The sequence below is a fragment of the Lygodium microphyllum genome, chromosome 11 (genome assembly GCF_053477565.2).
Source record: "Lygodium microphyllum isolate KBCC chromosome 11, Lygodium_microphyllum_v1.1.10, whole genome shotgun sequence".
Lineage (NCBI taxonomy): Eukaryota > Viridiplantae > Streptophyta > Polypodiopsida > Schizaeales > Lygodiaceae > Lygodium > Lygodium microphyllum.
The window spans coordinates 67,917,019-67,989,107 of NC_141145.1; the positions used below are offsets into that span (position 1 = coordinate 67,917,019).

At 39.0% G+C, this 72,089-nt stretch overlaps 1 protein-coding gene across 1 annotated transcript; it reads left to right on the plus strand.

Annotated features, from left to right (window-relative positions):
* The first annotated feature begins 27,342 nt into the window (after nucleotides 1-27,342).
* LOC148028912 (uncharacterized) lies at nucleotides 27,343-29,188 on the plus strand. The gene is made up of 3 exons (XM_087687677.1): nucleotides 27,343-27,610; nucleotides 27,705-27,889; nucleotides 28,096-29,188. The coding sequence occupies exons 2-3, from the start codon at nucleotides 27,733-27,735 to the stop codon at nucleotides 28,680-28,682; spliced, it is 744 nt and encodes a 247-aa protein (XP_087543803.1). The 5' UTR covers nucleotides 27,343-27,610; nucleotides 27,705-27,732; the 3' UTR covers nucleotides 28,683-29,188.
* Nucleotides 29,189-72,089: the final 42,901 nt, after the last annotated feature.

A 72,089-nucleotide genomic window follows, 5' to 3' on the forward strand; every position in this document is an offset into this window, starting at 1 on the left:
ACATCAAAATATTTGTCATTCATATGTTTACATAAGATCTTGATTTTAAATACACAAAAATCATCATAAATACATTAAAACTTATGATAAGAATACACTATCAAAACTTATCTTAAAAACAAAAAATTATGATAAAGCCTAAATGCGCGTCTATATCTGTGTTTACCTATGCGTCTATATTGGCGTCTATTTCCGCGTCTATATTCGTGTCTATACTCGCGTCTACCTGAATAATAGATGCGCATATACATGCAAAAATAGACGCACATGTCAAAATTCAAACCATACTTAAATCATTTCTTTTCAAACTGCGCCTTTCATTTCCTGCGTTTTTTGCGGTTCTGAAGCTTGAGTTTAGCCGACATGCAGTCTATTCATGCCTCACCTAGTCTCTTCATGCCTCACCTCCTCATGACTCACCTCTTCTTTCATTTCAAACACACAAGAAGGGAAAAAGGAAAGCCAAGGAGAGGAAGAAAGAGAGAACAAGAGAGAGGAGAACAAAAAGAAGCAGCAAGCAAACAAGCAAGCATCAAGGGAGGGTAACTTACCAAGGAGAGGAAGAAGGAGAAAGAAGAAGTGCCACCACCCGCCACACCAAACACCCAAGGTGAGTCTCTCTCTCTATCTCTCTCTCTCTCTCTTTGTTTCTCTCTTCCTCTCTCTTATCTGTCTGTGTATTTAGGATTTGTGATTTCATTATGTATTTCATTTTGTAAATCATCAATGGCGGTCGTCGGCCTAAAATCGGCCAACCGAGTGCGTCTGATAGCACGTCTACATTTCAATGTAGATGCAGATATAGACGCGAAAAATGTTTCCTCTCATAGTGTCTAAGGGCACGTCTTACAGCGCATGTGCTGGCACGTGTGCTGGCGCGTATGCTCTGCAGTATACACGCAATGATACACGCACTGGACAGAAGGTTGGCATGCAGTCTACACGCGATTATACACGCGCATTGACCTGGAATGTGCGTCTGACAGTGCATCTGTGCTGCATCTTAGATGGAAGATAGACGCACTGGACAGAAGGTTCACTCTGGAGCGCGTCTAAGGGCGCGTTTAACCTGTAATTTAGACGCAGGGATACACGCGCCAATGTCTCCCAGTTCTGATAGGAAACAATATATTTATGCAATGATGAATGTGACCAATCCCATGTTTGTGTTTATCAGTTTTCTTGTTTATGAGAATCATTAGCACTTAAGTCTTATGCTCAATGTCTAAAGAAAGCTCTTTGAAAATGTAGGTAATATACGATTTTTTGTATGCAAATAAATTTGTCTTTTTCCCTTGTTTTTTTTGCAGATATCGTATCTTGGTTCATCTAGCAATGACCCGGATTTGGATCACATGAATGATACATTGGCCTCCTTTGGTAGGGGGGTCAATGCATTTTTTAGAGGTTTTCCTAGTAGGGAAGACTTCATGGGAGAGATGACCAGACACCTTGGCCGCTCTCCCACGGCAAACGAGGTGTTCAGTGTCATGTTTGGGACGCCTCTGATGTCTTTGCCTGGCACTACTTCCCAGACTCCACATGCAAGGACTCCACATGCAGGTACTCCATATGCAGGTACTCCACGTGCTCCACGTGCATCGGCTGAAGCACAAGCATCTGCAGAAGCACGTGCATTTGCAGAAGCTCGTGCATCCAGCGAGGCAGAGGGTAGTTGACAGAGAGGGAGGAGGCAGAGTCGAGGGGGAGGACGAGGCTTGTGTGGGGGTTTCCTAGGAGGTGGCGAGCGATCACCCTCACCAGTAGATCACGTAGAGGAGGTTGTACGCCAGTACTATAGAGTTACAGATGCTGGTGGCATCTTTCATGATGATGAGGGAAGGGATGTAATGGCGTACATGAGGAACGTCGTGCATGCCACGTATAAATATTGTTTCATTGCCTTCAAAAATCAGAAAAGCGGCTTATGGAAGGAGGTGTTGAGGACAGTCCATAGGAGGTACCCAAATCCTGAGGGTCAGCGATTCTCGGATGATTAGGAATGCACAAAAGTGAGGGATATGCTTCACAACAAAAGATCCCACCTCATGACACGGGCCAAGGACTCACTGTGGAGGCTGGAGGAGGGGCATGGAGCCTATAGCCAACCACCTATGTGCCACCGCATAGAGTGGAAGAAAGCCAAGAAGAAAACAGCAGAGAAAGTGAAGAGTCGCCAACACGCAGAGGCGCGATGGATCCAAATGGAAACCATGGGATCGTCGCATTACGGATCGGGCGGCAGAGAGTCGTGGGAGGTAGAGTTTGTAAATATATTTTGATTTTTAGTTTTTTTAAATTTATATTTCTTTCAATTCTTTATATATTTTATTCTAATATATTGTGACTCATTATTATTTGTATATATCTAAATGTTTTGTAGACTACCATCGTTGGTAGGATACCTACTCCTAGAGAGGTAGGTTACCATCGAGGTCATAAGCGCGCAGTGACATGGCTTCACTTCTATGAGGAGGGTCTCATCACTGAGGACCAATACAACCAGGCCATGAGGATTCAACAGCCAGAGGAGGTATATTTTTCTTACTTTCCTATTAAAAGTATAGCTAATTATAACTTTTTCTCCACCTTGTCTATGTAAGCAACCCTGATCTTTTGTGTGTGGAGGCAAACTCGGATGTGGAGCATAGCAAGAAGGGGGATAGGACGCTAGTAGCCATGGTGGTACTAGCAAAGATGTTTCCTCTTCAGATTCGTAGAGGAGCACCATACCTCCTCATGAGGCCTTCTTTTCTTGTATATGTATGATATCTATTTGAGCCTACTGCTTGCGGCCACGCTTTAGGTCGCAAGCACTTAAACTTCCCTTGTAAATGCTTTTGATATATAATGAATACATGGACTTTTATTTTCAATTCTCGTGCCCGTAAGATACATTGTCTTTTTCCCAAATGCACAATCTGATGTATGGGAGGGGGAAAAAAAAACCAAAGAGTCTAGTTTTTTTTTTTCTAGTTCTGTTTTGCGCGTCTATCCGTGCATCTAAATTGCAGATAATTCGTGTTTATACGCGTTGTCGAAGGGTTTGTGAAAGCAAAGTCGCGTCTTCAGAAGACCTTGATATATGTCAAGATGGAAGATCAATCAAATGAATAATCCAATGTCATAATAACCATACAACAATTCCAGAACTCAATCAATAAATTCTGTTTAGGCTTCAGCATGTCATACAGGTAAATAAGTGATATTTGTGTAAGGAACGGCTTTCCAAGGGAGTTTGCAACACTTGTATTTGTCTGAAGTAAATTCAACACCATAGGAAAAGGCAAGCTAAAGTACCCTGTTATGCAATTTTTCCTTTCAGACAGATTTCAGTTTATGTTCCAGGATAATAAGAAGGGAAAAGAGATTGGATACAAAGCATAGTTGTTATTAAGAAACTTCCCACGAGGTTATTATTTCACAAGTCCAGTTTGAGGAGGTTTGGGAGATTCTTCTCAAAAGATGAGGGGATGATTCCCTGCAAGTTATTGGCATGTAGATCCCATGATCTAAAATTCACTCTGCAGACAACGAATACATGCTCCTCTGCATTCCACTCCAGGCTTTGGGCACACCACATCAATTTCCTTAATGACAAGAGAGAGCTTGTTCAAGACCAGGAGCAGCAGCTCCCTTTCCAAGGGAGTTCAGTTGAATTTCAGGGCCTAAAGGTTCTCAAAAGTTCTGCTGGACCGAAAGGGAGACCACTCTCACCATCACTAATCTCAACAAGGTCCAATCCATAGCTTCCATTTTCAATGAAATCATGGACCATTGTGGCCAGATTGTGTTCACTATTAGTACTGCCATGTGCACCATGCGAAGCTAAATAGGCCTGCCCGTGCTTGTTCAAAACATCTCGATTGTTGTTGCCCCTGTCTTCAATTTGTGCCATCGACTAGTAACACTTGATTATTTAGACTCTACTTCAAGTTTAATGCATCCTCTTCTCTGGCTATGGCTTTCACAAGTTTGTCAAACTTCGTTATCCTTCACCACAGCTTTAATCGAGTTTGCACTATCTTCCTTCCGACATCTCGTCTTCTGATTTCAGTCGTCATCTCTCGTGCCAATTGCTTGCCGTCCGCCTGACTATTAAGTTCGTTGTAGATAGTCACACCTTCGACTTTGTTTTCTTCAGCTATCAGTCTTCTTTTCATCAGCAACGTCATAGGAACATCTTCCTTACTACAAAGGTGTAGGTGTTCTTCATTCGTTGATCGTCACCGCAGTTGTTGCAGCATCATCCAATTGTCGCAAAATCTTCATCTTTGTCCCCAGCTTCTTTGCAACGTACTCTGATTCTTCCTTTACGTCCCTTCGGCTCTTATTGTTGGTGCAGTGATTCTTCTGCTGTCGACTTTTACTCTGTCTTCAGCACACAAGCCAATTGATGCAAAACAAAGGTGCGACCTGTCCTACTCCTTCCCGACGATTCCTTAATTAATACCCCCCTCATTCCTTTCAGTCCAAGCCTACTCCTCCTCGCAGTCACTCTGAATGCAGAGCTCGCCCTGTAAATCCAGACGACGATCCTCTCCTTCCCACCTGAATCAAACGTCCCCTGTTTTCTTCTCGTTAGAGCCTTTTCATCCCTTGTGAATCTCCGAAAATTGTCTATCTCCCTCCATCTCCCGTTGATCTCCTCCGAGTACAGGATTCCCTCTGATTTCCCATTTCCAGCGTAAAACTTCCCTGTCCAGCCCCGCAGAGTACCATCTATCTTCCTCCTTGATTGAAAAAGCTCCCTTCCCTGTTTTTCCTGCGTGTTTTTCCTCTTCCTCCTTCCTCTATTTTTCTCCTCATCCGTCTATTTTCTTCCTCTGTTCCCGTAATCATCTCCTTTTGGGCTCTCCTCTAATTAGCCACAGAGTATCATCTTTTTTTTCCCCCCTTTCCGATTCAAAACAAAGCTCTTTCCTTGCAAAGCCTACACGTGTTTTTCCCATAATCGAAAACCGTGTGATAAACGCCCATAAAAACATCTCCAAGAATCCATAGAAGCCTTGAAGAAACATCCAGACCCATAAACCCACTAACACATTACATTTCATTACCCTCTCCAACTTTCAAGATATACTACTCAAGCGTAAGATCAAAATGTTTCCCTCCTATCGTAAAGGTCACTGTGAGCATGGAAGAAACTTGATCACACTGAAGGCATTCGCACATCTTGCTAAGATACGCTTTGATAAGCTCTCCAGACTCATCATGGTTAATTGGTTCTGTGCCCATACTACTGCCATTTCACACATAGTACATCCAGTTGTAGATGTTGGAAACATCCTCACGAAGCCCATAATCGACATATCTTGAAATAAGTGTAGCCCATGAGATGGCATCTCGAGTTACCAGTCTACCAAAACTCCTTGTTCTTCTCCATCTTCAGCATAGAATAAAAGAGCAAACATAACAACTAAGTATGTACAAAGTATCAAATCACACACACGACTTTTGGGTGGTTCTCACACCTCGAATGCGTAGCAATACGACATCCACCCCCTCTAATCCTGCGCATCCTCCGGATGGTCCAACTACCCATGATCATTATCATCAAGATCCACAAACAGATCAATCTCTTCATTATGCATTTCCGGTAGATCAACAAGATTATCTGTCATATCATCTGTCTCTTCCATTGGAATTTCTTCTCGTTGCTCTTTTCTTGAAAATTCTTCCAATGCATAATCCTCATCATCTCTTTTCTTGAAAATCTTGATTCTTTTTCCAGCAATAGGCACTCTAAGCACTATCCCATCCAATTCACTCAGCTCATATGTTGCATTATCAAAGACATGTCTGACTATGTACGGCCCAAACCATCTTTTCACCATCTTCCGAAGTGCAGTATGCTGATTTTCAAGGCTGCTATCAAAGACCAATACCCAATCTCCCTCTTCTATTGCTCTAGGCTGCAAGCGATGCCTGCTGTCAAACCTTTCCTTATTCCTTAGTCTAGCAACCTTCAACCTGTCAATAGCTAGTTGAATATCCTCAGGTCTCCTCTCCAACTGTCGAATCCGAAGAGCTAAGAGCTCTTCTCTCATCAAATCCTCCTGCCAAGGTAAAACTGACCAAATCAAAGCACAAGTCTCAATCGGCATAACAGGTTTCTGACCATACATCAACTCTGCAAGCATATATCCTGTGGTAACACTATGAGTTGTACGATCAGCCCACAAAGCAAATGGTAGAAGTCTCGGCCATTCTCCAATCCGTCCTCTGCATGCTTTGGCTAATGCTTTCACTATCGGCGGATGCCCTCTTTCACTCTTTCCATTTCCCTCTGGATTGTATGCTGTTGTTAAAGCCAACTTGATTCCTAGCTGAGAGAAAAACTCCCTAGCTTCATCTGCATCCAATTCACCACGATCCGTAGTGATCTTACCCACACAACCATACCTGTAGAAAATTTCCTCCAATAAGAACTTACACACTGCACTAGTGGTCTTCGTTCTCAAAGATCTGCCCTCAACATGATTGGTAAGATCCTCTCTAGCCAAAACAATGTATCTCATCTGCCATAGACCCATAGGCATGGTAACCAAATCAACTACCCACTTATAATGAATGCATAGTGGATAGGTCGGATGAAGCTCATCTCGATGACGCACTACTGAATACATCTGGCAGTCTCTGCAAGTTTCAACAAAGTGAGAAACATCTCTATACATGCCTTTCCACCAATATTTCTCCTTGATTTTCTCATAAGTAGCCCATACTCCTCTATGACTAGCCCAAGGACTCTCATGAAACTCCCTCATCACCTGTAACTGTGTCTCTCTATCGCAGACAACCCGCAAAGGTAATCCGCCTCTTTTCTTCAGGTGCTTCCAAAGAAATCCGTCCTTGAGAAAATAACCATAGGCTTTCCTTATGATCTTCTTGAACTCTTCATCTGTCCATTCATCTCTTTTGCTTAGTGTACTAAGATACCTGCCAATCTGCAACCAATCTCCAACATAGAGTTCTTCTATGAAAGCCACAATATCATAGACATGACAAACATGATCAACCTTAGTGGCTGAAATTTTTGCATCATCCTCTTTTGCAAGTAGAGTCTCCTCATCATCATATCTGGTTCTAGACAACATATCTGCCACTGGATTATCTTTCCCTGCTATGTGTTTAAATTCCGGATTTAATGACTTGATGTATGCAATCCATCTCAACATAGCTATATCCGGAGTAGAGCAACTCGTGATCATACCAATCAATGGCAAGCAATCTGTCTCTACCACAACTGAAGCTCCAATAAAGTACTCCTTGTCACATTTGAGAGCCGTGACAATCCCCAATAACTCCCTCTTAATTTGCGGATATCTCCTCTGTCTCTCGTTTAGGACTTTCGCCCCAAACCGAATAGCATACCTATTTCCATCTGCATCATCTTGACCCACAGCCCAACCTATGCCAATTGGACTAGTGTCAACTGTCAATACAATAGGTCTTTCACAATTATAATCCGCTTTCCTGAGAGTAGGAGCATTCTGCAATAACTTCTTCAATTTCTGCATGGCTCTAGTGTGGCTCTCATTCCAATAGAATTTCTACCCCTTTCGAAGCAGCTGATACAATCAATCTGCTATGTGTGCAAAATGAGGTATCCAAATCATATAAAACACACAAGCACCAATGAGTCTCCGTACCTCTGAAGTAGTAGAACAATACTCTGCAATCTTGCCTATAGCATTCACCTTATCAGGTGAGGGTTTCCTGCCATAATATCCATACATATGTCCAACAATGACAACCTCATTTACTCTAAAAACAGATTTTTGCCCTGAAAGTGTCAAGTTCACTTCTTCTAACCTGGCCAAAATCTTCTCGCATGCTGAAATATGATCAGCCACAAAGTATCTGCATCCCTGCTCATTTAGGCTCTCATTCTTCTCTTCTTCTGCACACCCCTTAATGGGCACATCATCCAAGAAAGGCATAGTAAGCTGAGATATGTAATCACGAAGGACCTTATGCATGGCATTCATCATATGCGCAACAGAATTAGTGGCACCTTGAGGCAAGGTACACGTCCTGACAAGCCCAATAGGAGTTCTCATAGTGGTTATGTCCCTGCTTTCCAAAGCCAGCTGAAACTTATCATATCCTGAATACAAATCACCCAAAGAATAGATGGCACGTCCAGCAAATGCCTCTGCAAACTCATCCACAACTGGACCTATACCAACATTCCTGATAGTAACTCTGTTCACTGGCTGCATGTCCTGAATAAATCGGAGAGTACCATTCTTCTTTGGAACTGTAAACCACCTGTTTGAGTATGGTGCAGATGAAGGCTCAAGGATTCCCATCCTGATTTTCTCATTCAATAAATCAATCAGCTTTGGCAAGTGTGCCTTAGGCACTGGAATAGGTCGGAGATTCCATGGAATATGAGGAATAGTAAAAATGACCATAGGAGCAACAATATCAGGATTCACACATCCAATCTCATGTGGAAAAAAAGCAAATCCCCTTCCATGACGCTCAAGCATCTCCTGAAAGCATTGCTTCTCTATGGGTAACAAGAAATCACCATTTCCAATTTTCAATTCAGCAAGAGTCTCTGCTGAAAATTTATGACCAATATGCTCCAGATTCCTCAAAATTTGCTGTTTAGCAGCCCTCTCTATTTGCTGATCACTGTCAGGTGGAAGCGGTACAGCAACCGGCTTCACCTTCTTATCCACAGTTTTGTATTTCGTGTCAACCCTGGCTTCATTATGCTCTTCTGCATTACATAAACCTTGCTGTAAATCAGCAATTCTGCACTCCAATGGCTGAATATTCTCAGCCCTCTGCTCTATGGACTGCATAGAAACAGCCCCAAACTCTGAATGCTGAAATATTTCAGCAGTAAACTCTGTTGGCTGAAAATTTTCAGCCCTCTGTCTCTCTGAAAGCTGATCAAAACCAACTGGAAACTCTGTTTGCTGAATTTCTTCAGCACTCAACACTCTTTGCTGAGTTACCTCAGCCTCTGACTCAATCTGTGACATAAAATCTGCAATTTCATGAAACATGTCCACGGACTGCACTAATACATTACTGTGACAATTCAGCATATCAGTTTTCAGCATATCTCCCATCTCTGTCATCGTATCTGCACAAATCACACTGTCATACATCCCATCTATGTGCTCATCATCCTCCAAAATTCTTGCATTTTTCAAAATTTTCTCCTTCCTGCATATATAGTGCCTGGCAGCTCTAGGCAACCTAGAAGTCTTCTGATAACTCATCGAACTGTTTGCTGAAATCCCAACAAAACCGGAGGAGAAAACGCTGCTGCCAGGAGGCGAGAACTCCAATCTCTTCTCCTCTGTACCACTGTCGTCTCGCGAAACGGCGGTACCTAATGAAAACCCGAATCCCTCACAGTGGGCAAGGGTGCATCTCTGAGAGTATCCCTATTTCTAACATGGTTCACACATACAGTCATAAACTGAACTGCTCTCATACCATCTTTACTGCAAATCCGTGCATAAGCAGATCCATCATCCATGACCTTTGTTTCCATGCGCATCTCTGTAATGAATGGCTATCCAAGAATTATGGGATACGAGCATGAATCCTGCACATAGAAATGAAAATCCTCCTCTACATCACCAATAGAAACCCTGACACTAGGACAGGCAGCATACAAATCACCTGCAGTGTTATTGGCGGCTCTCATACGCCACCCATGCTCTACATCCATAGGCCATCTGTTACTCTCATAAACTCCACGAACTATGAGATTAATCTCTGAACCATGATCAACCAATGCAACATAAGGCACCTGTTTCTCTCCAATCTTTACCATCATCTCTTAGTTGCCCTAGCCCAATGGCTCCGCGAAAAGTGACTACGCGGTATCATGACAGGCTCATCAATTTTAGCATAATGCATAGGCTGAACCCTCTTCTCTACCTGCGGAAAAACAGAAGCATTATCAACCATAACTTCATCCTCATCCTCATCCAACTCCCCAATCAAAACTCCCTGTGTATCAGTGGTAGCCAATGCATGTCTTTTCCTCTTCAGGACCTCCTGAAATTGATCCTGAAACTCTCTTTTTGAGATGCCCAAAATCTCAGAAATAGTGAAAGTCACCTCACTGCCAAGTATCTTATCATTAAAGATTTTCCTCATGTCTATAGATGTCTCAATATCGGACATCAATCTGAATCTTGGCTGCTTTCTCTCTCTAGGCTCTTGCCTCTTTTCTCTCTTTTGAGCATCCTCCATCTGTCGATCTGGCCCTGGTCTTGAAGACGGTCCTACAGTAGGTGGAGTAACAAACTCACCCCCTCTAGTCTTCTTAGCTGCACTTGGATTTTCTTCATTCCTCTTACGTTTCTCCTCAACAAATACATCTGCACCATGAGACTTAGCCAAATAAGCATAAATAGAATACCTATCAACAGGCGAGTCCCAACCTGTCTCTGATCTGATGCTAGAGCCTGCACTAGTCAAAACAATTTGCTGAATTTTCCCCTTGTTTGCAGTCTCCATAGCATAAGTCCATAGTGCGGACTGAGTCTCTGATCCCTTCTCAATCTGTACTCCATATGCAGAAGCATCACCTCTAGCTTTCACATAAGAAGTACGCGCAGCCATGTCATCCACTAACTTCTTCATTCCACCTTTACCAAAGTTGATAGCAAGTGGAGCTCCTGTCTCAGTCAACCAAATCTTACCATCTTGTCCCCAATATACCAAATTCTGCCTCCTTGCATCCTGAAAAGATTCACAATCCCTGCAATGCTGATGGTCCGTACTATCGCACCAAATACATCTCCGATCTCTCCTAGGTGCACTAGGAGCACTCCTAGGTGCAGTAGGAGCGCTAGAAGAAGTAGTAGGCGCAGTCAAAGCAAACTGCTCCTTCAACTTACCCACCAACTCCGCTTTGACTGACTCCAGTGTCAAATCTGTGATGCCTTTGATTATGTCATCAAGAGAGGTAGGCACCGATGGAGCGGATGGTTTTGGAGCAGAAGGTGTAGGCATCGGTCGTGGAACAGGAGGAATAGGTGGAGTGGAAATAGTAGGCACTGGCATAGGCCAAGAAACTGGCTGAGGAGGAGAAGAAATTACAGGGATAGAAGTAGGCATAGGAGCTGATGATGGTGTAGGTGTCATGGAACCATTCTGTAGGCGAGTCTTCCATATCCTCCTCTTGGTCAAAGTCGAGACTGCATCCTGAGCATCCTGCCAATCAGTTTTAAGACCCATAGGCTTCGTGCGATCTTCAAGAAGCTCACCCAATTCTTCTTGAAGAGCAGGATCTGCAGCTTGCAAGAAAAGCTCAACTTTTTCAACGTCCAATGCTCTTTGTTCAATGGCATCAAGCTGACTATACCTCTCTTCGAATTCTCGAATCAACTCCGAAGCAGTGAGACCTTTGTTTGGCATGTAGACCCACTCTCGGAATGACCGCCGAGTAGCCATACCAAAGTCCTCAAGGAAGTATTCTTCTTTCAAGGCCTTCTTAAAATCTTGCCAATGTGTATTTTGAATAAAAAGATTAGTCACTTTTGTCCTCAAAGTAGGTGTGACAAGACGAAGGAAGTACTTACTCATAAGTCCAGCAGGAACTCCAAAAAACCCCATCTTGATCTCATATGTCTTCAAATATGCTGAAACATTACGCCCGTCAAATAGCTTCTTCTCATTTTCAACTGCTTCAATAGCCTTAGTCGACGCTGTTTGCATTCTCCTGCTCCGAATAGAGTTGCCTTTGCTGAGACAACTGCTGTTGATGCAATTGTTGCTGCTGCTGCATATACAATTGTGTTTACTGATTTTGGAGCTGCATATACATGGACATATTCTGCAAAATCTGCTTTAGATCCTCCGTTGAAGTACTTGACGCAGCAGTCATTGATGGAACTGAAGTAGAGGCAGCTGGAATTGTAGAAGAAGCTGAAATAGAGGCTGAAGTATCTCCCATCCTGAAATTGCTGCGACGCTTTCACGTCGGGTTCACCAAAGATGTCGAAGGGTTTGTGAAAGCAAAGTCGCGTCTTCAGAAGACCTTGATATATGTCAAGATGGAAGATCAATCAAATGAATAATCCAATGTCATAATAACCATACAACAATTCCAGAACTCAATCAATAAATTCTGTTTAGGCTTCAGCATGTCATACAGGTAAATAAGTGATATTTGTGTAAGGAACGGCTTTCCAAGGGAGTTTGCAACACTTGTATTTGTCTGAAGTAAATTCAACACCATAGGAAAAGGCAAGCTAAAGTACCCTGTTCTGCAATTTTTCCTTTCAGACAGATTTCAGTTTATGTTCCAGGATAATAAGAAGGGAAAAGAGATTGGATACAAAGCATAGTTGTTATTAAGAAACTTCCCACGAGGTTATTATTTCACAAGTCCAGTTTGAGGAGGTTTGGGAGATTCTTCTCAAAAGATGAGGGGATGATTCCCTGCAAGTTATTGGCATGTAGATCCCATGATCTAAAATTCACTCTGCAGACAACGAATACATGCTCCTCTGCATTCCACTCCAGGCTTTGGGCACACCACATCAATTTCCTTAATGACAAGAGAGAGCTTGTTCAAGACCAGGAGCAGCAGCTCCCTTTCCAAGGGAGTTCAGTTGAATTTCAGGGCCTGAAGGTTCTCAAAAGTTCTGCTGGATCGAAAGGGAGACCACTCTCACCATCACTGATCTCAACAAGGTCCGATCCATAGCTTCCATTTTCAATGAAATCATGGACCATTGCGGCCAGATTGTGTTCACTATCAGTACTGCCATGTGCACCATGCGAAGCTAAATAGGCCTGCCCGTGCTTGTTCAAAACATCTCGATTGCTATTGCCCCTGTCTTCAATTTGTGCCATCGACTAGTAACACTTGATGATTTAGACTCTACTTCAAGTTTAATGCATCCTCTTCTCTGGCTATGGCTTTCACAAGTTTGTCAAACTTCGTTATCCTTCACCACAGCTTTAATCGAGTTTGCACTATCTTCCTTCCGACATCTCGTCTTCTGATTTCAGTCGTCATCTCTCGTGCCAATTGCTTGCCGTCCGCCTGACTATTAAGTTCGTTGTAGATAGTCACACCTTCGACTTTGTTTTCTTCAGCCTGTCAGTCTTCTTTTCATCAGCAACGTCATAGGAACATCTTCCTTACTACAAAGGTGTAGGTGGTCTTCATTCGTTGATCGTCACCGCAGTTGTTGCAGCATCATCCAATTGTCGCAAAATCTTCATCTTCGTCCCCAGCTTCTTTGCAACGTACTCTGATTCTTCCTTTACGTCCCTTCGGCTCTTATTGTTGGTGCAGTGATTCTTCTGCTGTCGACTTTTACTCTGTCTTCAGCACACAAGCCGATTGATGCAAAACAAAGGTGCGACCTGTCCTACTCCTTCCCGACGATTCCTTAATTAATCCCCCCCTCATTCCTTTCAGCAAGCCTACTCCTCCTCGCAGTCACTCTGAACGCAAAGCTCGCCCTGTAAATCCAGACGACGATCCTCTCCTTCCCACCTGAATCAAACGTCCCATGTTTTCTTCTCGTTAGAGCCTTTTCATCCCTTGTGAATCTCCGAAAATTGTCTATCTCCCTCCATCTCCCGTTGATCTCCTCCGAGTACAGGATTCCCTCTGATTTCCCATTTCCAGCGTAAAACTTCCCTGTCCAGCCGCAGACTACCATCTATCTTCCTCCTTGATTGAAAAAGCTCCCTTCCCTGTTTTTCCTGCGTGTTTTTCCTCTTCCTCCTTCCTCTATTTTTCTCCTCATCCGTCTATTTTCTTCCTCTGTTCCCGTAATCATCTCCTTTTGGGCTCTCCTCTAATTAGCCACAGAGTATCATCTTTTTTTTCCCCCCTTTTCGATTCAAAACAAAGCTCTTTCCTTGCAAAGCCTACACGTGTTTTTCCCATAATCGAAAACCGTGTGATAAACGCCTATAAAAACATCTCCAAGAATCCATAGAAGCCTTGAAGAAACATCCAGACCCATAAACCCACTAACATATTACATTTCATTACCCTCTCCAACTTTCAAGATATACTACTCAAGCGTAAGATCAAAATGTTTCCCTCCTATCGTAAAGGTCACTGTGAGCATGGAAGAAACTTGATCACACTGAAGGCATTCGCACATCTTGCTAAGATACGCTTTGATAAGCTCTCCAGACTCATCATGGTTAATTGGTTCTGTGCCCATACTACTGCCATTTCACACATAGTACATCTAGTTGTAGATGTTGGAAACATCCTCACGAAGCCCATAATCGACATATCTTGAAATAAATGTAGCCCATGAGATGGCATCTCGAGTTACCAGTCTACCAAAACTCCTTATTCTTCTCCGTCTTCAGCATAGAATAAAAGAGCAAACATAACAACTAAGTATGTACAAAGTATCAAATCACACACACGACTTTTGGGTGGTTTTCACACCTCGAATGCGCAGCAATACGACAGCGTGTCTATAGTACAGACTACACGTGCTTATACAGGCGCTTCATAATTCAAATTTAAAAAATAAATTAAATATCTTTTAAAAAAAATTGACATTTTTTGTTTTCCGTTCGCGTCTATCAGTGCTTGTAAAAGCGTGTCTACCAGGGTGTCTATATGCGCGTGTATATGTGCGTCTATTGCGCGTCTATTTGTGCGTGTAAATTCGTTGATACACACCAATATAGACGCAAAATGGTAGACGCGCAAATAGATGGGCGGATAGACGCGCCCATAAGAATTTCTCTATATTCAAAAATCGCGTCTAAATGTGCTTCTATGAGGCCTTTTTGTTGTAGTGTGTATGCATCATTTGGGATGATGAGTGAGATCAAGGATCCCAATATGCTTATAGAATATGGAAAAAAGCACTTGCTTAGAAGTAGATCAATTCCAAAAATTGATCAATAGTATTTAAATGAGCTAGAGCATTAATTACCAGAAGAAGCTGGGCCATCTTCAAAGAGGCCATGAGTAGAGGAGTGACAAAGTGAGTTGTATATTTGTTATGTAAAATGTTTCTTCCAAAAATAGATAATTGATTAGTATTCATTTGTATCATAATTTCTACAAACACATCAAGTATTTATAAGGAATTGTTGGTTATGGATATCCAAGTTTTTCCTAGCCTTTGTCTAGTTTGTCACCACATAGTATGTTTGATTGATGCATGAGAATTCTCCCATGATTCTTTTCTTCTTTGTCCCTCCAAATGTTGCATTGCTTTGTTGTTTTTAGATGTTCTTAGTGATTCTTTTCTATTAGATCTATGTACAAGCTTTCTGTATGTACATTGGTGTAAATCTTTTAAACTATTGGCTTTCTCTACACCTCCACCATGTCTTGTATGACTGTAATTGCTGGTACATGCTTAAGAATGGGTTTTCTCCATACCTTGAGTTGACCACACTAATAAATGGGCATATTCCTTGGTGAACCAAGAGGTGTGGTTATATAATATGTGCTATCAAAGAATAAGAAAGAACGCCAAATTAATGCTTCATGCACCTATGATTAAGCAATTATCCTTTATCAAATATTATGAAGATAGCATGCCATGTAGTGGGTAGTGTGTTGATGTGTCCATGTGCTAACCATTGAATTTTTAAATTTGTCCAATGTTGTTTCAAAGTCCTAATAGTCATCTGAGTTTCATGATTTCATGTCGCAAAACTTAAAGATTGTATCTAAAGACTTCCAAACACTGGCCGCCTTGCATGATTGTACTTCACCACCGTCAATGTGGTCCACAATTGCATTGTGGATACACTTCTACTTATTGAATTTAATTCTTTGAGTGGAATGTTTTACTTGACTAGGACTATCTAAGGGTGGTGGAGATAAAAATCTCTGTGTTTTCAAACCCCCAACAGAGAGTTTGTTTGGCATGTCTCGACCATCCTTTGATCTTTTCTCGTCCCTTTTAATCTTCACATTTCCACCATGCAAACCAATGTCTGATAATGTCTTCTCAAGTCCTGTAATTGCCATGATCTACGTAGATCTAAGTCGCATTTTCCAAGCAAAACATATATGCAAGAAAAGTAATTTCTCAATGATCCTGCACAATCCATGCATTGTGTAGATATGAACTCAAGATAAGGGATTATTTAAAATTGCTCTCAAACTTGGATCTTTGAGTTCCTTTTTCCAATTCCTTTTTTAAGTTCCTTTGTAGCATGCATGGAATACATGCATAGGCTCTTCAAATTGGCCCCTTTTGAGACATTGTACATGCACTTTAGAGTCTTCAAATCACATGCTAGATGCCACTCTACTTTGAATCTTCCAAATCCTTCCATGTCCAAGGTTCTCCTGTTTCTTTGCTCACTAATTATTTGGAGTATATTTGTCGTGTGGAATATCCAATGCAAGGTTTCAAAATTCTCAGACATAACCTAGAATACACACATATTACAAGCATGTGACACAACAATAATATTTGCGAGAGTGGTGGTGAGGTTCGGTGAGGTCCAATACAACACCACGAGACGGGAAACACTCCGACATACGTTAATTTGTGGGTGGGTGGAGACTTTACGTACGTTAATTTTGCTACAATTTAAGAAAGAAAAAAAGAATGACAACAAAAACAAATCGTTTGTCATAATGTAGACAAAATGAAAAACAATGAAGGTCGTGATGTTCAAGAGATTGCAAGGCATATCTTAATCAGCGTGTCCCATGTCCTTGCTCTCAATGTAAGCTGGCAATTAGACGAAAACATCGATTGTTTAGAGAACACCTACGACACTTCGGCGAGTTTCAATCTGAGATCATTGATCAGGCGATCTCAGATTATGAGCAAACGGCAAGAAAAGTGTATATCAATCATGCATTGTATTCGCAAGCTAATTGAATACCATATACAAAAACATTGGGTGTGGCTGACAAATTTTCTATCCAGGAAGATGACATCTCGCCCCAAGGAGTGCATCCTTTGTGGCTAGTTAGAAGAGTTTGTGGGCATGCCATGGAAGGAGTACCTGATCCAATCCACCACTTGGAAGGTACTATCCAATCTATACCGTCAATACCAGAGGAGACATGCAGCCTTCTAGACTTACCTACAATCTTGGAGCTTGAGATGGAGGCAATGATCGATGCATTGATGCCCATGGATATCGAGACTTCTGATCCGCTTAGAGAAGAAGCATCAATACCATTATATGATGGGTGCCGAGTATCTCACCTGAAGACACTGCTTGCACTCATAAGTGTGCAAGCAAAATACAGGTGGAGTGATACAAGTGTGACCGATTTGTTCAGGTACCTTGTACGTATGCTTCGTTGATTTCTTTTTGGCACTATCATTAAAAACATTTGTACTTTTCCAAGGTGTTTTATGATTTTTTTCAGGTTACTAAAGTATCATATAATACCACTTGCAAATACCATGCCTGAGTCTCGTGATGATACACGACATGTTTTATGAAAGCTTAGCATGGACTACAACAGCATCCATGCATGTATCAACGATTGCATACTGTTTCGAGGAGAATACGAGACTATGGAGATATGTCCAAAGTGTGGTGCTCACAGGTATCGACAGGACTTGCAAGGGCAAACCATCCCTCAAAAAGTTCTTAGACACTTTTCGCTTATCCCTTACATAAACCACATGTTTCGTACGTTCAGCATGGCGAGCTTGACAACGTGGCATGCACAGAATAGGTCCAAAGATAGAGTTCAACAAATATCAGCAGATTCACGCGCATGGAGCCACATTGACTCTACTTTCCCAGGCTTTGCCAGAGAGGCAAGGAATCTTTGGCTCGGTCTTGCTATGGATGGCGTAAACCCATTCGGTCTACGCTCAACTTCTTACAGTGTGTGGCCTATAGTCCTTGTCAACTACAATATCCCTCTAAAGATTTCTATGAAGAAAGGACATCTCATCCTTAGCTTACTTGTTCCTGACCGCTACAAAGTAAAAAATATGGATGTGTATCTTCATCCATTATTCGATGAGCTTAAGATTTTGTGAGAGGAGGGGGTCACCGTGCAAGATATGAGCAAGTGCAATGGTCGACGGTCCACCAATATTCGAGCCATTCTCGTGTGAACCATGCATGACTTTCCAGGATTTTGAGAGTGCTCAGGTAAGTAGGCTTCTGTTCTCATTGGTAATATCTATCATAGCTCGTTCAAGTTTATATTCACTGGATAGAGGTATTGGGACAAGTCTGGTTACCTCAGGTTATCATGCATGTTCATTGTGCGAGTCACAGTTAGACTCCCGAAGGTCACGAACCATGAAGAAGATGGTATATCAAGGACACATCGCTTTCTTGCCAGAGGGTCATGAACTCAGGGAAGGTTTTCTTGGATGACCTCCAGCACATATGAATGCCCAAAGCTGGTACGAGCTAAAAATGGTCCACACAGAGTCAAATCCAAACGGAATGCGACGGTTCTCAGTTTTCTACGAGTTGCCATATTGGACCCACTTAGAGATCAACCACTTGTTGGATCCCATGCATATTTTCAAGAATGTGGGCAGCTTCCTATGGGGCCACATCATAAGAAAGAGAGACACTGTAGGGGCACGAATGGATATGAAGGAGGTAGGCAAGATGGAGACGCATTAGCCGCAGTCGAGTGCTGATGGTCACTTGCAGCTACCTCGCGCTTCTTGGGTTTTTTTCACTAAAGAAGAGCGCATTGTGAAGCAAATAGTCAATTCTATCCACACTCCAATGGGTATGATGCGTTCTCTCAGGTTTGCGTTTTCTAAAGACGACAAATTATCAGGGCTAAAATCCCATGATTGGCATAAGATATGTCAGGTTTGTACTACGAATGGATTGTAAGTGGCTGCATATTTTGCTATTTAGAGTGTAGTCATTGTTCATAATGCTTTCTTGTTTGTGGTAGTTTGTACTACCGATTGTGATCGCAAGATGCCTTACTCCAGAAATACGCGGGGCAATTTACAAGTTGTCAACTTTAGTGCAATGGATCTCACAAGAGGAGATTAAAACGTCCTCCATTGAATCAATGAGATAGGGGGAGCAGTGGAGATGGTCTGTCTCTTTGAGAAATACTTGCCTACCAGTATGCTCACAATAAAAATCCACCTTCGTGTGCATCTTGTAGATGAAGTGGAGATTGCTGAACGTATCCATATACGCGATGGATGTTCTTCTTGGAGCGCTTCATGAAAACCCTAAAAGGCTTTGTGTGACAACGAGCTCGGCCAGAAGGTAGCATGACTGAAGGTTGGTTGGTGTCTGAGGTGCTAGTGCATATTTCACAATGGCTACTAATGATGGATTCAGGCAACAATATGCTATGGTCACTGAAGGACAATGATATACTGACCGGAGATGTGGTGGTTGGAAATGGGGTAGAAAAAAGAATGGATGCTGCAATGGAGGAGAAACTAAATCGCTTTTATATGTTGCACCATGCCTCTATGGAGACATGGCTCGCTAGATACCAGCAAGCTAGGAAAGATTGAAAGGAAGTGCAATTTGAATTTTGACGTAGTACGGGCTATCGATCGATTCGATATCTCGAGGGCATGGAGGAGATACCACGGTTTATGCCAACACGATGGTTGCATAGAGCTTTGACCGCAGCTTCTCATGAAGGAGCAGATGTCTCAACCGGGGAGTGGGAATTCTCGAGGGAATGTAGTCTAAGGATGTAGTCCAAAGGTGATGACATGTTTAGGGTTTGTCGTATCTATATTTTATATGCGACAACTAATTGTGTTTCAATGTACAGTACAAAATATATAGTGCAGTGTGGTCGCGCGGACGACATTTTCGCGTGGAGCATATTGACAAAATGCACTCCACAACAGATTGTGGTATCATGGCAAGGTTCGAGCAAGAGAGCCGACGACGAGCAATGGATCCAAATACGGTTATAGATTAGATGGAGTATTTTGGGAACTTGCAAAGTATTGTCACGGTGGATTATCGTAGCTTCTCCATGATCCTATTCATTGTGCAGTTGTTCAAAGTGGTACTTGAAGGAGCTAGAGTGAAAGTTTGACGAGGTCCATCTGGATTTCTCGAAATAGATTTCGAAAAAAATGGACGTTTGCACAACACGTTTGTGTTGCCGACCCATTGTGAACAGGTGCATGAACTCATGTGTTTTTTAATTGTATTACAACATGGTATACGTCACAATAGTTAAATCTCTCTTGTACATGATTGTGAACATGTAATTTTCTATCCAAACCCACGATAACCTCGATGGTCATATGTTATACCTTTAGCTCCCCGAAGTGTGAGAATATATGATCAAAGTGATGTTCCCAGCATAGATGAGGACAATATGTAAATAGAGGGATCGATATTGCAAGGGACAGAGGCCACCAAAAGCTTGGAGTATGTAGAGGAGCCAACATCGGGTAACAATGATGGAAATACAGGAGTCCAAGAATTCTTTGAGAATGAGGTGGACTCATCCTTTTGTGGTGACATATCTATCGACCTTCCAGTGTATGCGTAGTTGTGTCAGGAGATTGACATGGGACCATAGGGTACTTCATATGCTTGGAGCATCCACCTACTCAATTCGTTGACGAATCACTTATAAGGGTACATAAGATATGCATTTTAAGTAAGATCATTTTTTTAAGATTTATATTACCGTGCTTTGTATGATTTATATTCATTATGCTAACATCATTTTTTGTCTGTGCAGGTGACCTTTGTAGATATTTAGATCATTAAGATGAGTCGAGGGATGAGTGAGGAGGAGCTACAGTCTTCACACGTATGTCTCTAGATCAGATGATAGCATGATTCAGAGATATGGTGGACTAGGAGCTGTCTCGGATACCGTCACGCCGTTCTATTAGATCTACTTTGGCACACTCTGATGCTTCAGTTTCTAGCAGACGAGCTCGATGCTCCAGACTTGGGCCAGATGGAGGGAGTGGTTCAGGGGAATGCTACAGAGATCTGGATGCAATGAGCTCGCAGTCGGCTCAGGATACAGGTGCTACTCCTCACTCTTGTGGCAGTTTGAGAGAGCGTCGCTCAAGTGGTTGCTGTGGAGGTATGGACGTACTGTGTCTATTTTGTCGTTCTGCTGGAGTTGCGTCACCTTTAGGATTTGTCACACCTGTCGGGACGTCTACTCCAATCACTCCGACCGTCCGCAGGTCGCATCCTTTTGGGTGCTACTCCGATAGATACTACCTCGGTAGGTACACCAAATGTACAGGGGTCTCTTGGATATGCCCAGGAGAGTGGTCGCAGGTGGAAGAGGACCCATCTTAGGCATACCCCAAAGGGTTATGCCTACCTTATAGATGATAGGTCAGGATCCATCATCATGAATGATGAGAGGAGGAGGTTGATGCCTTGCATGAGAGAGTTGTGCCAATAAGTTTTTCAGTACATGCGTGCATACATGTCACACAGACGATCCGACGTAGGCAAGGCACTCAATAGTGGGGCTTCAAGCTTGGGGCTTCAAAGCCCGGGTGGCTAGATACATATGACTAGCACCGACTCAGGGAGAAGGCTACAGATTCTCCAGGACGTTGGAGACAGCAGCACGAGGCGGCAAGGGCATGACTAGAGACCGGAGTGGTCCATCATCTTGGGAGTGGCGACCACAGGACATATCTGGAGGATTTGTAAGTTTTTCTTTTTTTTTTTGCTTGCTTATTTTTTTGCAATATCCTTTGTACTGACAATTGTATTTCTAACAGTTCTGTTTTGTTTTTTTTACAGCACTCCATTACAAATCGTGATCCCACTGGCCTTGAGACTCGATATACAGAGAGGCACGATCTCACTGCATTGATCGACCAATTGTATGGACACGGCGGCCTTGTAAGTCACTTGTCTTTCTTGTTCGTAGTTACTATGTTTTGCATTATTGTATGGTGGATAATGTGTAGTTGTTTCTTTTTTTGCAGAGTCCATTCAATGCTCATTGCAGCGGGACGAGGTTTCGGATAGCAAGGATCTATAGTTCACCCTTGGATCCCTAGAACTCACATACCCTTCTTTTTTGGTCATGTGATCTATGTAGACATTTTCTATGTAGTAGTAGTATCTTGCCATGATTGTATTGGTCACTTTCATTATGCGATCGTGTATTTATTGCATGTATTAGTGTTATGATTTAAGTACACTTTGCCTTTATTTACATGAGCATCGTACACATTACTGAAACTATTTTGTATGGCCCAAATAAAGCACATAGTGCTATATGTGGCTGCCCTGCCACAAATTTTTTTCCCCCCTGTTACTGTCGCTATTAGCATCGTAAATTTATTGCACGTATTACTATTAGCATCGCAAAATGTGTCATAAAGCATTGTTATCAACATTGTTATTTGCGTCTGTATTAGTGTCGCAAATGCGACGGTGAAACCAACACAAATAGTGACATTGATAACGACGTTGATATCGACTGTTCTATGGCATTGCTAATAACGATGCTTTTTGCGACGACGGGGGCAAATTTATTTATAAACATTTTTGTCACTTTTAACATCGGTATAAGGCCTATATCTTGTAGTGTAAACCAGTTTGGATTGTGCTTTGAAATTGTTGGATTGAGTGCCCTATTCATCAGGGTGATGGTGACCCATTCTAGCTTTTTATCCTTCAGAATCTAGCACTCATTGAGCTTGAGTACAAATTTCAAGAGACCATCACATTCATCTAGAGTCATCTCAAATTATTGAACAGAGTATAACTATATGACCTCTAAGTTGTGAAATATATTGTTGTATTTGTTGTAAACCATCACCTTCCCTGTGCTAAATGATACATATCTTTGATATGAAATGGAGCTTCCAAGAGTTATCAAAATTGATCATTTACTTATTTTCACATTCTTTTGAGTGATGTTGGGTTCGGCAATATCGATCCTTGCAGGTTAGACTCCTTCAGCTTCCTGTAAAGAGATTTGTTAATAGTTGTGTATCCCCTGCTAGATATACATGCCTCGTCCAATAAAGCTTGCATATTACTTGAGCTAAGTTTACTCCCTCTCAGGAAAATCTCAATCTCCTATTGATCAATTGATGTGAACCCCCAATATTGTTTCTTTAAGCCTTGATTGATCTCTTTGTTTCTCCTCGAAAATAGTCTCCTTGTCTTGCCGTAACTGGTGCTTACATTGCTCTAATGTTTGCCTCAAAGAGGCATTCTCTTTCTCCAACAAATCTCTTTGTAGCTTGTGTACATTGCTAATGGCATCAAATGTTGAGTGTATCCTAAAAAGGAAATTACAACCATTTCCAATGAAGCTTACTAAGGATGTAACACTACAACAGAAACGAGGCATAGATGCGCATGTTAGACACGCAAAGTCGGGTGCATCTATCACAGCGTCTATAAGCGCGTGTAAACGTGCGTGTAAATAGACGCGACTTTTGCATCTATATTCCGCGCAAATAGACACGCTTATACATGCAAAAATAGACGCACACGTCAAAATTCAAATCATACTTAAATCATTTCTTTTCAAACACTGCCTTTTCTTTTCTACATTTTTTGCGGTTCTGAAGCTTGAGTTTGGCCGACATGCAGTCTCTTCATGCCTTACCTAGTCTCTTCATGCCTCACCTCTTCTTTCATTTCAAACACACAAGAAGGGAAAAAGAAAAGCCAAGGAGAGGAAGAAAGAGAGAACAAGAGAGAGGAGAACAAGAAGAAGCAGCAAGCAAGGAAGCAAGCATCAAGGGAGGGTAACTTACCAAGGGGAGGAAGAAGGAGAATGAAGAAGCGCCACCACCCACCACACCAAACACCCAAGGTGACTCTCTCTCTCTCTCTCTCTCTCTCTCTCTCTCTCTCTCTCTCTCTCTCTCTCTCTCTCTCTCTCTCTCTCTCTTTCTATCTTCCTCTCTCTGCTCTATCTGTGTATTTAGGATTTGTGATTCCATTATGTATTTCATTTTGTAAATCAATAATGGCGGTCGTCTGCTAAAATCAGCCGACCAAGCGCGTCTGATAGCGCGTCTACATCTCAGTGTAGACGCAGATATAGATGCAAAAAAAATTTCTCTGGGGGCGAGTCTTTAAGCGCGTGTGCGGGCGCATGTGCTTTGCAGTGTACACGCGAGGATACACGCGCTGATAGACGTCCACAGAGATGCAGGTATAGACGCGCACAGAGACGCAGGTATAGATGTTGTATGTAATATGTTTTATCTACACAGGGTAATATGATTTTTCTTGTGTACATGTGGAATCCTGGATCCTCCAGCACCCCATTCAACAAGGAGCAATTCATGGGGGAGATGACCAATTATCTTGGTCGCCCTCCCACTGCAGATGAGGTTTTCAGTGTGATGTCTGGGACACCTATCACATCTTTGCCTACACATGGATCAGCTGAGGTACATGGATCGGCCGAAGCACGTACATCTGCAGAGGCACGTGTATCGAGTGAGGTAGAGGGTAGTGCACGTCGAGGGAGGAGGGAGAGTGGTGCTGGAGGACGAGGAGGTCGAGGGCTTTGTGGGGGTTGCCTGGGTGGTGGCTCTCGATCACCCTCACCGGAAAATGAGAGAGGTGAGCCTCCACAAATGTATTACTCTATCACTGATGTTAGTGGTATCTTGCATGACTTCGAGGGGAGGGAAGTAATAGCCTACTTGAGGAGTGTCGTGCATGCCACATACAAAGATTGCATGATTCCCTTCAAGCACCAAAAAAATGGTTTGTGGCAAGAGGTGCTGTGAGCAGTACATAAAAGGTACCCTAATCCCAAGAATTCATGATTCTCAGATGATTGGGGACGGTCAAAGGTGAGAGACGCACTTCACAACAAGAGGTCTCACCTTATGACGCGCGCCAAGGAGTCATTGCGGAGACAAGAGCAGGGGCGCCCTGGATATGGCCAACCACCCAATTGCCACCGCAAGGAGTGGAAAGAGGCCAAGAAGAGAGCAATGGAGAAAATGACAAGTCGCCAGTATGCAGAGGCGCGACGTATCCAAATGGCAACCATGGGATCATCGCATTATGGATCGGGTGGCAGGGAGTCATGGGAGGCTGAGTTTGTAAGTATTATTTGATTTCTTTTTTAAATTAAATTTTGTAATTTTTTTCACTTCATTATGTAGTGTGCTTTAATATGTTGTATGTTCAAATTGTTTTGTAGTTCCATATCGTTGGTAGGATGCCTACTCCTAGAGAGGTAGGCTACCATCGAGGTCATAACCAGGCGTCCACTTGGCAGTATTTCTACGAGGAGGGACTCATCACGGAGGAGCAATATAATCGCGCCATGAGGATTCCACCACCAAAAGAGGTATGTTTTATTTTTTATATGAAAAGTATAGATAACTCTAATTTATTGTTTGTAATGGTATTTATATACTTTAATCCTTTGTGTATGCGAACCCTGATGCAGTTGAGGATAGCGAAGGGGGGACTAGCAGTAGCGGTGGCGGCAACGGCAGCGGCACAGGTAGCGGTGGTGGTAGCGATGATGATGCCTCTTCTAAGGAGATATAGAGGAGCCCCATGCATGCATGCCTCCCCTTGGCTTGTAATTTTCATTTTTGATATGTATTACTTTCAGCTAGTGCTTGCGACCATGATGTCACAAGCACTAGAACTCATAATGTAAAAACGTTTCATCTATATATATGAAATTTCGTGTGCTACATACATTGTTTTGTTTTTAGTATCCAATCTTCGAAATAATATTTCTCTATTTTTCCTAAGTCTACAATTTGATGTTGATGGGGGGAAAAAAACTAGAGAGCATGTGGCTTGCATGTGGCTTGCAAAGCCACATGCTCTCTGGTTTTTTTTCCATACCTCTGTTTTGCGCGTCTGTCAACGCGTCTAAATTGCAGGATAAATGCACGTCTATTCTCGTCAAAAACTTTCAGAGTAAACGCGGTTTTAGACGCGTAGATACACCGTGTATAAACGCACAATATGAATATATCCACTTTTTTATAAATATGATTATATATTTACGTAGCGTGTTTATACAAGCATCTATAGGCACATCTAAGTGTGCGTGTAACTCTGATCATAAACGTGCTTTTAGACGCGATTATGTAGACGCGTTAATAAACGCGCCCGACACTTTTTTTCACAATTCAAATATTGCGTCTACAAGCGCGTCTATGGAGCCTTTTTGTTGTAGTGTAATATCCCTAAAGAGAGGCCTGAAGTTATGCAAAGGATCTTTTGGATATAGTTTCCCATCAGTCCATAGATCTATATTCCTTTTTCCTTGCAACCTACAAAGTTCTGTGGATGTAGAAGACATGAGACGTGGTTTGTTTTTCCTACTTAATGGCTCATACTTGTGATCAAGCTCGACATAGAGGTAATATGGCTCTCTCTTGTATCTCTTTGATGATGATCTAGACATCGTCATCACCTTTTGTGATGTTGATTCCACCCCAACCATCTCCATTCATGGTGTTAATTCTACCCTAGCCATCCCTGTTGATTCCACCCCTACCATCTATGTTTGTGATATTGATTTAGCTTCATCTATCCTTGTTTGCAATGTTTGTGAAGTTTCTTTCAAAAAAATGAGAGAGAATACATGGAAAGCTTCCAAATATAATGTTGTGGGCACAGCTCAAGGCTTCACGTAGTCTTTTGGCTCATCTTTTGATAAAAAGAGACTACGTCATTAATTCCAATCGATTCATATACGAGCCTTCAAGTTTTGAGCATTGGGCATTTAATTCCAAGAACTGACCTCTAAACTCTTAATTTAAGGCTAATTGACAACTTAATGGCTATGGGTGAATTTGTGTATTTTTTTTAAAATTTAAAAAATATTAATTTTTTTGAAAAATTAGCCTTTTTTTAATGTTTTAGTTACCTCTCTCCATGTTGAGGTGGAATTTTTTACAAGGCCCAAACTTGAGTCCAAATGTCCCCTAACGAAACTGTCCCTAAAGAAGTAATTTGATTGGTTAATACTTGCTACCATTTGGTGTATAACCAGCCTAAAAGCAAAGATGGAAAATTCAACCCTTGTGGCATACTTGAGTGAGGAGAGAGTAAACACCGCATTGATCTCACCAGGGTACATTCTGATGGGGTATTCATGAATAGTGCCCTGTAGAGAAGATATTGTTTGATGGGTTGACATATAATTAATGATGAAGTGATAATTTTGCATGATGGCTAGACTTTAGTGTGCAAAATAAGGACATGTGTATCTATACACACACACAAAGTACTCTCATGTACATGACTCACTCACTCAAAAAGACTCATTAGATTTTTTCCATAGGTTTCTCTTGAAGTCCATCTCCTTAGGAGTGGAAAGGAAAATGGAGAAAGTGCTTGTGAGTGAGGTCAGTCAATTCAAGGTAGATGGGGATAGTGATGCCTTTGGTGGATGATGCGTATTATCATGACCGAGAATGAGACGGAATTAAGGAAAAAAGTGAAGAGCTACAAAAGGTGACGGGAAGAACATTTCCTACTTCATTGCCTCTCTCTCTCTCTCTCTCTCTCTCTCCACCTCCATAGAAATTAATCGAATTAGTTTGTAATTTGTGTACTCTCTCCTCTTGTCGCACATGGTGGGTTACGATAGAGCTGGACGGAGAGAGTCGCCTTACCAGTCGTAGGAGGCGAGCTACTTGAGACGACCTTTCAGGACCCTCCTCGCCGACCTTTTGCTGCGGCCAGCAGCGATCATTCAGTGAGTTTATTTTACAAGCTGAAGTTGAAGCTGAATTAGCTGTACGTGGATGAGTTTCTATTTTACAAGCTGATGCTTGCTGATCGCTTTGCAGTTTACCTCGTTCTTCTAGGCCAGCTCCCATGGCCCCAGCTCCAGTGGAGCTCAATATAGAGCGGGCTAGAAAAGAGCTTGGAGTTGATTGCGCCAATCACTACAACTTTGCGGTGACTGGGCAAAGCGGCGTGGGCAAATCTTCCTTCATCAATGGAATCCGATCCGTCCCCGACAACCGTCCAGGTATATATAGTATATAAGACGCTCAGGATCGACCATCCATATTCCATGCATGAGCAGCTCCTGTATTCCTAGCTCTACCATGCATCCTGGCTGTCGATATCTCATATATACTAGCTAGTCCGCCAAATTAATTGCCGCTAAGCAGCCGATCTCCTACCACCTGTAATAAAGCTTGCAAGGCGGTAATTATTATTCTGCTTTGGTAGGTGCGGCACCCGTCGGACAGACAGAATGCACACAAGTAGTGAAGAGCTACCCCCACCCAAAGGCGCCTCACATGGTATTCTGGGATTTTCCTGGCGTTGGCACAAAATCTCATCCCGCAGCCACTTACTTCTCCGACAAGAAGCTTTATGCTTTTGATGCCATCCTCATCCTCACCAGTGATCGCTTCCTGGAAGTGGACCTCGAGATCGTGAAGGCGGCCCTTCAATATGGGAGACCTTGTGCATTTGTGCGCACCAAATGCGATATTGCTGTCAGCAATGTACTCACCAATGCCACGACTGAGATGCACGCCATTGAAGCAAGCATGAGGCTCCGCAAGGATGTGGAGAATAGCTTCCTGAGCAGCCTCAAACAAGTGGGACTTGCTGACCATGCTAACAGAATCCCTCTTTTCTTCATCTCTAACAAGTCCTTCACCAAGAAAAGTGCGTATTGGGTCACAATTGATGACGACCATGCTCCTCCAAAGTGGGACACAAGTCTCCTCTCTATGGATGAAAGCAACCTATTGAAGTTTTTGATGGATTCTGCAAAGACACGAGTAGCCCCTCAGAGGAATGCATAGTAGCCCCATAGAGTGCACAATAGAAGAATCCTACATCAATTGTGCCTAAATGTATGGATTTATATATTGGACATATAAATTAAATGGGCTCCTTTTGTGTACGTATAACAAGGTGACAATTCTGCACCAAAGGGTATTGTAACGTCGTGATTAATCATTCACACGAGGAGTTCCTAGAGTACATCAAAATATAGGAGATAGCTTGTCAATGTGTGAACCCACTCATCATCACTCGCGTTTATTAAAAACCACTCCTTATGAACCAAATTAATGAAATATTTCTGCTTCTCCAAAATTTATGTTATGATCTCAGACTGGCTTTAGCCCTCAAATGATCACTGTAACAACCTTCCTATGCCATCAAGGTAGATTTAGATCCACTGCCTCCACTTTCAGATGGAGATATGCTTGCTTTGCTAGTAATGAGAGACTTTTCGTCGTTTCTCATGCCACTAATTTAGGTTTGCATCATTGAGGACATCTCCAAGTGAACCTTGATGGGAATATTATTTCTTTGTTTGTAAAAGTGTTATAACCCACTCCATTCTTTTAATTCTCAAAGAGGATGATAAATAGTCAAACCTTGACTAACCACAACCATGTGGACAAGTACATTTGTAAAACCAAATGATTACTCATTTGTAAGACTAGATGATTATGCACATAAAAGTTTATTAATTTTGAAGAATAATCTAAACTTTTCATTGGCATATTATATTCTTAGTAGCTCTTTTATCATCATGACAAATCGACAAAATAGCAAGATTATGCACATTGCCTTTTGTTAACTTTGAGAAAAATAATGTGAACTTTCCATGGGTATGTATTCCTAATGGGTCATGGCATATTAGAATTGCTATGTGTTTCTCACATGCGAGAAAATCCTATTTGGTGAGTATAATTCTAGAAAGAGTGGGTATTTGAATGGCATTCTATCACTTTGCACCCTAGGAGTGCAGATTTGAGCCCACCACTTTCACTTCGAAAGGTTTCAGGTTTGCCTCACTCATCAAGGACATCTTCTAGTGTACATCTATGGGAATAATATTTCTTTGTTTTCAAAAGTGTTATGAACCGACGTCCTACTCCTCTTTTTCTACAAAAGAATGATAAATAGTAAAACGAGGTGCACATTGAAGTTTGGTAACTTTGAAGAATAATGTAAACTTTCCGTTGGCATATATTCTTCAGAAGCTCTTTTATAGTCATCACAAATTCACAAAATAGCATGATTCTAGGCATTGCTTTTTGTTAACTTTAAATTAACATGTGAACTTTCCATGGGCACATATTCCTAATAGTCATGGCATATTAGAATTGCCTTGTGTTTATCGCATGCAGGAGAATCCTATTTGGCAAGTATAATTCTAAAAATAAGGCTCTCCCTCGCAGCTCCACCATTTCCTTTTTGTTTACAAGAACGGGTGTTTAAATAGCATTCTATCACTTTCCACCATAAGAGTACATATATTTGAACTCACCACTTTTACTTGGGAAGGTGTATGCAACACTATAAAAAATATAATAGAAATGGAAACCAAAAAGTACCATTTCGTATAACACTCTAAATGGCACTTTTAGGATGCAATTTCTACACCTACCAATCTTTTATAACTGTCATTTATTACTACCTACATGATCTATCATTTTCTTTTCAAATTATTCTTACCAATTTGATGATATTTTCTATTTTTAAAATACTATTAAAGTTGCAATTTCTACACCTACTGTTATTTAAAAGTTACCATTTATGATTGCCTCCATTTTGATCATTTTTTATGTCTTTCTTTAAATCATTTTATGTGACATCATTGATATCATATTTTATATTAAAGGTACCATTTTTTGTGATGTCTATCTTTTTTTACAAGATATGATGAAAATAACATGCTAAAGTAGTGCCATATACTTATAGAATTACACCTTTGTCAATCTATTTTCACATATGCCATTCTTAGGACAATATATACCATAGTCACATGGAATACTCCATTCATTACATAAGAAATAACACAAAATATTGTAACACATAGTAACAATAAACCTATTATGAAATAGCTTTCAAAAATATTATTTTAGATTTAGATATAAAAAATAATGTATAATATTACATTGAATCAACATTAAATAATTGAAAGGTGATATATTAATACAATGCCTTCTTGTAAGATTCAAACTCTTTATTGTCCCAAAGCTAGATCCAAACTCGTATATGAACAATATTACGGGATATTCATGCATTGCATTAGCTATTTGCATTGTGGGAATTATGGCAAGCAAGACCGAGTTTGCACTTGAATGTAGCCAACCCTCTTAGTGAGATTTTTACATTGTGGAAATCGTGGCAGCCAAGACCAAGTTTACACTTGGATATAGCAACCCTCTTGGTTATTTCTTTGCATTGGGCATGTTTTGTGGTTTAAACATGTGAAGAGAGGAAGGTTATTTTTTTCCTTCCATTCCTTGATGTGATAGATACCTAGTGTGTTAGTGGGAACCAATTTATGTATGCAAATGATGTGCTGACATTAGGAATATGTGCATTACTCCATTATGATATCGATCTCTCTCTCTCTCTGTCTCTCTCTAGTGGGGAGTGGATAGATATCTAGATATGGCATCTGAAGATATATGAATGGACACATTTCAATGAGACCTCTTACGAGAGGACCAAGCAAAACATCAAAGAAAGGGAGCAAATGGAAAACTTGCTTATTACAGTATGCATATCTATCCTTCATGTTGGGAATCCTACATGCAGGCAGAGGCACACACACAGCCATACATAGCCAATCCGCTCTCAATGGTATTTAGATGGAGTATTGCACGACTTCGAACTTGATCACATACTTTATTGATTGAGACAGGTGCATGAAGTGGACATGCAAGAGAGACGAGGTTATGCAAGATGTGTGGACTACAGAGTGTAGAGTCAGAGGAGCATATGATTAAGACATGCCTGGCATATACACGCATGCATGCTAACTTTGATATCCCTTTACAAGGGCCACTTCACCAGTTTCTGACTGCTACTCCTATATCGAAGTTAGGGGCTCTCATCACCCGCATGTTACGCTTTCGAGAGAACCACGCTGCATAGATCGTTCTTTCACTGTAGCTACCCTTTCCTACCACAGGGGAGGAGAATCATTTTATATGTGGAAAGGTCCCATGGGTCATAATTTGGCCTTCCATGGACGATAATAAACTACTCTACTCTACTCTTTGTCTCTGTGTCTCTGTGGGTTTTTTCATGGTGTCCGAAGCTACATCAAAATCTCTAAGTACTATTGTCTTGGATATCCATGTGTGTAGTTTTATCTTGATTTCTTATTTTCTATTTAGAACTACATCAAGTTTCTATCCCAATAGTTATGTGTTACCTCGCATGGTCACTCATGGATATATGTATGTATCATGTGGGTTCAAAATAGGGGATTTTTAAAATACCATTTTTATGTATTTTTTACATATAGAAGGGGGTAATATAAAGGGGATATTTACAAATTGAATAAAAAAGGATTGTGTTTTATTCATAGAAAATCTTTAGATAAGGATATTTATAAATAGGCCTTAAACGCATGTGATCTAGATAATCTATATATAGTAAACCCCTTGAGCATGTTACTATTAGTTTTCATAGCCATCACCTTCCAAAAATTACAAAAATGAAGGGGGAAATCAAAACTTTGATAGTAGCACCAATGGAATTGGGTATCTCATTGAGAATCCCATATTAATTATTGCAACATCCCACTTATGGTTCAAATGTTGACATCTACCCTACTTATGGTACAAATATTGTAGGGTGCTAAGGTTAAATCCTACATGTTCGTCCAAAACTTTTGCTATTCTTGGAAAATTGTATACTCAATTGGGGTTTAGTGTGAAATTTTGATGATTTATATCAATCCATTTCTCTAGAAGATACAACATTTTAGGATTAGTCCTTTGAGGGTAGATTCAAATTCACTACCTCCACTTTGAGAGAAAGATATGCTTCTTTTGTAATAATGAGGGACTTTTCATTATTTTCATGCCACTTCAAGTTTGCATTGTTGAAGAGATTTTGTTGTGTACGCCAATGGGAATAATATATTTTTTCTAAAAGTGTTATGATCTTCTTCATTTTTTCTCAAAGGATGATAAATAATCTAACCTAAATTAATGATCACCATGTGGACAAGCATATTCATAAAACTAGATGATTATGTACATTGAATTGTGTTAGCTTTGGAAAATTATGAAACTTCCCATTGCCATATATGGGTGGTTGAATGATCAAGGTGATCAATTTTGGAGACTTTGACCTGGGTCAAGGTACATGTGGCATTCAAAAAGTATTGCATATCACTATTGGTTAGTGCCACTATGCACCTTAATTGAGGTCTAGCACGTTGCTAGGTTTGTCCAACTTAGCACCATGAAGGACTTGAATCCATGTCTAGGTCAACAGCATGAAGAAGGACCTTGTGTTGAAGCCAATCAAAACCAACCATGATGTGCATGGATTTTAAAAATAAATGATTTTTAAAAGTAGAAATGATCATTAATCCTAACTTGTTGATACCTTATTTTAGATATGTCAAAGAAAATCCCAGTCATTTACACATTGATCAAGGTTCTAATTAATCTTATACATTTGTACCTCATTTGAGTTTTATGGATGCTGCAAGCATGATATACGTATACATATACATATACATATACATATACATATACATATACATATACATATACATATACATATACATATACATATACATATACATATACATATACACATACATACATGCATACACACATATGTATGTATGTATGTATGTATGTACGTATGTATGTATGTACGTATGTACGTACGTATGTATGTCCTACTTCATCGTGACCATTCATTGTCTCAATTGATGTATTAAAGGATCTGAATCATTCCTAACTTGGTCAAGGTATAGAAAAATCTCAACCATACATACTTCAATCGAGGTACTCAAATTAGATCCACACAATCCACATGGTTTGTCTTAAATTTATCCTAATCAAAATGATTGGTTCATTTTCAGAATAACCTATCCCTAAAACCTTGATTGATGTAGTATAAGAGGGGGAAGTTCTTTTTTTATTTTTCCATTTTCATCCTTCTCTCGTCCCGGAGCTTCTCCTCCTTCATTAGCGGCTTATGTTGCAACTTGAAGGAGCATTCATGCAAGGCAATGAAAAGAGGCCATAGACTTTTCCAACAATGGCATAGTAATTGCAAGGTAGCATATTAGTCAAAGATTATGTTAGAAGGACTTTATGGTTGCAAGGAGATTGCAAGCTATAGAAGGATGAAGAACAAAGTGCCAGAACCTGAGACTTCCACTCTCTTGAAGTTCTCTCTTCAGTCAGATTTCTCCTTTGCCTTCTTTGGCTATTTTTACTACCCTTGAGTTGTCCTCCCATTGGTATTAACACTATATTAGGGAATTTGGGAATTTCCATGCCCTTTGGGAATCCCCAATAGTTTTATTATTCGACCACATGGTCAAATCTTGTTGTCTTACTGAAAGGTGGAGTTTACCATAAATGCTATATAAGCTACCTTTTCAAATTTCATATGGATCAAGATTTAGCCATGTGGTCAAATATTTATCACTTATTTTAAATTGGGACTTGGAAAATTTCCAAATTCTTTAATATGGTGTTTATTCTTGGTTCATCCCATTTCTCTTGATGTTGTATCCTTATGCCTTCCTCTATTCTTCTTCTTCCACCTGTCTGTTTGGGCCTAAACACCCTTTGAGACCTAATAATTTTCCCAACATCTCCTACTATTGTATATCACTACTGAGAATATCCAAGTTAGTCCAATTCATTGATATGTATTTCTTCTAAGTAGCTGTTTACTAAGATATATTCTATGTTACAATGTATGTAGTTACATTTTTGTACATATGTTATTGGAATATATGAGCATATGTTTTTTGCACGAATTGATTGTATTTTAGAATGGTATTCATTGATGTCCGTACGCTAGGTAGTTCAGTTGAAAGTGTCAACATACCCTTGTGTGAGGTCCTGGTATAGAAAGGCTTATATATTCCACACACATACACCACAAGGTTATCCACCTCCTGCCATAGGACACAAGGACGAGGATAAAATCGAGGAGGTTGAGCAAGATATTGTCACTCCCTAAATAAAAAAATGGTTTTTTTAATGTAGGAAGGCCATTAGAGATCCAACAATATGACACCAAAAGCAATAGAGGTAGGAGCAGACTCAATTGCTAGCTATCAACATGTGAAAATCAAATAGCTGAGCCACAAGTCAACGTAGTTACACAATGGAGAATGAAAACCAAAAGTAAAGTTGGCAAGTACACATAAGCCTCTTGGGCTAAATAAGAAAAGGTCCATCAACAAGTGGCTGCATAGACGAGAAAAGAGCCAGCGTAGTACTGAAAGATCTGTTGCCATTGTGCTACCAGTACCGGCCTCCAAACTTGAAGGAACAAAAGGGACTATAGGAGTATCAACATCACAACAAAAATTGCAACTGGTTTTAGATACAACTCAAGGTATAGAAATAGACAATATAGCAAAAACTACAACTGATCTTGGAGTAGCGGAGTACCCTTGAGTTGAAACCGGTTGTAGCAGCAACTATTGGAGTAATGCCAATGATGCCATGAGTGCTATCAACTCTTGATTCCCCCATTAGGAAAAAAATGAACTCACAAATGGGCCTTTTAGCCCCCCTCTCTCTTCCTTAAAACAAGGAAAAGAGAAGAGAAGAATAGTAAAATAATCCTCCTCTCTCCACTTTTGCAATCTCTTTTTTCCTTTTTTATATTATCTACAAAGATATACTTAGATCCCTTCTCTCTCCTCATTCAAGAAGTTTTTTTCAACCATATATTAAAAAAGGAGTTAGTTACGGGAGTGTGGTGCTTCGCTTTCAATGCAAAATGATTAGTAGTACGAGGTAATTGATTTTTTAATCAAGAACAAGGAAAATGAAATTTCAAAAGTTCCTTTTAAGATATTTTAGGGATTTTTTATATTCTAGCTTGGTAAAAAAACAAACCAACTAGTCAAATTTGGTGTGTTTTGAAGATGTTTTTGGAGGTAAAATAGAAATATCTAAAATACAAAAAGTCCTGGACATCCCTACCCTCTGAGCTAATTTTCCCCCATATCTATACTCTCTCATGGCTCTATTGTGACCTCTTCTTTGTGTTTATGCAACCTTCATTAACAGAGTGAATTACTTACACCCTCCTTTCCCTTTGTGTGCCTCTCTGTGCATCTCCACTCTACCTCCTGTGACAACTAAGTAGGCTCTCCGTTTCGATTAATAGTAAAATGAATATAAGAAAGAAGGAGCTATATATTGAGGTAGAGATAAAATATGCCCCATTTTTCAAAAGAACCCATCGTACCAGTGTCAACCCTCAAGTTTTGTAGAGTTACAGGCAAATGGGATTGAAACATGTGGATTTGTGGGTTGATGGGGGAATCTACCCAATTGACCCCTTAAACAATAGACCTCCAACTTTCTCAGGAATCCAAATTTGCTGAAGTATATGTGCGAGGGTGAAAATGGGTTACTTGGTTATACTATGCGGCTCAATGATCACGTGTTCAAAGTATTTACAACTTGCCAAGCAACCATTAAAAATTTCCATGATGTGATTACTACCCATCAACTTCATATACAATAGCTCATAGGACAAGTGGTACAGCTGAATGACACTATAATTCAACAAAACAATCAAAATAATGTTGGATTTTGAAGGTGATTAATCATTCACACGAGAAGTTTGTAGAGTACATCAAAATATAGGAGATAGCTTGTCAATGTGTGAGCCCACTCATCATCACTCACATTTATTAAAAACCACTCCTTATGAACCAAATTAATGAAATATTTTTGCTTCTCAAAAATTTATGTTATGATCTCAAACTGGCTTTAGCCCTCAAGTGATAACTGTAACAACCTTCCTATGCCATCAAGGTAGATTTAGATCCACTGCCTTCACTTTTAGATGGAGATATGCTTGCTTTGCTAGTAACTAGAGACTTTTCGTTGTTTCTCATGCCACTATTTTAGGTTTGCATCATTGAGGACATCTCCAAGTGAACCTTGATGGGAATATTATTTCATTGTTTGTAAAAGTGTTATAACACACTCCATTCTTTTAATTCTCAGAGAGGATGATAAATAGTCAAACCTCAACTAACAAGGACCATGTGAACAAGTACATTTGTAAAACCAAATGATTACGCATTTGTAAGACCAGATGATTATGCATATCGAAGTTTATTAACTTTGAAGAATAATCTAAACTTTTCATTGGCATATTATATTCTTAGTAGCTCTTTTATCATCATGACAAATCGACAAAATAGCAAGATTATGCACATTTCTTTTTGTTAACTTTTAGAAAAATAATGTGAACTTTCCATGGGTATGTATTCCTAATGGATCATGGCATATTAGAATTGCTATGTGTTTCTCACATGCGAGAAAATCCTATTTGGTGAGTATAACTCTAGAAAGAGTGGGTATTTGAATGACATTCTATCACTTTGCACCATAGGAGTGTAGATTTGAGCTCACCACTTTCACTTCGAAAGGTTTCACGTTTGCCTCACTCATCAAGGACATCTTCTAGTGTACATCTATGCGAATAATATTTCTTTGTTTTCAAAAGTGTTATGAACCAATCTACTCCTCTTTTTCTACAAAAGAATGATAAATAGTAAAACGAGGACCGTATGGACAAGTATATTCATAAAACAAGATGATTATGCACATTGAAGGTTGGTAACTTTGAAGAATAATGTAAACTTTCCATTGGCATATATTCTTTAGAAGCTCTTGTATAGTCATGACAAATTCACAAAATAGCATGATTGTGCGCATTGCTTTTTGTTAACTTTAAATTAACATGTGAATTTTCCATGGGCACATATTCCTAATAGTCATTGCATATTAGAATTGCCTTGTGTTTATCGCATGCAAGAAAATCCTATTTGGCAAGTATAATTCTAAAAATAAGGCTCTCCCTTGAAGCTCCACCATTTCCTTTTTGTTTAAATAGCATTATATCACTTTCCACCATAAGAGTACATATATTTGAACTCACAACTTTTACTTGGGAAGGTGTATGCAACACTATAAAAAATATAATAGAAATGGAAACCAAAAAGTACCATTTCGTATAACACTATAAATGGCACTTTTATGATGCAATTTCTACACCTACCAATCTTTTATAACTGTCATTTATTACTACCTACATGATCTATCATTTTCTTTTCAAATTATTTTTACCAATTTGATGATATTTTATTTTTTTTAATACTTAAGTTGCAATTTCTACACCTACCATTCTTTAAAAGTCACCATTTATGATCATTTTTTATGTCTTTCTTTAAATCATTTTATGTGACATTATTGATATCATATTTTATATTAAAGGTACCATTTTCTGTGATGTCTATCTTTTTTTACAAGATATGATGAAAATAACATGCTAAAGTAGTGCCATATACTTATAAAATTACACCTTTGTCAATCTATTTTCACATATGCCATTCTTAGGACAATATATACGATAGTCACATGGAATACTCCATTCATTACATAAGAAATAATACAAAATATTGTAACACATAGTAACAATAAACCTATTATGAAATAGATTTGAAAATATTATTTTAGATTTAAATATGAAAAATTAATGTATAATATTACATTGAATCAACATTAAATAATTGAAAAGTGATATATTAATACAATGCCTTCTTGTAAGATTCAAACTCTTTATTGTCCCAAAGCTAGATCCAAACTCATATGAGAACAATATTACGGGATATTCGTGCATTGCATTAGCTATTCGCATTGTGGGAATTATGGCAAGATAGACCAAGTTTGCACTTGGATGTAGCCAACCCTCTTAGTGAGATTTTTACATTGTGGGAATTGTGGTAGCCAAGACCAAGTTTACACTTGGATATAGCACCTCTTGGTTATTTCTTTGCATTGGTCATGTTTTGTGGTTTAAACATGTGAAGAGAGGAAGGTTATTTTTTTCCTTCCATTCCTTGATGTGATAGATACCTAGTGTGTTAGTGGGAACCAATTTATGTATGCAAATAATGTGCTGACATTAGGAATATTTGCATTACTCCTTTATGATCCCTCTCTCTCTCTCTCTCTCTCTCTCTCTCTCTCTCTCTCTCTCTCTCTCTCTCTCTCTCTCTCTCTCTCTCTCTCTCTCTCTCTCTCTCTCTCTCTCTCTCTCTCTCTCTCTCTCTCTCTCTCTGTGTGTGTGTGTGTGTGTGTGTGTGTGTGTGTGTGTGTGTGTGTGTGTGTGTGTGTGTGTGTGTGTGTGTGTGTGTGTGTGTGTGTGTGTGTGTGTGTGTGTGTGTGTGTGTGTGTGTGTGTGTGTGTGTGTGTGTGTGTGTGTGTGTGTGTGTGTGTGTGTGTGTCTCACTGGTGGTGGGGAGTGGATAGATATCCAGATATGGCATCCGAAGATATATGCATGGACACATTTCAATCATACCTCTTACGAGAGTACCAAGCAAAACATCAAAGAAAGGGAGCTAATTGAAAACTTGCTTATTACAGTATGCATATCTATCCTTCATGTTGGGAATCCTACATGCAGGCAGAGGCACACACACAGCCATACATAGCCAATCCGCTCTCAATGGTATTTAGATGGAGTATTGCACGACTTCGAACTCGATCACATACTTTATTGATCAAGACAAGTGCATGAAGTGGATTCTCTCTTGATTCGGATTTCTCCTTTGCCTTCTTTGGATATTTTTACTACCCTTGAGTTGTCCTACCACTGGTATTAACACTATATTAGGGAATTTGGGAATTTCCATGCCCTTTGGGAGCCCCCAATACCTTTATTATTTGACCACATGGTCAAATCTTGTTGTCTTATTTAAAGGCGGAGTTTACCCTAAATACTATATAAGCTACCTTTCCAAATTTGACCACATGGTCAAATCTTGTTGTCTTATTTAAAGGCTGAGTTTACCCTAAATACTATATAAGCTACCTTTCCAAATTTCACTTTCTGATATGGATCAAGATTTAGCCATGTGGTCAAATATTTATCACTTATTTGAAATTGGGACTTGGAAATTTTCCAAATTCTTTAATATGGTGTTTATTCTTGGTTCATCCCATTTCTCTTGATGTTGTATCCTTATGCCTTCCTCTATTCTTCTTCTTCCATCCCTCTGTTTGGGCCTAAACACTGTTTGAGACCTAATAATTTTCCCAACATCTCCTACTATTGTATATCACTACTGAGAATAGCCAAGTTAGTCCAATTCATCGATATGTATTTCTTCTAAGTAGCTGTTTACTAAGATATATTCTATGTTACAATGTATGTAGTTACATTTTTGTACATATGTTATTGGAATATATGAGCATATATTTTTTGCACGAGTTAACTATAGCTTAGAATGGTATTCATTGATGTCCGTATGCTAGGTAGTTAAGTTGAAAGTGTCAACATACCCTTGTGTGAGGTCTAGATATAGAAAGGCTTTACTACTCTACAGAATTGGTGCAACTTGTTTACACCTAGCAACGACACACATACACCACAAGGTTATCCACCTCCTAGCATAGGACGTGAGGACGACTTCAAGCTCAAGTAAAATGGGCCGATCTGGTTGGATTACCTTTAGCAGGTAGTCCCTGAATGAAGAGATGAGACCCAACAAATATCCTAATGGTTTGTAATAGAAATAGGATCCCATGGATTTTGGGTGTCAAATGCCTTAGAAATTGCATGAGTGGAGGTCAAAATCCTTGACCTAGTAAGTAGGCTAGTTTCCTTTCATCTTCATAAGTTGGGGGGAATCAAGAGTTGATAGCATGCATGGCATCATGGGCATTACTCCAATAGTTGTTGTTACAACCGGTTTCAACTCAAGGGTACTCTGGTACTCCAAGATCAATTGTCGTGTCTCTACATTGTCTATTGCTATACCCTTGAGTTGTCTCCGAAGCCAGTTGCAATTTTTTCTATGGTGTTGATACTCCTGTAGTCCCTTTTGTTCCTGCAAGTTTGGAGGCTGGTACTGGTAGCACGATGGCAACAGATCTTTTAGTATTGTGCTAGCTATTTTGCCATCCATGCGGCCACTTGTTGATGGACCTTTTCTTATTTATGGTCGCTGAAGGATGATGATAGACTAACCGAAGATGTGGTGGTTGGAAATGGGGTAGAAAAAATAATGGATGCTACAATGGAGGAGAAGGTGAATCGCTTTTGTATGTTGAACCATGCCTCTATGGAGACGTGGCTCGCCAAGTACCAGATCGCTAGGCAAGATCGGGAGGAAGCGTTATTTGAATTTTGACATAGTACGTGTCATCGACCAACTCGATATCCCGAGGGCATGGAGGAGATGCTGCAATTCATGTCAACGCGATGGTTTCATGGAGCTTTGACTGCAGCATCTCGCGAAGGGGCAGAGATCTCAATGGAGGAGTGGGAATTTTCAAGGGGATGTAGTCCAAAGGTGATGAGGTGTTTAGGATTTGTCGTATCTATATTTTATATGTGACATCTAATTTGAGTGTTTCAATGTACAGTACAATATATATAGTGTAGCATGGTTGCACGGACGGCATTTTCGCGTGGAGCGTATTGACAAAATGCACTCCACAATGGATTGCGATATCATGGCAAGGTTCGAGAAGGAGAGCTGGCGACGAGCAATGGATCCAAACACGGTTATAGATGAGATGGAGTATTTTGGGAACTTGCAAAGTATTGTTATGGTGGATTACCTTAGCTTCTCCATGATATTATTTGATGTACAGTGGTTCCAAGTGGTACTTGAAGGAGCTGAAGCAATAGTTTGCGACGAGGTCCATCTAGATTTCTCGAAATAGATTTCGAAAAAAAATGGACGTATTTGCGAGACATCTTTGTGTTGCCAGCCCATTGTGAACAGGTGCATGAACTCGTTTGTTTGTTAATTGTATTACGACATGGTACATGTCAGGGTAGTTTAAAATCTCTTGTACGTGTTTGTGAACAGGTAATCTTCTATCCAAACCCTGGACAACCTTGATGGTGGTATGCTTTACCTTCAGCTCCCCGAAGTGTGAGAGTATATGATCAAAGCGATGTTCCGAGCATAGATGAAGACAATATGCAAATAGAGGGGTCGATATTGCAAGGGGTGGAGGCCACCGAAAGCTGAGAGCCAGCTTCGGCTAACAATGATGGAAATACAGGAGTCTAAGAATTCTTTGAGAACGAGGTGGACACATCCTTTTGTGGTGACATGTCTATCGACCTTCTAGTGTATGCAGAGTTGTATCAGGAGATTGACATGGGACCATAAGATACTTCATACTTGGAGCATCCACTTACTCAATTTGTTGACTAATCACTTATAAAGGTACATAAGATATACATTTTAAGTGAGATCATTTTTTTAGGATTTATATTACCATTCTTTGTATGATTTAAATTGATTATGCTAACATCATTTTTTGTCTGTGTAGATGACATTTTCAGGATGAGTCGAGGAATGAGCAATGAGGAGTTACAGGATATATTCACGTACAAGTCTCCAAACCAGATCGTGAGATTCAGAGACATTGTAGACCAAGAGCTGTCTCAGACATCGTCAGGCCGCTCTGCTAGATCTACTTTGGCGCGATCGGATGCTTCAGCTTCGAGCAGACGAGGTCCACGCTTGGGCCAGAGGGAGGGAGTGCTTCAAGGTTAGGGGGATGCTGCAGAGATACAGAGGTAGTGAGCCCGTGGTCAGCATGGGATACAGGTGCGACTCCTTGCTCTCGTGGTGGTTCTAGGGAGCGTGGCTCAGGCTCAGGTGGATGCTGTCGAGGCACGGACGCGGTGTCTCCATCTCGTCGTTTTGCTGGAGTTGCGTCACCTCCAGGATTTGTCACACCTGTGGGGATGTCTACTCCAGTTACTCCGGCGTTTGCTCAGCCGTCTGCAGGTGGCACCCCTATGGGTGCCACTCCAACAGATATTACCTCGGTCGGTACACCGAATGCACAGGGGTCTCCTAGATATGCCCAAGAGCGTGGACGTAAGTGGAAGAGGACCCATCTTGGGCATACCCCAGGGGGATATGCCTATCTAGTCAATGATAGGTCAGGAGCCATCATCACGAATGATGAGGAGAGGAGGGTGATGGCTCGCATGAGAGAGTTGTGCCAACAAGTTTTTCGGCACAACGTCTTAGATCATTGGAAAAACATACCGGAGGGGAGCAAGGACTACATAGTAGCATCCTTGCATGAGGATTTTTCGATTCCAGCCTCAGTAGATAGATTTTCTACGGGCTGGATGATGGACTACATGCATGCATATATGTCACACAGACAATCGGACACACGCAAGGCACTCAAGAGTGGGCCTGCAAAGCCTGAGTGGATAGACACGAACGACTGGCGCCGACTGAGGGAGGAGGCTACAGATTCTCTAGGACGTTTTTTGGAGGACTTTGTAAGTTTTTCTTTTGTTTTGCTTGTTTATTTTTTTGCAATATCCTTTGTACTGACAATCATGTTTCTAACAGTTAGTATTTTGTTTTATTTGCAGCACTCCATTACAAATCCGATCCAACCGGCCTTGAGACTCGATATGCAGAGAGGCACGGTCTCATTGCATTGATTGATCGATTGTATAGATGTGGCGGCCTTATAAGTCACTCATCTTTCTTGTCCGTAGTTACCATGTTTAATTAGAATGCATTATTGTATGGTGGACCGATGTGTTGTTGTTTCTTTTTTTGCAGAGTCTGTTTGATGCTCCTTTGTGGCGGGACGAGCTTTTGGATGGCGAGGATATATAGCTCACCCTTGGATCCCTGGAGCTCATACACCTTTCTTTTTTGGTCGTCTGATCTGTGTAGACATTTTCTATGTAGTAGTGATATCTTGTCATGATTGTACCAGTCGCTTTCATGATGCGATCATGTATTTATTTCATGTATCAATGTTATGATTTCAGTATACTTTGTTTTTGTTTATACGAGCATTGTACACAGTGCAGAAACTATTTTGTATGGCCCAAATACTGCCCTACCACAAAAAAAAAAAATCATGTTACAGTCGCTATTAGCGTCGCAAATTTACTGCTCATGTCATTATTGGCATCATTATTAGTGTCGCAGAGCGTCGGTATCAACGTTGCATTTGCAATGCTAATACCGACGCCAATAACAACATTGACACCGATGCTGATACCGATTGTTCTATGGCATCGCCAATAATGACACTTTTTGCGACAACGGGGGCAAATTTTGTTATTTACATTTTCATCACTTTTAACGTCGGTATAAGGCCTATATCTTGTAGTGTCATTCTTGTGTTGGGACTTTGAGCATGGAAGTTGGTTGGTTGCATTTAAAGAAATATGGCTCATACTTCTGATTCCTCTTGTTGTTTTTGTTGCTATTGTTGTTGGGGAGTAATGGGCAAGATTTATTAGGAAGTCTCTTAAACCTATTGTATAATGTGGAACTCATGTGGAAAGAGTAGAGACCAATGGTTGTTCCTCATCAAGGCATCTTCTAGGTTAGTGGATCTCATTGCTTCCAAGTGCACATTGCAAGATGGATTCAAGACTTTGATAAAAACATGCCACCTCCTTGCTCATGGACATGTGAGGTGCATATTTTTGTAGCATAACAAAGGGGGAATAATATCCTTCAAGAGTCAGCACTTGCTACTTGAGGTATAATAACTCATTTAGTCTCATAGGCAGGAGACAATATACACCATTGGATCCCCTCCTTGAGTAAGAACACATCCTAGTGCCATAATGTTGGCATTTGTAATAACCTCAAATTCCTTCGTAAAATATGGTGGTAGATTTAAGGTGAGGGTAGTAGTGAGACATTGTTTTAAGTTGTTAAAACTCTCTTGTTCTTGAGATGTCAATGGGATTTTTGCTTGCTTTTAGGAAATTCGATGAGGGGTGTTGCTATCAGCGAGTAATATTTGATGAATATCATGTATCACCTTCTGAGACCTCAGAATCCTCAAATTTCTCTCACTCTAGGATGGCAAATAATCTTGGACAACCTTGACATTAGCGGGGTCCACTAATATGATTTTCTTTGAGATAATGAATCCTAGGTATTTAATCATGTTGTTGAAGAATGAAAATGTTATCTTTTTAGCAAAAAAATTGTTTTCTCAAAGAATTTCCAAGACAATCCATGGATGAGCTAGATGATCTTTCTCTATCTTGGAATAGGTGGGAATATAATCAAATAATGTGATAACAATTTCATCTAGGTAAGGCTAGAAAATAACTTGGACTAGCCTATTAAAAGTAGTAGCATCATTGGTCATTCCAAAAGTCATTATAGTGAATTCCTAATGGCCATATCTAGTTTTGATGGCCATCTTTGGTATATTTTCATCCTTTATTTGGATTTGATAATATCCAAACCTTATATCAATCTTAGAAAAGATTACTCTCCCTTCCAATCAATCTAATAGTTCATAGATTTGGCAAATGGGATATTTAGTGACCTCAGTTAGCCATGACTGCTCATCCTCATCCTTAATATCCTTGGCTTGGTTGAGTGTCACTAGATAGATAAGAAGTCCTTTTCTTAATACTTTCAGGATCAAACTAGCCTAGGCTAAATGAATCTTTCATTCACTTACTTTCTGTTGTGATTGAACCATTTTTCCAAATAGATTTTTGAACATGACCTGAACTTCCCCACAATGTATGTTTGATTGATTGGGTGGTAGCCATTCCATTCCTAACAAACAGTCAAAATTTCCTAAAGGCAAGACTAAAAAATTTACTATAGTTTTCTATACCCCTAATTGAAATTGGATATAACATAATGGATTCGGTTGATATTTCTTCCCTCCCATTTGCTAGTTCTACAATGAGTTTCCTAGATAGTTTGTAATTGAACCTTTTGTATATCTAGGGGAAACAAAAGAATGAATAGCTTCATAGTCAATCTTGAATTGGAAAGCAATGCCTTGATGTTTAGATTGGATTAGGTTGATATAAAATTGATTGAACACCCTAGTTGTTGATGGAAGTATGAATATAGCCTCTTTCGAATTCTTCTATGAAAGATGGATCCAATTCATTGCTTGTAATAGCACAACAATAAGCTCCAACTCCATGCCCTACTCCTTGCCATGCTCCCTATCCACAACTCCAAACCTTGCCTTGTGTTCACATCCTTGATTATTGAAGTTTCCTTACATAGGAGGATTACAATGAGTTTTGTCATAGGCATTCATTCTTCTATTGGAAAATTGAGCATGGAAGTGACTTAGTTGGTTGTATTTAAATCAATGCAGCTTATTATTCGAAATCTTATTGTTCTTATTATTGTTACCATGGTTTTGGCAGTATTGGTAAGATTTGGGTGGTCCTGATTAAAGTTTCCTTGTTGGTAATTCACTTAAGCTCTTTTGGCATAAGGAGACCTATTGAGCCTACTATATGGCTTAAGAATAGTAGCTGCTAGCAGTTGTATCCTCATCAAGGCATCTTCTAGGTCACTAGGTCTCATTGCTTCTAACTTCCCATTGAGAGATGGGTACAAGCCTTGTAAAAAACATGTTACTTGTTGTTGCAAGCTCATGAACATGTATGGGGCATACTTTTGTAGTGTAACAAAGCCAAAATAATATCCTTCAAGATTCAGTGCCTTACTACTTAAGGCTAAAGAACTCATTCATTTAGAGAGTCCAATAGGTAGAAGAAAATTGTACACCACTAAATGCTTATCTTGAGCAAGAACACATCCTACTACCTTGATGCTAGGATTTGTGATAATGACCTCAATTTCATTTGTAAAATCTGGAAACTTTAGGATGGGGCCACTAGTGAGACATTGTTTTAGCTTATCAAAACTCAAGGCACATGCAAATGGGACGATAGCCTAACAGAAACTGATACTATGTTTAGTAATCACACTAATACATGAATAATCTCTATTGAACATAATCCAAAAGCTACAGATAACACCTCAAAATCTTGTACACATCAATCTATTGATGGAAATGATAGGTGACACCACCATAGACAAGAGACATGAATCGGAATGCATAAATCCCTATAACTACCCTTTACGATGTCAAGATAATCTATGCATATGCAGAGAAGATATCCGATCTCTAGTTGTGGAAGTGAATAAGAGTAGTAATGGATGGATAGATATATATGATATAAGAGAGATTCTTAAGCAAGGATTAACGATAGTAAGAGATTAAGAAAATTCTTGTATGAGAGTAGAGAGGTTGATAGAGATCATATAGAGTATAGACCAATGAGAGATGAAACAACACCCACTCAAGAGATTAGAGGCTCAAAGAATCCCAAGACCAATCCTTGATTAAGAAAGCCTATTTAAATGAGTCTCTCCTCATCGTGTCTAGTTTCACCCTGTTATACCCAAAAACTCGTACCAAATACTACCATATACTCTGCAGCTCCTTAGATGAAAAATCTAATGAACACCATATTGGGAAATATGGGAATCTCCCATAAGTTTGGGATACATGGTCAAATATTTGGATTTGTCATAACTTGAACACTATAACTCCAAAAATCAAGCACTCTATAGCTTAATAGATTCCATTTTTCAAGTTCTTTCCAAAGATAGGTCACATCATATGGTTTTGAGAAACTTATCAGCATGTTATCCGGGTGCCACCTTTTTAGTACTCAAAAAATGGGAATTAGGAGATTCCCAAACTCACTAATATTGTGTTAATGGTTCTCTTGGCTCCAAAAGGAGGGTTAAAACCCTAAGACATGTGGCCAAAATTCTCCTTGATCGCTCCTTCTTCCTTCTCGTGTTCGAAGTGCTATTTGCTACCTAAAAACTATGATCACATTGGGCACAAATTTGGAAGCACTAATTTTTGCATTAGATCTCCAAAACTAGCTAAAAACTAACTTTCTTTTTTCACGCTACTCTATTTTAGAAGTTTTCTACACCTTTCTAGGATATTTACAGAAAATAATGTCTAAAATATTAAAAATAAGCTAAAGCTGTCGAAAAGTACCATAAGTTTGGACCATCCATACTATGGACACTAACAAAAATGACTAATATGACATTGACTCTCCAAAATAATAATAAAAATTGGATGATGATGCACTCAAAGGTTTTTCATACTGTGTCTGTATAATAACACAACATCCACCCCCTCTGGAACCTACACATCCTCTAGTATGTGCCACATGGTTAATCTTCATTTGGATCAATATATTCATCTTCCATCCTTGCATCTTTATCGTCCTCTTGACCATCTAAGTCCAACATAAACATGTTATTCATCCTATACATGTTTTTAATTGGTTGACTTATATTCCATCACTTCAAAATCTTGATCCTTTCTTGTGTAATGGGAATCTTCAAATCTATACCATCCAAGTTACACAAAGAATATATCATGTTATCATATACGTGCTTCACAATATAAGGACCAAACTATCTCTTAAAAACCTTTCTGAGTGTACTATGTTGATCATCAAGACTACTATCATAGACTAACACCTAATCTCCTTTCTCAATGGGTTTTGGAATGAGGCTTGTGTTTGTCATCAAACCTATCTTTATTCTTTAACATGGCTTCTTTTAAATGCATGGTTGCAATCTCGGTCTTCACGCCTCCTTTCTAGCCATCGAATCCGCAAAGCAAGAAGGTCCTCCCGGTTCTCATTCTCCCAAGGTAGCACACTCCAAGTAGTAATAACATTCTCAATAGGCATAATAGAATTTTGGCCATACATCAACTCAATAGGCATATATCCAGTCACTATACTATGTGTAGTGTGATTAGCTCATAAAGCATATGAAAGTAGCCTTGGTCACTCTCAAATTTTACCTTTGCATGCCTTGGCTAAAGCTTCGATGATAGGTGGGTATCCATGTTCACGTTTTTCATTGCCTTCAGGGTTACATGTGCTAAAGTGGGAGCAAGCTTTATGTCCAACCTCAAGAAGAGTTCCCTAGCTTCTTCTACATCCAACTCTCCTTGATCTATAGAGTTATCTTTCCAACACAACCATTGTGGCAAAAATTGCATACTACATTTTTAGCCTTTGTTCTTAATTCCCCCAGCCTTCCACTTGATTTGTTAGATCTTCCCTTGCAAGTACAATATATTTCATATGCCAAAGTTTAATAGGCATAGTCACCGAGTCGACCACCCATTTGTAATGCATGGCTAATGGTGGATAGGTAGGATGCAGACCATCATGATATCACACATTGGAATGCTTTTGGCAAGTAGCATAGGTCTCTACAAACTGCAATACATCTTTACATACCTTTGCACCATTATCTTTCTTTAATATTTGTAAAGGTGGTCCACATACCTCGATGATGACTAGCCCAAAGAATCTCATGAAACTTTTTGATAATTTATTGTTGAGTCTCCTTATTGCATATTACTCTTTGTGGGGTCATGTTTCTTTGCTTTGGATGCTTCCAAAGATGACCATTCTTTAAGAAATAATCATATGTTTTTTTTCGATTCTCTTGAACTCGTGATCAGTCTATCCCTCCTATTTAGTCGAAGTGCTTAAGTAGCAGTCAATAAGTAGCCACTTAGCATTATACATGTCTTCAAAAAATGATTCAAGAGAAGATGCACAACAACAATGATCTCATTGAACATAAGAAGTGGAGTAAAAATTTGTACCAACATCATGTCTTCCTCATCCTCATACCTAGCTCTCGACAACGTATTTGCAATTGGATTATCTTTACCTACAATATGGAAAAAATATGGGTTCAAGGACTTGATGTAGGAAATCCATCACAACATATCAATATCTAGAGTTGAGCAACTAGTGATCATCCCAAGCAAATATAGACAGCCTGTCTCGACAACCATTGATGCATCAATAAAGTATTCTTTATCAGACTTTAATGCAATGCCCACTCCCCATAATTCCCTCTTAATCTATGGATAATTTTTGTTGTCGAGAGGACTTAAGACTTTGGCTCGAAACCGCATAGCATATAAATTTCCCTCTTCATCATCTTGTCCAATAGGCCACCCAATTCCAGTTGGACTAGTATCCACTGTAATAATGATAGGCCTTCCACACTCATAATTTACTTTCCTTAGTGTGGGTATTGATAACAAAAAATGTTTTAATTTCCTCATTGCCTTTATATGTGATTCATGCCAATGAAACTTTTGACCTTTTCTCAACAAGTGATAGAGTGCATCTGCTACATGTGCAAAGTGTGGAATGGAAATAAGATAGAAAAAAATAGGCACCTAAGAATTGTCTAGCCTCAATTATGGAAGTACAAGTCTCCTTAATCTTTTGAATGACTTCAACCTTTACTAGAGAAGGCCTCCGATCTTAAGGCCCACACATATTTCCACAGTAAAAACTTCCTTAACTCCAAGAACTGACTTTGGCCCAAAAAGAGTAAGACTTACCTATTCTAACCTAGATAAGATCTTCTCACAATCAAAAATATGTTCTGTAACAAACTTGTGACACCCCCTTAAATACATTTCTCATACTTGACCCTTTCTCTGCACCCTTTTATGGGCATATCATCAAGAAAAGGTATAGTAACCTATGGTATGATGATGCCAGGAGGTATATTCCACAATGGATTCTGTGAGGTTTTACGGTGAATTCCATAAATTTATATTTATTGCCAAGGCTCATACACAAGGTGGATTCCTTGTGCGAAAAGTCGATGGGGACGCCTATCCTTTTCAGGCGTCTCGTTAATTTAATGTGCAAGTGGGTGATTCCATAGCGGGTGATTCCGCAAAATACATATTTAAATTAATGGACGTTTATAAGTTTAGAGTGCGCACTCGTAATAAATTAAGGTTAGGATTGAGTTCTAACCAATTTATTTATTTTGTAGCTGAAGACTGCTATGTATTCACTTTTGTTGGTTTAATTTTATTATTTTTCTAACAATTGTGAATGCTTCAGGTGATGTGTAGAGCAGGCACCGGTGGCGTTGGAAAGCATTGGGCGATAGCATGTATTCAAGTTATTTAGAAGAAATTATCATTTTTGATGGATGTGCATCTTAGGCTTGGTGCCAATATTTATTTTGACGTGCTTATTTATTGAAGTGCTTGACATATATTTATTATTTTGTATGCGTATGGACGCACGATTTAAATACTTATTATTGGACATTGTATTCGGGCACAGTCCAACTCTTTGGGCATCCAACCGCTTTATTCTTTATTTGGACAAAAGAAAACACAAAAGCTAAAGTGTACTAATTGTAAATTTGGGCTATTTTTTGAGCTTACAGATGAATCATATATCAAATACATGCTTTGTGGAGCGCTCACACAAGGCATGGGGGGAGATTGTACCCAATTAGTCTTTTGCTTCATGTTGTGCAAGTCTTCTCTCTTGTTTTTTGTGCAAAAGTAGAGTTCTTTTGTTCCTTTCGGCGCTCACTACGTATGCATACATCTGATCTATGCACCAGTGGTATCAGAGCGAAGTTGAGATCGAGGGCTTCCAATTTCTTACCATCTTGCGTGAAGGCAAAGCTCCTGGAATGATCGAGCTCTACAGTCAGTCTCGCAGCAATCCGTCAATACCAGCGTGTTCCTAGTGGTGAAGAACCCCCTGCTATGCACTTGGATTGCAAAGGACCAACCTCTACAAGCGGAGGACCACCTCCCAAGATTCTTTGCAAACTAGTCTTATTGACAGAGAGCAATTGATTAAGCTTTAAGCTTGAAGATTATAAAGCTTAATAAGATTTCTAATAAAGCTTAACCACTCGAATTTTAGCAATTGTGGTTGCAGGATCTACTCGACCGTGCTTATTCGGACAATGATGTCCTGACGTCCTGTCGCAGATCAAAAATTTAGATAAGCTTTTTCTTCTAAAGCTTTAAAATTTGAAGCCTTACTAAGGCTTTTTTTTTTAAATTACAATCCTAAGTCTTATCCATAGCAGCAATTCACACACAACTCTTTCCCAATCGATTTTGCAACTCCAACAAGCCCTTATTCACACTTGCGTTGTGACAAAGATGAATTCTTATCAAACCATGGAAGATTTTATGGAAGATTTTCAGGATGTCTGATCAAACCATGGAAGATTTTATGGCTGAAGGTGATTTACCAAAACCAACGATGGAACAAAAACTAGACCTAATTATGATGCAGCTTCAAGAGGAACGAAGAGCACATCAAACTTTGCAAGCTCAATTGCCCAATCTGCAATGATCTACCGCCGACCAAGTTGGACCGCAATCTGAAGATATTATACGACGTATGATCGATGCGACACTTGAAGCACAATCTATTCGGAAAGAAACAAAGATAAGTAAAAAAAATTCAAATTTCGTACTTTCAATGGGTCATGCGATGGAAAGACTGTACTTACTTTTATCAGTGAATTTGATGATTACTTCCATGAAGAACAGTATATTGAGAAAGATAAAATTAAGTGTGTCACTAATCATTTAGTGGATAGAGCATCCCTATGGTGGACTGTTGTCCGCAAAAGCATTGATTGTCCTACTACTTAGGAGACTTTTCAAAAGAAATTTTTGTAGAATTTTCTTCCACCTCAATTCCACGAAAAAGAAATCAAATAGTGGGATCTTCTGCAATAGAGGGATCGCGAGCCTATTTCACAATATACTAAGCATTTTTGGAATACTTTATTGCAACTTTGAATGCTCGAAGATGTACCTAAGGCAGCCCATAAAGACAAGTTTATGTCTAGCCTACTCGGACATTTTTATGCGAAGTTGAACATGTTCAAGCCAACGACTCTCGAAGATGCAATTTCCATGGCCCATAATGCTGAAGACAAAATTCGATGACGAGAGAAGTAACCACCACAATTTTCAACTAATGGTAACTTCGGTTCAAAACAATTCAATTCAAATTTTCGAAGACTCAATCAAAATCGTTTTCTTCCATCTTCATTTCATAAATCTTGGACAGGACCCCCAGCTTTACCATCAAACACAAATCCAATTCCTAAGCCATCTTTCCAGCCAAATCCCAACATTTCTAGACTTTCCACTATTACCAATAATGTGTCTAAGGCCAAACCCATAGTTTGTTACAAATGCCATCTACCTAGACATCTAGCGGCGAATTGTCAATCCAAAAAGCCAATTGTTCACATCAACTATTTGGGAGCGACAGAAGATGAAGACCATGAAGAAATGCAGATTTCACGGAAGACGATGACGATATCAGTACTACTTCAGATACTTTACCAAGTATGCCAAATCCCCATTCTTTATTAATGATGAAAGTTTTGTGCATGGTAGAGAAAAGACTGTTTTACATGATGATGGGAGCACACACTACTTTATTTCTGCAAAATTGGTCAAAGAATTGAAATTACGTAGTGTTTCTACTCATTATCGCATCAAGGCCGCATTCTTAGGCACTAGATACAATGGAACACAAGAAGTGCATGACTTAGAAATTAAATCTTGTGATTATGCTGAATGTAGAAATTTCTTAGTTATGCCTTTGCAATCTAGTGACATTATCTTAGGAATGCCTTGGCGTCATCAAAATAATTCCGATATAGATTATTCCACTCATTTAATGAAGATTCATTCTAATGGGAAAGAAATCACATTGCATAGTATGCACACTTTCGATAATTTTCCATTGCTTAGTTATACACATGCTAAACATGCATTATGAAAAGGTAGCAAATCTTACTTAATATGGGTGAATGAAATTGAAGTTCTAGAAAATCAGATGCATCCTCGGCACACACAATTTCGTTCGCAATTTCAAGATTGTTTTGCTGCTGACTTACCACCTATCTTACCACCTATACATCCCGAAGATCACAAAATAGACCTAATTCCTAGATCACAACCGCCATGTAAAGCACCTTATAGACATGACCAAATTGAACATAAAGAAATTCAAGTCCAAGTTGAATAATTGTTAACTTGAGGACTTATTAGACCCAGTAGTTCTCCATTTGGTGCACCTATCCTATTAGTGAAAAAGAAAAACAATACCTATAGAATGTGCATTGATTATTGTGTCCTAAATAAGATCATTGTCAAGAATAGATATCCGATTCCTAGGGTAGACAATCTTATGCACAAATTACAAGGGTCTACAATATTTAGTAAGATAGATCTTAAATCTGGATACCATCAAGTACGATTGGACACATCTGATATTTTCAAAACTGCATTTAGAACACAATTTGGACACTATGAATTCCTTGTTATGCCTTTTGGTTTAACTAATGCACCAGCCACATTCAGTCATATGATGAATTGCATATTTTTGAAGCATCAGCATTGTGTCATTGTTTCCTTTGATGACATATTGGCTTTTAGTAAGAATAAGAACGAGCATTATGAACATTTATCACTGGTTTTCAAATTATTGAAAGAAAATCAATTATATGCTAATCCTGAAAAGAGTGAATTTTTCCAAATACAAAGTCAATACTTAGGATATATTGTTTCATCTGAAGGTATTAAAGTTGACCCTAAAAAAATAGAAGCAATTTTGAATTGACCGATGCCTAAAAATTTGCATGAATTACGTTTTTTTCTTAGGTCTTGCTAGCTTTTACAGAGAATTTGTGAGAAATTTTTCATTGCTTGCATTACCTTTGACAAATTTATTAAAGAAAGGCATTGTGTATCATTGGTCCAAAATTCAACAAAAGTCCTTTGATTTACTGAAACATGCTTTAACTCATGCTCCTGTATTGCAATTACCTAACTTCAATAGACCATTTTTCCTAGTAGTCATTGACGCTAGTGGATCTGGAATAGGAACAATTCTTATGTAAGATACCCATCCCATAGCCTACTCTAGCTACAAACTTAAACCCTCTGAACTTAAGTATTCTACCTATGATAAGGAATTACTAGCTGCAGTACAAGCTTTACATCAATGGAAACACTATTTAATGGGATTTGAATTCATGATAAAAACTGACCAACAAAGTATTAAACATCTTCTTAGTCAGTCACAAATATCTGACTGACACATTAAATGGGCTGCTTTTATTCAAAATTTTCATCCACTTATCCAATACCAACTTGGAAAATAGAATGTTGTTGTCGATGCCTTGAGTAGAAGACCAACTATCCATAATATCTCTGTGATATCGTTTGATTCTCTTCTCCCTATGAAAGATACCTATGACCAAGACCCTAGTTTTCAAGATGATTGGAATAAATTAGTTGTAAATAACTGGATTCCAATTGATTCATTGTCTTACGCTGATGGATTTATGTTCTATGAAAAAAGATTATGTGTAACTGTTCCATTTCGATCATTTGTCTTGCACGAAATTCATTGTCTCCCATATCAAGGCCATACAGGAATTATTTCTACTTTGCATACACTGATTGAAGATTTTTATTGGCCATAGCTGGAATGTGATGTTTCTAACTTTGTATCTGAATGTTTAATTTGTCAAAGAGTTAAACGACACCATGGTAAATAATATGGTTTATTAATTCCTTTACCAAATCCAGAACGACCATGGGAACAGATTTCAATGGATTTTATCACTGGTTTGCCTAGCACTAAAGCTAATCATGATATGATTTGGACTATTGTAGATAGGTTTAGCAAACAAGAATATTTCATTCCATGTAAGAAAATGTTAACTACATCTCAAGCTACTGAATTGTTTTTGAAAACTATTTTCACTAATCATGGTTTGCCAAAAGTTATTATTTCTTACCGTGATTCTAGATTTTGCAATAATTTTTGGACTACTTTCTTTGCTAATTGAGGAACAGTGATGATTGATTTTTCATATTCATTTCATCCTGAAACAAATGGACAAACAGAAGCTACTAACATTACAATTTTGGATCTTTTACGTACATACACAATTTCAAAACCACAAGCATAGGATACACATTTACATTTACTTCAGTTTGTATACAATAACACACCACATACAGCTACACACAAAGCACCATTTCAAATTATTTATGGATATAGATTGCCTACACTAGTTACATCATTGTCAAACAAAGTTTAAGCTGCTGATGATATTGCTAACATGCATGCTACTATTTTTTATGAAGTTAAAGATATGATTGTGAAAGCCCAACAATCATATACAAAACAAGCTAACAAGAAAAGAAAAGCTATGAGTTTCAAAGTTGATGATTATGTTTGGTTACGCATTGAAAATAGAAGATTACAAAGTGTTGACAAACACCCTGTTGTAAAGTTAGCTCCTAGATTTTATGCATCTTTCAAGATCATTCACAAAATCAATGACAATGCATTTAAACTAGAATTACCACAACCCTTTTCATATCAAGTTTGTTACAACCTTTTAGAGGTCAATTACTTGTACACCCTTCTATGAAAACCCTCCTTTGTTAGAAAAAGAAACTAAAATCCGTGAACCTGAAAATATTTTAGATACTGACTTTATGACCACTAGAAGTAGATGTAGATATTCTAGATATTTGGTTAAGTTTAAAAATCATCCTGTTGAAGAGGCCCAATGGATGCATGCTCGAGACCTAAGTGCTTACCTCTCACTGTTGGCTCCACATTGAGCTAATAGCAATTGAGGACAATTGCTATCCCACCCCGGGGGTATGATGCCAAGAGGCATATTCCACGGTGGATTCCGTGAGGTTTTGCGGTGAATTTCGTAAAATTATATTTATTTACGGGGCTCATACCCAAGGTGGATTCCTTGTGCGAAAAGTCGATGGGGAAGCCTGTCCTTTTTCGACGTCTTGTTAATTTAATGTGCAAATGGGTGATTCCATAGCGGGTGATTCCGCAAAATACATATTTAAATTAATGGACGTTTATGAGTTTAGAGTGTGCACTCGTAATAAATTAAGATTAGGATTGAGTTCTAACCAATTTATTTATTTTATAGCTGAAGATTGCTTGGTACTCACTTTTTTTGATTTAATTTTATTATTTTTCTAACAATTGTGAATGCTTCAATTGATGTGTAGAGCAGACAGCGGTGGCATTGGGAAGGACTGGGCGATAGCGTGTATTCAAGTTATTTAGAAGAAATTATCATTTTTTATGGGCATGCATCTTAGGCGTGGCACCAATATTTATTTTGACGCGCTTATTTATTGAAGCACTTGACATATATTTATTATTTTGTATGCGCATGGGTGCATGATTTAAATATTTGTTATTGGACATTGTATTTGGACACATTTCAACTCTTTGGATGCCCAACCGCTTTATTCTTTATTTGGACAAAAGCAAACACAAAAGCTAAAGCATGCTAATTGTAAATTTGGGCTATTTTTTGAGCTTGGAGATGAATAATATATCAAATATACGCTTTGTGGAGCGCTCACACAAGACATGGAGGGAGATTGTACCCAATTAGTCTTTTGCTTCATGTCGTGCAAGTCTTCTCTCTTGTTTTTTGTGCAAAAGTAGAGTTATTTTGTTCTTGGGGACCTTTCGGCACTCACTATATATGCATACAGCATCCAATCTGTGCACCATATGAAGTTATGAAGTGATTTGTTCATCCCAATCATCACATGTGCAACTAAGTTGGTTTCTCCTTGAGGTAAGGTACAAATCCTTACTAAACCCAAAGGTGTCCTCATAGTTATTAAATCCTTGCTATCCACCACCACATCCGATTGAAACTAATCATATCTAGAGTAGAGATCTCCCATAGAAAAAATCAACCTTCTTGCAAAAGTTTTTGCAAAGTCATCCACAATTGGACATATACCAACATTTTTGATAGCCACTTTGTTCACCGGTTGCATATCCTCTATAAACCTCAAAGTTCTATTCTTCTTTGGCACAATGAACCACCTGTTTGAATATGGAGCACAAGAGGGCTCCAAAATACTTGTCTTGATCTTTTCATTCAACAACTCAATCAACTTTGGTAAGTGAGCCTTAGGAACAAGAATTGGTCTCAAGTTCCAAGGCACATGAGGCACAATGAAAATAACCACTAGAAAAACAACACTAATATCCACACATCCAATGTTAGGTGATTGAAAAGCAAAGGCCTTACCATGTTTGATAGCATCTCCTAGAAACACTTTTTTCCGATGGTGTAAGAAATCCCTCACATCCAATCTTTAATTTCTTTAAAGTCTATGGTGTAAATGTATGCCCAATTCTTTGTGGATATCATAGATTTGGTTATTGAAAGGCTTGATTCATCTTCTCTCTACTATTAGAAGATAGAGTTTGAGCAACATGTATTAGCTTTTAGCAATAGTTTTGTACTTCGTTTCCACATGCATTTTTGGTCCTTCACTGGCTTTGGAACACATGTCAACTTTGAAGCCATCAATCACTTCATACATGTCCACTAAACATACTTTGACAACTTCATTACCTTCCTCTAGATTTGAATTAACTATGGTTGCAGGCTCTCCAATGGTATCAACAAAAGAAACTTTTTCAAAAACTCTTGAAATCCCTTCATCATCTTCAATCACACCACTTTCCTTCAAGCTCTTGTGAACATTACCAACATGTTGCTGTTCCTTCCTTTGCATGTCTTGAAACTTTCTAAAACATATGGAAGCTTTTGTTACTAGTCATATGACCCCTAGAGAAAAAGCTTTCTTACCTTCTAAAGTAGGCGAGAACATTTTCCTTTGTGTACCATCATAGTTTCACATTACAATGGTACATATAGAAAACCCATCATATCTTGATGCTCTTTGAACTCCTTGCTAGTCTCTGGTAAATTATGCTCATGAAGGCTTTCTCGAATCCTCTCATGATCCACATATACGATCAAGAACTGAATAGAATGATGCCCATCACAACTTCTTATTCTAGCATATGCAGAACCATCATCCATCACCTTAGTCTCCATACGGACTTTAGTAATATATGGTTGTCTAAGAATCAAAGGATAAGAATATCAATCCTATACAAAGAAATTCTACCCATCTCAAACATCTTCAATAGTTACTTTCACATTAGGACAAGCACGATATAGATCCCCAAATTCTCCATCCATGATCCATATCAATCAACCACCTTCCTTTAGAGTAGAGACTCTTTGACATAAGATTAATTTTTGAACCATGATCTGTGAGTACAACACATGGCTCACTGTAACCTTAACTAGAATCTCTTTCGTAGCCCTGGCCCAATGATTCCTTGAATAATGGCTTCTATGAGAGACTTCAGATTCCTCATTATACTAAAGTCAAACTTGCTTTATCTGTCTTAAAAATTGATTAAATCCACCATGCTTCTTGCATCTTCATCTTCATGTGCATGTGACATGTGTACCTCCTATATACCCCATATCCCTTGGGACTTTAAGGTCTCTCCATCTCCTTGTGAGTGAGGATTTGTAGGATCTCCCAAAACTTGTTGCTTCGTCTTAATAATGACATCAATGATCTCCTCATGAAACTCATGTTTACCAACTTCAAGTACCTCTTCCAAAGTAAACTCCACCTTGCTATTGAGAATTTTTTCTTCCAACACTTTCTTCATATTTGTAGCCAATTCAATGTCAAATTGCAATTTGTAAGTTGGAGTTTTAGATTTACCTTTGCTTGCTCATGCTTTTTCAACCTTGGTGCATCATCCATAAGTACTTCGAGTGGAGAAACATCATGTGTTGCAATAATGCATTATCCATTCATTGGAGAAACTCGAGCGTCTTTGTTTAAGGTTGAGAAATAAAAAATTAATAGTAAGCCTTAAATTTTCCTTGATTGAAATAACTCTATATCAGCAACAAGGGGTAGATGATGTTTAATGTTAATCCATTATGTGCCCAATGCAAGATATCTAATCAAACCATGGAATATTTTATGGTCAAAGGTGATTTACCGGAACCAACGATGGAACAAAAACTAGACCTAGTTATGATGCAGCTTCAAGAGGAACGAAGAGCATGTCAAACTTTGCAAGCTCAATTGGCCAATCTGCAATGATCTACCGCCGACCAAGTTGGACTGCAATCTGAAGATATTATACGACGTATGATTGATGCGACACTTGAAGCGCAATCTATTCAGAAAGAAACAAAGATAAGCAAAAGAAATTTCAAATTTCGTACTTTCAATGGGTCACGTGATGGAAAGACTATACTTGCTTTTATCAGTGAATTTGATGATTATTTCCATGAAGAACAGTATGCTAAGAAAGACAAAATTAAGTGTCACTAATCATTTAGTGGATAGAGCATCCCTATGGTGGACTGTTGTCTGCAAAAGCATTGGTTGTCCTACTACTTGGGAGACTATTCAAAAGAAATTTTTGTCGAATTTTCTTTCACCCCAATTTCACAAAAAAGCAATCAAACAGTGGGATCTTCTACAATAGAGGGATCGCGAGCCTATTTCACAATATACTAAACATTTTTGGAATGCTTTATTGCAACTTCTAATGCTCGAAGATGTACCTGAGGCAACCCATAAACACAAGTTTATGTCTAGCCTACTTTGACATTTTTATGCAGAGGTGAACATGTTCAAGCCAATGACTCTCGAAGATGCAATTTCCTTGGCCAATGATGCCGAAGACAAAATTCGAGGACGAGAGAAGTGACCACCACAATTTTCAACTAATGGTAACTTCGGTTCAAAACAATTCAATTCAAATTTTCAAAGATTCAATCAAAATCGTTTCCTTCCATCTTCATTCCGTAAATCTTGGACACGACCCCCAGCTTTACCATCAAACACAAATCCAAATCCTAAGCCATCTTTCCAGCCAAATCCCAACATTTCTAGACTTCCCACTATTACCAATAATGTGTCTAAGGCCAAACCCATAGTCTGTTACAAATGCCATCTACCTAGACATCTAGCGGCGAATTGTCAATCCAAAAAGCCAATTGTTCACATCAACTATTTGGGAGCGACAGAAGATGAAGACCATGAAGAAACGCAGATTTCATGGAAGACGATGACGATATCAGTACTACTTCAGATACTTTACCAAGTATGCCAAATCCTCATTCTTTATTAATGATGAAATGTTTTGTGCATGGTAGAGAAAAGACTGTTTTACATGATGATGGGAGCACACATGACTTTATTTCTGCAAAATTGGTCAAAGAATTGAAATTACGTAGTGTTTCTACTCATTATCGCATTAAGGCCGCATTCTTAGGCACTAGATACAATGGAACACAAGAAGTGCATGACTTAGAAATTAAATCTGGTGATTATGCTGAACGTAGAAATTTCTTAGTTGTGCCTTTGCAATCTAGTGACATTATCTTAGGAATGCCTTGGCATCATCAATATAATTCTGATATAGATTATTCCACGCATTTAATGAAGATTCATTCTAATGGAAAACAAATCACATTGCATGGTATGCACACTTTCGATAATTTTCCATTGCTTAGTTATACACATGCTAAACGTGCATTACGAAAAGGTAGCAAATCCTACTTAATATGGGTGAATGAAATTGAGGTTGAAGAAAATCACATGCATCCTAGGCACACACAATTTCTTTCACAATTTTAAGATTGGTTTGCTGCTGACTTACCACCTAGCTTACCACCTATACGTCTCGAAGATCACAAAATAGACCTAATTCCTAGATCACAACCACCATGTAAAGCACCTTATAGACATGACCAAATTGAACATAAAGAAATTCAAGTCCAAGTTGAAGAATTGTTAACCTGAGGGGACTCATTAGACCCAGTAGTTCTCCATTTGGTGTACCTATCCTATTAGTGAAAAAGAAAAACAATACCTATAGAATGTGCATTGATTATCGTGCCCTAAATAAGATCATTGTCAAGACTAGATATCCGTATCCTAGGGTAGACAATCTTATGGACAAACTACAAGGGTCTACAATATTTAGCAAGATAGATCTTAAATCTGGATACCATCAAGTACGATTGGACACATCTGATATTTTCAAAACTGCATTTAGAACACAATTAGGACACTATGAATTCCTTGTTATGCCTTTTGGTTTAACTAATGCACCAGCCACGTTCAGTCGTATAATGAATCGCATATTTTTAAAGCATCAGCATTGTGTCATTGTTTTCTTTGATGACATATTTGTTTTTAGTAAGAATGAGAATGAGCATTATGAACACTTATCCTTGGTTTTCAAATTATTAAAAGAAAATCAATTATATGCTAATCCTGAAAAGAATGAATTTTTCCAAATACAAATTGAATACTTAGGACATATTGTTTCATCTGAAGGTATTAAAGTTGACCCTAAAAAGATAGAAGCAATTTTGAATTGGCCGATACCTAAAAATTTGCACGAATTACATTTTTTTCTTAGGTCTTGCTAGCTTTTATAGAGAATTTGTGAGAAATTTTTCATTGCTTGCATTATCTTTGAAAATTTTATTAAAGAAAGGCATTGTGTATCATTGGTCCAAAAATCAACAAAAGTCCTTTGATTTACTGAAACATGCTTTAAGTCATGCTCCTGTATTGCAATTACTTGACTTGAATAGACCATTTTTCCTAGTAGTCATTGACTCTAGAGGATCTGGAATAGGAACAATTCTTATGCAAGATACCCATCCCATAGCCTACTCTAGCTACAAACTTAAATCCTCTGAACTTAAGTATTCTACCTATGATAAGGAATTGCTAGCTGCAGTACAAGCTTTACATCAATGGAAACACTATTTAATGGGATTTGAATTCATGATCAAAACTGACCAAAAAAGTATTAAACATCTTCTTAGTCAGCCACAAATATCTGACTGACACATTAAATGGGCTGCTTTTATTCAAAATTTTCATCCACTTATCCAATACCAACTTGGAAAAGAGAATGTTGTTGTCGATGCCTTGAGTAGAAGACCAACTATCCATAATATCTTTGTGATATCTTTTGATTCTCTTCTCCCTATGAAAGATACCTATGACCAAGACCCTAGTTTTCAAGATGAATGGAACAAATTAGTTGTAAATAACTTGATTCCAATTGATTCATTGTCTTACGCTGATGGATTTATGTTCTATGAAAAAAGATTGTGTAACTGTTCCATTTCGATCATTTGTCTTGCACGAAATACATTGTCTCCCATATCAAGGCCATACAGGAATTATTTCTACTTTGCGTACACTGATTGAAATTTTTTATTGGCCACAGATGGAATCTGATGTTTCTAACTTTGTATCTGAATGTTTAATTTGTCAAAGAGTTAAACGACACCATGGTAAACAATATGGTTTATTAATGCCTTTACCAAATCCAGAACGACCATGGGAACAGATTTCAATGGATTTTATCACTAGTTTGCCTAGCACTAAAGCTAATCATGATATGATTTGGACTATTGTAGATAGGTTTAGGAACAGTGATTGATTTTTCATATGCATTTCATCCTGAAATAAATGGGCAAACAGAAGCTACTAACATTACAATTTTGGATCTTTTACGTGCATACACAATTTCAAACCACAAACATGGGATACACATTTACATTCACTTCAGTTTGTATACAATAACACACCACATACAGCTACACACAAAGCACTATTTCAAATTATTTATGGATATAGATTGCCTACACTAGTTACATCATTGTCAAACAATGTTTAAGCTGTTGATGATATTGCTAACATGCATACTACTATTTTTTATGAAGTTAAAGATATTATTGCGAAAGCCCAACAATCATATACAAAACAAGCTAACAAGAAAAGAAAAGCTATGAGTTTCAAAGTTGATGATTATGTTTGGTTATGCATTGAAAATAGAAGATTACAAAGTGTTGACAAACACCCTGTTGTAAAGTTAGCTCCTAGATTTTATGCACCTTTCAAGATCATTCACAAAATCAATGACAATGCATTGAAACTAGAATTACCACAACACTTTTCATATCAAGTTTGTTACAACCTTTTAGAGGCCAATTACTTGTACACCCTGTCTATGAAAACCCTCCTTTGTTAGAAGAAGAAACTGAAATCCTTGAACCTGAAAATATTTTAGATACTGACTTTATGACCTCTAGAATTGGCTGTAGATATTCTAGATATTTGGTTAAGTTTAAAAATCATCCTGTTGAAGAGGCCCAATGGATGCATGCTCGAGACCTAAGTGCTTACCCCTCACTATTGGCTCCACATTGAGCTAATAGCAATTGAGGACAATTGCTATCCCACCCCGAGGGTATGATGCCAGGAGGCATATTCCACGGTGGATTCTGTAAGGTTTTGCAATGAATTTCGTAAAATTATATTTATTGCCGGGGCTCATACCCAAGGTGGATTCCTTGTGCGAAAAGTCGATGGGGAAGCCTGTTCTTTTTGGGCGTCTCATTAATTTAATGTGCAAATGGGTGATTCCATAGCAGGTGATTCCGCAAAATACATATTTAAATTAATGGACATTTATGAGTTTAGAGTGCGTACTCGTAATAAATTAAGGTTAGGATTGAGTTCTAACCAATTTATTTATTTTATAGCTGAAGATTGCTTGGTATTCACTTTTTTCGGTTTAATTTTATTATTTTTCTAACAATTGTGAATGCTTCAGTTGATGTGTAGAGCAAGCAGCGGTGGCGTTGGGAAGGACTGGGCGATAGCGTGTATTCAAGTTATTTAGAAGAAATTATCATTTTTGATGGGCACACATCTTAGGCATGGCACCAATATTCATTTTGATGCGCTTATTTATTGAAGTGCTTGACATATATTTATTATTTTGTATGCGCATGGGCACATGATTTTGTATGCACATAGGCGCACGATTTAAATATTTGTTATTGGACATATATTTATTATTTTGTATGCCCTTGACATATATTTATTATTTTGTATGCGCATGGGCGCATGATTTAAATACATGTGCAACTAAGTTGGTTTCTCCTTGAGGTAAGGTACAAATCCTTACTAAACCCAAAGGTGTCCTCATAGTTATTAAATCCTTGCTATCCACCACCACATCCGATTGAAACTAATCATATCTAGAGTAGAGATCTCCCATAGAAAAAATCAACCTTCTTGCAAAAGTTTTTGCAAAGTCATCCACAATTGGACATATACCAACATTTTTGATAGCCACTTTGTTCACCGGTTGCATATCCTCTATAAACCTCAAAGTTCTATTCTTCTTTGGCACAATGAACCACCTGTTTGAATATGGAGCACAAGAGGGCTCCAAAATACTTGTCTTGATCTTTTCATTCAACAACTCAATCAACTTTGGTAAGTGAGCCTTAGGAACAAGAATTGGTCTCAAGTTCCAAGGCACATGAGGCACAATGAAAATAACCACTAGAAAAACAACACTAATATCCACACATCCAATGTTAGGTGATTGAAAAGCAAAGGCCTTACCATGTTTGATAGCATCTCCTAGAAACACTTTTTTCCGATGGTGTAAGAAATCCCTCACATCCAATCTTTAATTTCTTTAAAGTCTATGGTGTAAATGTATGCCCAATTCTTTGTGGATATCATAGATTTGGTTATTGAAAGGCTTGATTCATCTTCTCTCTACTATTAGAAGATAGAGTTTGAGCAACATGTATTAGCTTTTAGCAATAGTTTTGTACTTCGTTTCCACATGCATTTTTTGTCCTTCACTTGCTTTGGAACACATGTCAACTTTGAAGCCATCAATCACTTCATACATCTCCACTAAACATACTTTGACAACTTCATTACCTTCCTCTAGATTTGAATTAACTATGGTTGGAGGCTCTCCAATGGTATCAAAAAAAGAAAATTTTTCAAAAGCTCTTGAAATCCCTTCATTATCTTCAATCACACCACTTTCCTTCAAGCTCTTTTGAACATTACCAACATGTTGTTGTTCCTTCCTTTGCATGTCTTGAAACTTTCTAAAACATATGGAAGCTTTTGTTATTAGTCATATGAAACCTAGAGAAAAAGCTTTCTTACCTTCTAAAGTAGGCGAGAACATTTTCCTTTGTGTACCATCATAGTTTCACATTACAATGGTACATATAGAAAACCCATCATTTCTTGATGCTCTTTGAACTCCTTGCTAGTCTTTGGTAAAGGATGCTCATGAAGGCTTTCTCGAATCCTCTCATGATCCACATATACGATCAAGAACTGAATAGAATGCTGCCCATCACAACTTCTTATTCCAGCATACGCAAAACCATCATCCATCACCTTAGTCTCCATACGGACTTTAGTAATATATTGTTTTCTAAGAATCAAAGGGTAAGAAGATCAATCCTATACAAAGAAATTCTACCCATCTCAAACATCTTCAATAGTTACTTTCACATTAGGACAAGCACGATATAGATCCCCAAATTCTCCATCCATGATCCATATCAATCAACCACCTTCCTTTAGAGTAGAGACTCTTTGACATAAGATTAATTTTTGAACCATGATCTGTGAGTACAACACATGGCTCACTGTAACCTTAACTAGAATCTCTTTCGTAGCCCTGGCCCAATGATTCCTTGAATAATGGCTTCTATGAGAGACTTCAGATTCCTCATTATACTAAAGTCAAACTTGCTTTATCTGTCTTGAAAATTGATTAAATCCACCATGCTTCTTACATCTTCATCTTCATGTGCATGTGACATGTATACATCCTATATACCCCATATCCCTTGGGACTTTAAGGTCTCTCCATCTCCTTGTGAGTGAGGATTTGTAGGATCTCCCAAAACTTGTTGCTTCGTCTTAATAATGACATCAATGATCTCCTCATGGAACTCATATTTACCAACTTCAAGTACCTCTTCCAAAGTAAACTCCACCTTGCTATTGAGAATTTTTTCTTCCAACACTTTCTTCATATCTGTAGCCAATTCAATGTCAAATTGCAATTTGTAAGTTGGAGTTTTAGATTTACCTTTGCTTGCTCATGCTTTTTCAACCTTGGTTCATCGTCCATAGGTACTTCGGGTGGAGAAGCATCATGTGTTGCAATAATGCATTATCCATTCATAGGAGAAACTCAAGCACCTTTGTTTAAGGTTGAGAAATAAAAAATTAAAGCCTTAAATTTTCCTTGATTGAAAGAACTCTATATCAGCAACAAGGGGTAGATGATGTTTAATGTTAATGCAATGAAGTTCCATTCATCTTGGAAGAGTGTCATGACTCCGCTAATGGAGGGTAATTTTCTTGACGAAATATAGTATGAAATAGCTTCATGATGTGAAAGCAAAGAAGTATAGCTTTTAAAAAATGACAACTAGTCTTGTACTATGATGCCCTAGGGAGGTTTTTAAAAGAAAATTAGGACCTTAGTGGGATAGTCCCTATAGAATAGTTAGAATAGGTAAAAATAATGAGATGAATCCCCTTGCATGTCTATATCGTGTTGATTTGAAACCTACAAGAGATGTCAAATTGGTTGATGGGGTAGGTAATCCCCTATTTAGAGCACTCAAACTTGGAAGAAAGATATTATTAGGGACCAATTTTTTGGTGGAGCAAAGGGTACGAGGTGACTCAGTAGGAAGATAGGACATTTATTTTGAAAATTAAGGTCTCTTTCCATCATTTCTCGACTATCCTAACAAGTACCCCTGTAGGTCTCAATGAAGAACGTGGGATGGAGCCTTTGATTCACCCTTGTGAATATGCTAAACTTCAATTATCATAGTTACAAAAATAGAGGTATTGATAATAGCCTGTTGAGATGGCAAGCTCAACACGTGCGGACATTGATGATGGACCGCCTGGCTAGATGGGTCCGCACATCTACACTTAGCACATTGGTAGTCATTATGATACTCACATGGCCATTGACTTATCATTTATTATATTTAGTTTGTTACACCTACCTATAGCTGGCAAAGACATAGCACCAATCGATTAGTGTAGTCGATTATGCACTGTTTGACTTAGTAGGCCACTTTTCTTTATGTTGTATCTTATCTATACTTTGTGTACATTGTATAGTGTGTGGAAGAAGAAGAAGAAACCAGCAAGAAAAAGTTTTGGCCTCCATCTCTCTTCTTGTGTGCTTGAGTGAGCTTCCTCTTGTGTATACAGTGTGTGTTTGGCGCAACACCTCAAGCAAGTCTCCCCACCACGCGATTCTTGACATAGCCAGGTGTGTAAACCCTTTATGGACCTATATATTTTATTTTGATAGAGTGTCCAAGGGTCCCAATATGAAAGGGAGCATTGGGATAATCATTAGAGTTCCTTGGCATGACAATATTACTGAGTTTGGGAATCTCCCAATTCCCATTTTTTGAATACTAAAAAGGTGGCACGCGGATAACATGCCCATAAGTTTCTCAAAACCATATGATGTGACCTATCATTGGAAAGCACTTGAAAAATGGAATCTATTGAGCTATAGAGCGCTTGATTTGGAGTTATAATATTCCAGGTGCACGACTTAAACCTATCATATATAACTAGACTCTCATGACAAGTAAGAAAAATCTTGATAATAGGAACCTTGAAAAAGATGCACAGTCTGAGTATGAGGATTTCAATGATGAGTACAAGGGATGTTGTTCCATTAGTGAGGAAAGAAAAGAGGAAGTGGAGACCATAGAATATGACATGGATGGAAGAGTAATTGAACAAATTAGAGAAAACTCTAAACCCCAAGAGATCAACGCATTTAGAGTGAACAAATGTGTCTTCAAGGTAGATTGCAATCAAGCTTGGCTAGAATGCCTAGAGGTGGTAGACTATAAGCAAGTGGTATTAGTTCAGCCTTGCACCACACCATTATTTGTAGTGGAGCCAACCTTAGAGCTACAATCACTAGGGGAGATAGCCTCTTCTAGTGAGGATTGGAAGTATAACTCTAAGTCAAAGGTGAGCTTTGATAGTGATCCCAAAATACCTCGACCACCTCTGGTGGGATCAAATGCACCAAGGGGGACCTCCCAATCCACCTAAGGCGCAAGAGGCTGAAGGAATAGAGAAGGAAACATTCAAAGCCTTCATAATCTAATCAACACAAGAAACCCACGTATGGTCGAAGGAACCGTCACTGCTATATAAGGGTTGGAGTCGGCTGCAAGAGATACCACGGCTCGCTCCAGCGTTCAGCCAGCATGGCAGGGACCATGTAGCAGCACCCTATCAAGAATCGCGTGGTGGGGGGACTTGCTTGAGCTGCTGTGCCAAATACACATTGTATACACAAGAGGACGCTCACTCAAGAACATAAGAAGAGAGATGGAAGCTAAAAAACATTTTCTTGCTGGTTTCTTCTTCTTCTTCCACACACTATACAATGCACACAAGGTATAGATAAGATACAATATAAAGGAAAGTGGCCTTCTAAGTCAAACAGTGCATACCCGACTACACTAATCAACTGGCATTATATCTCTGCCAACTATAGGTAGGTATAACAAACTAAATATAATAAGTGATAAGTTAGTGGCCATGTGAGTATCATAATGACCACCAACGTGCTAAGTGTAGAGGTGCGGATTCATCTAGCCAGGTGATCCATCATCAATGTCTGCACATGTTGAGCTTGCCATCTCAACACTCCCCCTCAAGCTCAACTCTATCTCTACAACTCCAAGTAAGCTTCGGAACTTTCGAAGCTTCTCTGCACCCAATGCCTTTGTGGAAATGTCAGCTATCTGATCCTGTGTGCTGACATATACCGAGTCAATCTCTCCTGCAAGTACCTTCTCTCTCACAAAATGGTAGTGCACCTCAATGTGTTTTGTCCTAGCATGGAACACCGGATTCCTAGCTAGCTGTATACTACTCATGTTGTCACAATGAATGACAATTGGACCATCTCCCTGAATGTCCAAATCACCTAATAACTTTTGCAACCATACCACCTCGCATGCTTCCATAGTAGCACCTCTATACTCAGCCTATGTACTCGATAAAGCAACTGTAGGTTTCTTTTTGCTGCTCCATGTAACTGCTGCACTACCAAGGGAAAACATGAATCCACTCGTAGATCTTCTGTCTGACATGTTACCAGCCCAATCCGCATCTGTGTATCCAAAGACCTGTACATCCTTACGTGCCTCATAAAAAAGTCCATAATGTAAAGTGGACTTCATGTACCTCAATATATCCAACTGAGGCTTTCTAGGCATCTGTATAAACTGGCTGACAAGGCCAACAGCATAGCTCAAGTCTGGCCTTGTGATAGTCATGTAAATCAAACTCCCTACTATCCTCCTGAACATAGTAGGGTCTTCTATCTCATCCCCAATGTCAGCACTCAACTTCACATTTTGCTCCAATGGTACTGAAAGAGGCTTATATGCTGTCATACCATACTTGGATAACATATCCAAGCCATACTGCCTTTGGGATAGCCATATACCATCATCACCTCTAATCACCTCAATACCAAGAAAGTAGCTCAGCTCACCCAAATCTTTCATCTCAAACTTCTTCTTCAAGAAGTCCTTAACTTCAGCAATCCCATTGTCATTGTCACCTGTAATAATCAAGTCATCCACATAGATGACTATGCTGACCAACCCTGCATCTCCCTTTCTCACATAAAGTGAGTTATCAGCATGAGAAATACAAAATCCAATATTGACAAGATACTTTGCAATCTTGTTAGACCATGCTCTAGGTGCTTGCTTTAGCCCATAGAGTGCCTTCTTTAACCTGCACACATATGTGGGATGCTCTAAATCCTCATAACCTGCTGGCTACTCCATATACACCTCTTCTTGCAATTCACCATGCAAGAAGGCATTCTTAATATCCATTTGCTGCAAACTCCAACCTTTGGTTGCTGCCAAGGCAATCACACACCTAACAGTTTCCATCCTAGCAACTAGACTGAATGCCTCTTCATAATCTATGCCATATGTTTGAGCATAGCCTTTTGCAACTAGCCTAGCATTATACCTGCTAACTGAACCATCTCCATTATTCTTGATTTTGTAAACCCACTTACAGCCAATAGCTTTCTTACCCTTAGGTAAGGGTACCAAATCCCAAGTCTTATTGGCTTCTAATGCAGTCATCTCCTCATCCATTGCTGCATCTCAATGAGCATGACCAACAGCATCCTCAAAACAAGTGGGCTTAACATCCTCAGCTAGTTTCACCATATAAGCATAATGGTGAGCTGCATAACCTTCAAAACCAAATCTTTTAATAGGGTATCTAATCGTGTTAGATCTGCGTACCACCGAATCACTCAATGGAGCCTTTACATTACTATGAGCTCTCTGTACACCTGTTGTCCTAACTGAAGGAATGCCAAGCTCATCATCAAAACTCTCCGAACCACTGGAATCTCTGTCAAATCCCAAATGACTGGTAGATGCATGATTACCATCTAGCACTTTCTTCTTTCCTTTGTCCTTCCCTGCAACACTTATAGATCCACTTGAAGATGTGGGACTACTCAGTCTCCCAGACCAAGGGCTCACTATAGGTGTAGTACCAGATGATGTTTCTGATCCACTAAGTCTCCGTGATTCTTGTTTATCTTTCTGCACATAGCTTTCCTAATCATTATCATCATCCAAAACATCACCAGCAGGTGTATACCAACTTTCCATCTCATCAAAGATAACATCCTTGCTCACTCTAAACTCACCTGTGACAGGGTTATAATAGCAATACCCTTTCTACTCTAAAGAGTATCCAATAAAACACATGTTTCTTCCTTTGGATCAAGCTTCTTCCGTAGCTCATCTGGCATATGAACTTATGCAACACATCCAAATACCTTCAAGTGCGATACATCGGGCTTCTTGCTAGTAAAGCACTCTTCAAGAGTCATCCCATGAACTATAGCTATGGGTGTTCTATTCATAATGTAGACAGTAGTATGGACAACCTCAGACCAAAAATGTTTGGGCATATTCTTTTCAGCCATTAATGCCTGTGCAACTTCTGCAATAATATGCCTTTTTTTCTTTCTGCAACACAATTTTGTTGTGGGGTATACCTGCAAGTAAATTACCTCTTTATCCCATGGGTCTTCAAGAAGCCAATGAACTTATTAGAGAGGTACTCTCCCTCTCCATCTGATATCAAGCAGTTCACTTTTAAGCATGTTTCCGTTTCAACAGCTGCCTTGAAATATTTGAAGTGCTCAAACACATCACTATTTTCCTTCATGAAGTATACCCATAGCTTCCTTGAATAGTCATCAATAAATGTGACAAAGTATTTGTTGCCACCAAGAGATACATTATGTGTAGGCCCCCAAACATTTGTATGTACTACATCAAGTATATTTTTGCTCACTTCTCTATCATGCGAGAAGGGTTGTCTCACCTACTTACCAAACTGGCATGCTTCACAGACTTTATGTAATTCTGTAACTCTAAAAGAAGGCAACCCTGTAACCAATCCTCTGGAGTACTATATTAATTTCAACCTTTGCACATTTGCATGTCCAATACGTTTATGCCATATTTCAATATCTGCAACTACTCATTTTCCTTTAGCATATATAGCAGCATCCATTGTAGAAATTCCAGCATCTAAAGTGAACATTCGGCC

Excerpts from the sequence above, each read along its gene's own strand:
- LOC148028912 (XM_087687677.1), top strand. The coding sequence starts at position 27,733 with ATGGCCCCAGCTCCAGTGGAGCTCAATATAGAGCGGGCTAGAAAAGAG. Across the intron at positions 27,890-28,095 it reads CGTCCCCGACAACCGTCCAG|GTGCGGCACCCGTCGGACAG; the intron begins GTATATATAGTA and ends CTGCTTTGGTAG.